Here is a 72,089-nt window from a genome sequence, read left to right on the forward strand (position 1 = left end):
GCAACTTGTCAATTAGCTTCCACAAAGATATACCAACAATATAAACCTACTAGGGAAATTAGAGACAATTTAAGAAATTATCAAGCAGAATGTCGAAGGCATCTTCAAACGCGACAACCACCAGCAGCTACACTGCACCGATTAAGGCAAGAATTAATTAACATGATTAGTCATCACAAACGGGACTTATGGAAATTGCTAGTTCTTCAAGCTAATCAGTATAAACGTGAACCAGCAAAATTTTGGAGCAAGATCCGACAACTTTTAGGGGCAAAGCACAAGGCTCCTAACTACATAGTTCATACCTTCACTGATGAGGATGATGAAGATGTTGAAATTAAACTTGACGATCCACAGGACCAGGCTAATTTGATGGGTGATGTATGGGAGAAAATTCTCTCCCACAATAACAGTCGTCAATTTAACAATAATCATTATCAGTTAGTAAATGAATGGAGAGATGAGAACTTGGATGATCTACAACCACTACCTTCCATCGATACTTCAACTCTTGAAGATACCCACCCGCTTACTAGACCTATTACATTACTAGAGATGAGTCAGGTTATTGGAAGAATGCGTAATAGAGCCCCTGGTCTCTCTGGAATAACAATGAAACAAATAAAGTTCCTACCCAGAAATTGTAAACAGTCTTTGGTAAATATCTTTAATGCCATCTTGGCCTCAGGACATTTTCCAGTTGTTTTTAAGACTGCTAGGATGATCTTTCTTGGTAAGCCCAATAAAGACATTCACCAACCTGGGAACTATAGACCTATATCTTTACTTGAAGTCACTGGAAAAGTTCTTGAGAAAGTCATTTCCAACAGATTGAACTACTATATGGAGTTTAATCACTTTTTTACTGAAAAACAATTTGGCTTTAGAACACATAGAGGTACCAATCATGCAATAAATGTTATTTTCGACACTGTAGCAAGTCTAAAACATCAGGGGAATCTTGCCTTAATTGCCACCAGAGATGTTCATAAAGCTTTTGATAGCTTATGGCATGATGGCCTTATATACAAACTCATTGACCTACCAGACCATAACTGGACTTTTCTCAGAGTAATATATAATTTCTTAACTCAAAGAAAAATCATTCCCACCTTTCATGGCAGGTCGACAGAGCCTTTTATACCGACGGCTGGTGTCCCACAAGGTTCTTGTCTCAGTCCACTTCTGTTCAACATTTATGTGAATGACCTTCCTCAACCAGAGTTTAATGATACGATTGTGACACAGTTTGCAGATGATGTTATTCATGTCGTCTCATCAACTCCGGTAACAGGAAAATACAAGTATGAGAGAGTCATAGAAAAAATGAATATTGAACTTCGTCGAACATCTAATTGGGAAAAGAAATGGAGAATTACGACTAATCCTGACAAGGTCCTTGTTAGCACGATAGGATGTTTTGCATCAACAATTGAAGATAAAGGGGGTATCTCCATCAGAGGTACACCTGTAGCCATTAGAAACCCTAACAAGATTTTGGGATATGAAATAGACAGGCTGCTCCACTCAACATCTCATGTAACTAAAAAGATCAACATAGCCAAAGCCGGTCTTAGCAGTCTCTTTCGATTCAATCAAGCCCCTCAACATGTCAAAAAACATCTGTATAAAATGTTAATAAGACCTATACTCGAATACCCTTGTGTCCCAATGTCATTAACAACAAAGACCAACATGCTACGGTTACAAAGGGTCCAGAATAGAGCTCTTCGCTTCATTACCGATACCAGGAGGAGAGACAGAGTTAAAATGGCAGATTTACACATACAACAAGATATTACTGCCATAAATGTACGCCTTGACACCCTAAAAAAGAAACAACTCTATACAATGCAAGAACTATACATGCCAGATAGAGAACATCCTATACAAGTGGTAAATACCACGGATTATATCATCAATACTCCCCCTCACAGGACTCAAAGAATGACTCTCCCACAGAGGGTCCGTCGTTTTATACATAAAGATGATTACCATCGACCCATGATATTGAGCAACCTCCCTGATGAAGAAGATTGGGTACCACCAGAACCCTTCTATGTATACTGAGAACATCATCGCCCCCAATTAGGGAGACATCTTATATAACAATCTAATGTAAAAATTATGCTATTTACCATGGCTGGACACCACCTGTAAGAAGCCATTGTCACGGAATTATAAACTGGCCAGAAAATTATTGCCTTCATTGTCGCCTAAATATCCGTTGTGCAATCGCAAAAAAAAAAAAAAAAAAGCAATTGCAACTTGTATAATTACTACCAATTCAGAGTCATGTACTTATATATCTGTTATATCTATGTGACTCTGATGGGTTAGTATTATACCTCTTAAAGAATATCTTATCATTTCACGTACACTTTTTAAATTACAACAAAGTGGTTGGGCCACTTACCTTTTATATCCTACCTCTCACCCCCCTCCCACCCTTTTCCAAAATTTCTATCCTTACCCATCCTTCTTCCTTACCCATCCTTCTTCCTTACCCATCCTTCTTCCTTACCCATCCTTCTTCCTTAAACATCCTTCTTCCTTACCCATCCTTCTTCCTTACCCATCCTTCTTCCTTACTATCCTTCTTCCATACCCATCCTTCTTCCTTACCCATCCTTCTTCCTTAACCATCCTTCTTCCTTACCCATCCTTCTTCCTTACCATCCTTCTTCCTTACCATCCTTCTTCCTTACCCATCCTTCTTCCTTACCCATCCTCCTTCCTTACTATCCTTCTTCCTTACCCATCCTTCTTCCTTACCCATCCTTCTTCCTTACCCATCCTTCTTCCTTACCCATCCTTCTTCCTTACCCATCCTTCTTCCTTACCCATCCTTCTTCCTTACCCATCCTTCTTCCTTACCCATCCTTCTTCCTTACCCATCCTTCTTCCTTACCCATCCTTCTTCCTTACCCATCCTTCTTCCTTACCCATCCTTCTTCCTTACCCATCCTTCTTCCTTACCCATCCTTCTTCCTTACCCATCCTTCTTCCTTACCCATCCTTCTTCCTTACCCATCCTTCTTCCTTACCCATCCTTCTTCCTTACCCATCCTTCTTCCTTACCCATCCTTCTTCCTTACCCATCCTTCTTCCTTACCCATCCTTCTTCCTTACCCATCCTTCTTCCTTACCCATCCTTCTTCCTTACCCATCCTTCTTCCTTACCCATCCTTCTTCCTTACCCATCCTTCTTCCTTACCCATCCTTCTTCCTTACCCATCCTTCTTCCTTACCCATCCTTCTTCCTTACCCATCCTTCTTCCTTACCCATCCTTCTTCCTTACCCATCCTTCTTCCTTACCCATCCTTCTTCCTTACCCATCCTTCTTCCTTACCCATCCTTCTTCCTTACCCATCCTTCTTCCTTACCCATCCTTCTTCCTTACCCATCCTTCTTCCTTACCCATCCTTCTTCCTTACCCATCCTTCTTCCTTACCCATCCTTCTTCCTTACCCATCCTTCTTCCTTACCCATCCTTCTTCCTTACCCATCCTTCTTCCTTACCCATCCTTCTTCCTTACCCATCCTTCTTCCTTACCCATCCTTCTTCCTTACCCATCCTTCTTCCTTACCCATCCTTCTTCCTGACCCCTCCTTCTTCCTTACCCATCCTTCTTCCTTACCCATCCTTCTTCCTTACCCATCCTTCTTCCTTACCCATCCTTCTTCCTTACCCATCCTTCTTCCTTACCCATCCTTCTTCCTTACCCATCCTTCTTCCTTACCCATCCTTCTTCCTTACCCATCCTTCTTCCTTACCCATCCTTCTTCCTTACCCATCCTTCTTCCTTACCCATCCTTCTTCCTTACCCATCCTTCTTCCTTACCCATCCTTCTTCCTTACCCATCCTTCTTCCTTACCCATCCTTACCATCCTTCTTCCTTACCCATCCTTCTTCCTTACCCATCCTTCTTCTTCCTTACCCATCCTTCTTCCTTACCCATCCTTCTTCCTTACCCATCCTTCTTCCTTACCCATCCTTCTTCCTTACCCATCCTTCTTCCTTACCCATCCTTCTTCCTTACCCATCCTTCTTCCTTACCCATCCTTCTTCCTTACCCATCCTTCTTCCTTACCCATCCTTCTTCCTTACCCATCCTTCTTCCTTACCCATCCTTCTTCCTTACCCATCCTTCTTCCTTACCCATCCTTCTTCCTTACCCATCCTTCTTCCTTACCCATCCTTCTTCCTTACCCATCCTTCTTCCTTACCCATCCTTCTTCCTTACCCATCCTTCTTCCTTACCCATCCTTCTTCCTTACCCATCCTTCTTCCTTACCCATCCTTCTTCCTTACCCATCCTTCTTCCTTACCCATCCTTCTTCCTTACCCATCCTTCTTCCTTACCCATCCTTCTTCCTTACCCATCCTTCTTCCTTACCCATCCTTCTTCCTTACCCATCCTTCTTCCTTACCCATCCTTCTTCCTTACCCATCCATCTTCCTTACCCATCCTTCTTCCTTACCCATCCTTCTTCCTTACCCATCCTTCTTCCTTACCCATCCTTCTTCCTTACCCATCCTTCTTCCTTACCCATCCTTCTTCCTTACCCATCCTTCTTCCTTACCCATCCTTCTTCCTTACCCATCCTTCTTCCTTACCCATCCTTCTTCCTTACCCATCCTTCTTCCTTACCCATCCTTCTTCCTTACCCATCTTACCAAAGCTCTGGTCTGGACAAGACAAGTAGTAGAAGTATTTTAGTTATTATTATTATTATTATTATTATTATTATTATTATTATTATTATTATTATTATTATTAAGAAACGCTAAACTCGCGTGGGTAATGGTGATTGGCTTTCATTTACCACTGACCTGACCTGCCACTGTTACTACCACTGACCTGACCTACCACTGTTACTACCACTGACCTGACCTGCCACTGTTACTACCACTGACCTGACCTGCCACTGTTACTACCACTGACCTGACCTACCACTGTTACTACCACTGACCTGACCTGCCACTGTTACTACCACTGACCTGACCTACCACTGTTACTACCACTGACCTGACCTACCACTGTTACTACCACTGACCTGACCTACCACTGTTACTACCACTGACCTGACCTACCACTGTTACTTCCACTGACCTGACCTACCACTGTTACTACCACTGACCTGACCTACCACTGTTACTACCACTGACCTGACCTACCACTGTTACTACCACTGACCTGACGTACCACTGTTACTACCACTGACCTGACCTACCACTGTTACTACCACTGACCTGACCTACCACTGTTACTTCCACTGACCTGACCTACCACTGTTACTACCACTGACCTGACCTACCACTGTTACTTCCACTGACCTGACCTACCACTGTTACTACCACTGACCTGACCTACCACTGTTACTACCACTGACCTGACCTACCACTGTTACTACCACTGACCTGACCTACCACTGTTACTTCCACTGACCTGACCTACCACTGTTACTACCACTGACCTGACCTACCACTGTTACTACCACTGACCTGACCTGCCACTGTTACTACCACTGACCTGACCTACCACTGTTACTACCACTGACCTGACCTACCACTGTTACTACCACTGACCTGACCTACCACTGTTACTACCACTGACGTGACCTACCACTGTTACTACCACTGACCTGACCTACCACTGTTACTTCCACTGACCTGACCTACCACTGTTACTACCACTGACCTGACCTACCACTGTTACTACCACTGACCTGACCTACCACTGTTACTACCACTGACCTGACCTACCACTGTTACTACCACTGACCTGACCTACCACTGTTACTACCACTGACCTGACCTACCACTGTTACTACCACTGACCTGACCTACCACTGTTACTTCCACTGACCTGACCTACCACTGTTACTACCACTGACCTGACCTACCACTGTTACTTCCACTGACCTGACCTACCACTGTTACTACCACTGACCTGACCTACCACTGTTACTACCACTGACCTGACCTACCACTGTTACTACCACTGACCTGACCTACCACTGTTACTTCCACTGACCTGACCTACCACTGTTACTACCACTGACCTGACCTACCACTGTTACTACCACTGACCTGACCTACCACTGTTACTACCACTGACCTGACCTACCACTGTTACTTCCACTGACCTGACCTACCACTGTTACTACCACTGACCTGACCTACCACTGTTACTACCACTGACCTGACCTACCACTGTTACTACCACTGACCTGACCTACCACTGTTACTACCACTGACCTGACCTACCACTGTTACTACCACTGACCTGACCTTCCACTGTTACTTCCACTGACCTGACCTACCACTGTTACTACCACTGACCTGACCTACCACTGTTACTTCCACTGACCTGACCTACCACTGTTACTACCACTGACCTGACCTACCACTGTTACTACCACTGACCTGACCTACCACTGTTACTACCACTGACCTGACCTACCACTGTTACTACCACTGACCTGACCTACCACTGTTACTTCCACTGACCTGACCTACCACTGTTACTACCACTGACCTGACCTACCACTGTTACTACCACTGACCTGACCTACCACTGTTACTACCACTGACCTGACCTACCACTGTTACTACCACTGACCTGACCTTCCACTGTTACTTCCACTGACCTGACCTACCACTGTTACTACCACTGACCTGACCTACCACTGTTACTTCCACTGACCTGACCTACCACTGTTACTACCACTGACCTGACCTACCACTGTTACTACCACTGACCTGACCTACCACTGTTACTACCACTGACCTGACCTACCACTGTTACTACCACTGACCTGACCTACCACTGTTACTACCACTGACCTGACCTACCACTGTTACTACCACTGACCTGACCTACCACTGTTACTACCACTAACCTGACCTCCCACTGTTACTACCACTGACCAGACCTACCACTGTTACTACCACTGATCTGACCTACCACTGTTACTACCACTAACCTGACCTACCACTGTTACTACCACTGACCAGATCTACCACTGTTACTACCACTGACCTGACCTACCACTGTTACTACCACTAACCTGACCTACCACTGTTACTACCACTGACCTGACCTACCACTGTTACTACCACTGACCTGACCTACCACTGTTACTACCACTGACCTGACCTACCACTGTTACTACCACTGACCTGACCTACCACTGTTACTACCACTGACCTGACCTACCACTGTTACTACCACTGACCTGACCTACCACTGTTACTACCACTGACCTGACCTACCACTGTTACTACCACTAACCTGACCTACCACTGTTACTACCACTGACCTGACCTACCACTGTTACTACTGTTGCAACCCCTGAATGGGTTACAATGATTAATATGTATATATGTAATGTATATTATCTTTTCATATAATTTTATATTGCTTATATTTGCGATAATAGCTAAATCGTAAATGTATGACTTTATATTATTATTTGACTGTTATATTGTTATTTAGCTTATGTTGTTAGGATGTATATAAAATGTGCTCAGTTAGGCTTGATTGTCAAACTACTGTAATTATCGCTTGTCGCTCGTTATACTGCCGGCTTCTGAGCTGCAGTTGTCCACGTAGCTATCACGTGATCGAGGGGGGGTGTCCTCACCTCGTGTGAAGTAGTCAGTCTGCTCTGGACTCGCTTGCTGGTTGGACAGATTGTCTGTCTCATTATTCTTGTTAGTTCTGTAGAACTTTGTTCACAGAACATTGTAAAGACTTAGTGATTTTCGACGTTGTACTGAGGTTGTGTGTCACAGACACTCTGAGTATCTCAGGTCCTTAGCGATAGCTTCTGACCTAATTTTGTACTGGTTCCTGTGTATTGTCACAGTCACAGTTTTCCTATGCTGAACGAAGATTCAGTATTATGGGAGTGTTGTAACTTTTGTGGAGGATCTGCAGATGGTCCCTACTTAGTGTCGTTATATTATCTCCTTGATCCTGATTGTGTCGCAGTCGCATATTGCATTGCTATTGGGCTTAGCATTCTTTGTTGTTCAAGCAAACTGTTCGGGTTGCCAGTCGGTCAAGAAGTTAGTTTATTTGAGGACTTTGTCAGTCACTTGTTTAAGTCTTATTCGAGTCTTGAGACATAGCTAACTACTTAAGAGCACTTATACGCATACTCACACTTACTTGTACATATTTGTAATATCTTATTAAATGTTAATGTACCTGACGGTACTTAAGAATTATAAATGTGATATGTGCTTTCAGCACAATAATATTGAACTCGAGAGATTGATTTTATTTTAATTGCTGTGATTTAATTTACTTTGATAATATACCTCTAGACAACTTATAGACTTAATAAATTTATTAAATTTTAATTTCTCTAGTTAGTAGCCTACCAGTTGTAATCCTAAAGCGCTAATGAACCATACTGAATTTTAATGGATAATTGGACAAGGATACTGACTACTTGTTACGAAAACCCAGTAACAGGCTGGATGCTAGAAGGGCAGTCCTTTCTAGTATTCACTGGAGATCTCTAAGCTTTTAGAATCGCGTTTTTTGTAACAAATGGGGGCCTGTCCGGGAGGCTCTTGATCCAGGGTGTTGGAGAAATTGTCCAGTTTGACATACTAGTGAATCTATGATCAAACACTTATGAGTACTTTCCTAATCTGAAGACTTTGAGTTTAGTCTTGTACAACATACCAGGTGGATGTATGTACCTGACTGAGTCTCTTGATCCAAGGAGATGGAAATACTGTTTATGAGCTCTAGCTCTAAGACAACCAACACTAAAATTCCTATTAGGATTATAGTTTCCCATAATCACTCTCTCGTAGTACAATTATTTTCGTGATGTATGGCAAAGTGAAACAGTTAATTGATACCCTGACTTTGTCTGAGTTAAGTACATTAAAACTTCAGACGTGTTGGCAAGTAGCCAAATATCTCGGTGTGACGTATAACAGGAATTACACCGCAGAAACTGTCAGAGCATTAATTAAAGATATTTTGTTTCCTGCTCATACAGAGATGTCTGATTATGATTCAGATTCAGAAAGCCTAGTGTCACAATTAGGAAGTATGGCTCTATTTGATGAAGATGAAAGAGCAACTAGAGCAGAAGTGAGCCTAGTGTCTGAGCCTAGTGTAGCTCAGTTCTCGCTCACGCCTTTCCTCACTGACACATTAGTACAGAGTGTAGCTGGTAGTATGACACAGCCTAATACTAGTACAGTGTATACTACACCTGTATTTACTTATCCTAGACCAGATCTAGACTCTCTAGAGACGGCTGGACCAAGTGTCCGACCTAAGGACCGTCCAGACCACGTTAATTTCCCTACTCCTCCATTACCCACTGGTCCTATCTCTCAGGAACAGTTTGAGAGGTTTGAACGCCTCCTTATGTTGCAGACTGCACAAATTGAGGCACAGAGGAGATTGAACGAAGAAGATTTCCAAAGAGAAAATGTTCGTCTGTTAAGACAACAGACTGATATATCACAGGACACATTTAATGTGCAGAAAGCTGCATCTATGGTTCCTAAGTTTTTTGAAAGTGACTTAGACACCTATTTTGATGTGTTTGAGAACCAGGCACGTGCTATGAACTGGCCACATAAGCACTGGGCAACATTGCTTCATACAGCATTGACGAGAAGAAGAAAGTTAAATGTACCTATTGTAACAGAAAAGGACATGCTAGAGAGTATTGCTATAAATTAGAAAGAGATACGAGAAACAGTCGTGCGGCTGGCGCCCCCACTCAAGTCGTATCCTCTTCCGTGCAACAAAGGCACCAAAATCCTTGCAATTCCTCTTATCCTACTGTTTTAGATAATGTTACTCAGGATAGATGACTATCGTCAGAAAGTGTATCTGACGAAAAGATTCGTTCAGCTATGAGTCCTTACTTTTCGAGAGATAAAGTAGGATTTGACGAATCACATCTAACTGAGATAATTTCTTTCAGAGACACTGGCAGTTATCTCACGTTATTAAGAGAAGATGTACTGCCCATTACTGACGATACCTATTGCAAGATAGATGTTTTGTTAGAAGCCTATGGAGGGGCTGTTATAAAAGTGCCTCTGCACAAAGTTTATATTGAAACAAGCTATTATACTGGTTATATTTCAGTGGGTATATCCAGTGGTGTATTTCCCATCAGGTCAGTGGACTTGTTGATAGGGAACGATATCCTTCATGCTGGTATATGTAAAGAACCACTTGTGATTGATAATAACACTGATGATAATTATGCCATTGAAGCTTGTAGAGAGAAACCTATTTTATTTCCTCTCAGCACAATTACTAGAGCTATGTCAAAGATGCAACAACCATCCTTGTCTCCTGTTGAGTTAGTTGATGACAATGATTTGGGGTTGAATATGTTGTTTAGTGACGCTCTGCGCCCAGGATCATTAACACTGACTCCCCCCGGTCATCAACCTAGTCAGGACACAACTGACGTTAAATTTCTTACTCATGATGATTTAATCAAGGATCAGTTTGTTGATCAGTCATTGGAAAGACTGAGAGATATAGCAGTTACTGAGAGTGAAGCAAATGATCTCGATAATTGTTACTATTATAGTAACGGTGTACTGATGGAGAAAAACACATGTAAGTTGTCAGCTGATAGTGTTTCCATCACAGTCAAGCATTCCGTAGTGTTACCAGTTACATTTCGTGAACAAGCCATTGATTTTGCTCACAATAGTCCCATAGGAGGACATTTGGGTGTCAAGAAGACACTCGGTAAACTGGCAAAACATTTTACTTGGCCAAAGATGAAGGAAACAGTAGCTGATCATGTGCGACGTTGCCACGTGTGTCAAGTGACAGGCAAGCCAGCGCACACACCTCCACCTGCGCCTCTCATTCCTATCACCGTGCATGGTGAACCATTCTCACGTCTTATTATTGATTGTGTTGGTCCTTTGCCTAGAACCAAACTAGGAAACCAATACTTATTTACTATTATGGACGCTGCAACACGCTATCCCGAAGCTATTCCTATGAGAAAAATTAATGCTCGTGCTATTGTGAGAGCGCTGATGAAATTTTTCTCCCAGGTTGGATTGCCACGAGAGATACAATCAGATCAGGGATCTAACTTCACTTCTAAGATCTTTCGAGAAGCATTATCCCACCTAGGAATAAAGTCTGTACTTTCAACCAGTTATCATCCACAGTCACAAGGGGCTCTAGAGGGATTTCATCAGACACTGAAGTCCATGATGAGAGCTTATTGTGAACATTTTTCTAGAGACTGGGATGAGGGTATACCTTTTCTTCTGTTCGCTATGAGAGAAAGTGAACAAGAAAGCCTCGGATTTAGTCCGTTTGAATTAATATTCGGACACCAAGTGCGTGGTCCTCTCGCAGTGTTAAAAGACGTGTGGACAGGAAAATCAAATCCATCATTGAGTACTTCACCTTCATTAATGCAGCAACATTTGACAGCCGCTAGAGAGCTAGCTTTGAAAAACCTAGTTTCAGCCCAAGCTAGAATGAAGCAGCATTATGACAAGCGTGCTGTCTCTCGTTCTTTTAAAGCAGGAGATAAGGTGATGGCTCGGAAATTAGTACCAGGTCATGCTCTACAAGCCAGGTATGATGGTCCCCTGGAAGTAGTGAAAAAGCTTAGCGACGTAAATTATTTGGTACGTACGCCTGGGAAAAAGAAATCTAATCATGTGTACTATGTTAACCAGCTTAAGGCATACTACGCTAGTCCTCTACCTACTACTTCTATTCTTCCTAGGACAGAGGAAGAAAACGTCAGTCTACCTGACATCTCTAGAGGTATAGAGGTGCGTTTAGAAAATTCTGTGACTCTACAGTCACTAGACGATTTTCTTAGTAACCTTGGGATTGATAAAGCCGGTGATATTAAAAACATGATTTTGCATTTCCCTGAATTGTTCGGTGATGTTCCTAAACGTTGTACTCTGGGTGTACATGACGTTGATGTACAGGGAGCATCACCCATTAAGCAATCACCATATAGAATGAGTCCAACGAAGCATAAAGCATTGAGAGAAGAGGTTGATTTTCTGTTATCTCACGGACTTATTGAGCGCAGTAAAAGTCCATGGGCATCTCCCTGTATTTTAGTGCCTAAACCTGACGGTAGTTTCAGGATGTGCACTGATTACAGGAAAGTGAACTCTGTCACCTTGCCTGATGGTTATCCTCTACCTCGCATTGACGACCTTATTGACCGTGTGTCAGGAGCCCAGTTTGTCAGCCGTTTAGATCTCTTACGAGGCTATTATCAAGTCCCGCTTACTGAACGTGCTCAAGAAATATCTGCTTTTACTGTTCAAGATGGATTGTTTAACTACCTCGTCACCCCCTTCGGCCTATGTAACGCGGCTTCTTCATTCCAACGTATAATGAACGAGTTGACCCACAACTTAGAAGGAGTAGAAGCCTACCTTGACGACTTAGTGGTGTACAGTGACGAGTGGGAACAGCACTTGACGCGTCTCAGAGCATTGTTTGAGAGACTGGCGCACTACAACTTCACTGTTAACTTAGCCAAATGTAGTTTTGGTCAAGCCAAGATTACCTATCTAGGCTTTTGTATCGGCCAAGGTGAGGTTGCTCCTATTGAGGCTAAGGTTCGTGCAATTTCCGAATTTCCAGTGCCACAGGATAGGAAAGGAGTACAGAGATTCCTGGGTATGGCAGGATATTATCGCAGGTTCTGTCCAAACTTTTCTCAGATTGCAGCTCCTCTTACTGAGCTTACTAGTAGCAAAGTTCAGTTCACCTGGACTAGAGATTGTTCAGACTCGTTCAAAAGGTTGAAGCGCTTGCTATCCTCTGCTCCTGTGTTGAGGAGTCCTAATTTCAATCTTCCATTCTTTTTACATATAGATGCGAGTGGCTATGCAGTGGGTGCTGTGCTGCTCCAACAGTCAACATCCACTGATATTCTCCATCCTATATGTTACTATTCATCTAAGCTTAAACGACACCAGAAAAATTATGCCACTATTGAGAAAGAGGCTCTAGCTCTTGTGGTGTCATTGGAACATTTTGACGTGTATTTGGGCACTTCCCCATTTAAAATTAACGTTTTTTCTGACCACAATCCACTCACTTATATAAATACTATGAAAAGTAAGAATGCTAGGATCATGAGGTGGGCCCTCAGAATCCAACCTTATGCTATTAGCATAAAACACATAAGTGGTCATTGTAATGTAATTGCTGACGCTCTGTCACGTCCTTAATAATTATCAGTTACATTAAATTAACGTAATTTTATGCCCAAATACCTTTTGTTACTTGCTATGTCAAATTCAGTAAAGTAACTTAATCCCTAAAGCCCATATTAACTATATATACTCATGTCATGTCTAATTATTATATTTATGTATTCACAGTATAGTTGTGTGAGGAGGAGACAAGCTGAGTGTTGAGTGAGTAGTGTGGTGCGGGTGATGTACTGCGTGACGCAACACTGTCCTGTCGCAGACCCCCCCCTCACTACACACCTTAAGCTGTTTCATACTCAGATGTTCATACTGCCTAGCATTCCACAACCACTACTTAAGAGTGGAATGCAGTCTCCTCTACTATGATCGAGCCTCATCGTGCCCTCCTTGTCAGCGCTATCCTGTCTCTACACTGATGTATATAACCACGAGTATACAGAAATACGATACTGTGTACTGCCCTAGTTAGGGGCATAGCCTAGTGACGGACGCTGTGAAATTGTAGAAGTGCTTGGCACAAGAGACTCGGATTAATATTTTATTGATATGAGTAACCAGAAATAATGTGAAAGACATTCATGCAACTCCTAGTGCGACCCTCTGTCGTGTTGGGGGGGGTGTTGCAACCCCTGAATGGGTTACAATGATTAATATGTATATATGTAATGTATATTATCTTTTCATATAATTTTATATTGCTTATATTTGCGATAATAGCTAAATCGTAAATGTATGACTTTATATTATTATTTGACTGTTATATTGTTATTTAGCTTATGTTGTTAGGATGTATATAAAATGTGCTCAGTTAGGCTTGATTGTCAAACTACTGTAATTATCGCTTGTCGCTCGTTATACTGCCGGCTTCTGAGCTGCAGTTGTCCACGTAGCTATCACGTGATCGAGGGGGGGTGTCCTCACCTCGTGTGAAGTAGTCAGTCTGCTCTGGACTCGCTTGCTGGTTGGACAGATTGTCTGTCTCATTATTCTTGTTAGTTCTGTAGAACTTTGTTCACAGAACATTGTAAAGACTTAGTGATTTTCGACGTTGTACTGAGGTTGTGTGTCACAGACACTCTGAGTATCTCAGGTCCTTAGCGATAGCTTCTGACCTAATTTTGTACTGGTTCCTGTGTATTGTCACAGTCACAGTTTTCCTATGCTGAACGAAGATTCAGTATTATGGGAGTGTTGTAACTTTTGTGGAGGATCTGCAGATGGTCCCTACTTAGTGTCGTTATATTATCTCCTTGATCCTGATTGTGTCGCAGTCGCATATTGCATTGCTATTGGGCTTAGCATTCTTTGTTGTTCAAGCAAACTGTTCGGGTTGCCAGTCGGTCAAGAAGTTAGTTTATTTGAGGACTTTGTCAGTCACTTGTTTAAGTCTTATTCGAGTCTTGAGACATAGCTAACTACTTAAGAGCACTTATACGCATACTCACACTTACTTGTACATATTTGTAATATCTTATTAAATGTTAATGTACCTGACGGTACTTAAGAATTATAAATGTGATATGTGCTTTCAGCACAATAATATTGAACTCGAGAGATTGATTTTATTTTAATTGCTGTGATTTAATTTACTTTGATAATATACCTCTAGACAACTTATAGACTTAATAAATTTATTAAATTTTAATTTCTCTAGTTAGTAGCCTACCAGTTGTAATCCTAAAGCGCTAATGAACCATACTGAATTTTAATGGATAATTGGACAAGGATACTGACTACTTGTTACGAAAACCCAGTAACAGGCTGGATGCTAGAAGGGCAGTCCTTTCTAGTATTCACTGGAGATCTCTAAGCTTTCAGAATCGCGTTTTTTGTAACACTACCACTGACCTGACCTACCACTGTTACTACCACTGACCTGACCTACCACTGTTACTACCACTAACCTGACCTACCACTGTTACTACCACTGACCTGACCTACCACTGTTACTACCACTGACCTGACCTACCACTGTTACTACCACTGACCTGACCTACCACTGTTACTACCACTGACCTGACCTACCACTGTTACTACCACTAACCTGACCTCCCACTGTTACTACCACTGACCAGACCTACCACTGTTACTACCACTGACCTGACCTACCACTGTTACTACCACTAACCTGACCTACCACTGTTACTACCACTGACCAGATCTACCACTGTTACTACCACTGACCTGACCTACCACTGTTACTACCACTAACCTGACCTACCACTGTTACTACCACTGACCTGACCTACCACTGTTACTACCACTGACCTGACCTACCACTGTTACTACCACTGACCTGACCTACCACTGTTACTACCACTGACCTGACCTACCACTGTTACTACCACTGACCTGACCTACCACTGTTACTACCACTGACCTGACCTACCACTGTTACTACCACTGACCTGACCTACCACTGTTACTACCACTAACCTGACCTACCACTGTTACTACCACTGACCTGACCTACCACTGTTACTACCACTGACCTGACCTACCACTGTTACTACCACTGACCTGACCTACCACTGTTACTACCACTAACCTGACCTACCACTGTTACTACCACTGACCTGACCTACCACTGTTACTACCACTGACCTGACCTACCACTGTTACTACCACTGACCTGACCTACCACTGTTACTACCACTAACCTGACCTACCACTGTTACTACCACTGACCTGACCTACCACTGTTACTACCACTGACCTGACCTACCACTGTTACTACCACTGACCTGACCTACCACTGTTACTACCACTGACCTGACCTACCACTGTTACTACCACTGACCTGACCTACCACTGTTACTAACACTAACCTGACCTACTACTGTTACTACCACTGACCTGACCTACCACTGTTACTACCACTGACCTGACCTACCACTGTTACTACCACTGACCTGACCTACCACTTTTACTACCACTGACCTGACCTACCACTGTTACTACCACTGACCTGACCTACCACTGTTACTACCACTGACCTGACCTACCACTGTTACTACCACTGACCTGACCTTCCACTGTTACTTCCACTGACCTGACCTACCACTGTTACTACCACTGACCTGACCTACCACTGTTACTTCCACTGACCTGACCTACCACTGTTACTACCACTGACCTGACCTACCACTGTTACTTCCACTGACCTGACCTACCACTGTTACTACCACTGACCTGACCTACCACTGTTACTACCACTGACCTGACCTACCACTGTTACTACCACTGACCTGACCTACCACTGTTACTTCCACTGACCTGACCTACCACTGTTACTACCACTGACCTGACCTACCACTGTTACTACCACTGACCTGACCTACCACTGTTACTTCCACTGACCTGACCTACCACTGTTACTACCACTGACCTGACCTACCACTGTTACTACCACTGACCTGACCTACCACTGTTACTTCCACTGACCTGACCTACCACTGTTACTACCACTGACCTGACCTACCACTGTTACTACCACTGACCTGACCTACCACTGTTACTACCACTGACCTGACCTACCACTGTTACTTCCACTGACCTGACCTACCACTGTTACTACCACTGACCTGACCTACCACTGTTACTAACACTAACCTGACCTACCACTGTTACTACCACTGACCTGACCTACCACTGTTACTACTACTGACCTGACCTACCACTGTTACTACCACTGACCTGACCTACCACTGTTACGCTGCTGTCTCTGATATTCTTCAAAGGATGTTACTTAACAACATCCGAATTTGATATAAATTCCGGTGTTTGAGAGTCAGGTTATGTAACATGTTTCTCACTGCAATATATATTTAAGAAATACTTTTTTTTCCCAGGTGTTAGCGTGGCGGAGCTGCGAGTGGATTGTGAGAGGAGGAGTAAGCCAGGAGTAAGCCAACAATAAGACAGGATTAAGCCAGGTGTGATGGTTAAGAAGAGATGTCTGGTGGTGAGCTGTGGACTCCTGATGGCTTGTTACCTGGCACTCAACACTCTGACCTTCCTCTCACAGATAACCAGACTTACAGGTATGATGGTGGTTGTGGTGGTGGTGGTTGTGTTGGTGGTTGTGGTGGTGGTGGTGGTGGTGGTTTTGGTGGTGGTTGTGGTGGTGGTGGTGGTGGTGGTGGTGGTGGTGGTGGTGGTGGTGGTGATGGTGGTGGTGTTGGTGGTGGGTGTGGTGGTGGTGGTGGTGGTGGTGGCGGTGGTGGTGGTGGTGGTGGGTGTGGTGGTGGTGGTGGTGGTGGTGGTGGTGGTGGTGGTGGTGGTGGTGGTGGTGGTGGTGGTGGTGGTGGTGGTGGTGGTGGTGGTGGGTGTGGTGGTGGTGGTGGTGGTGGTGGTGGTGGTGGTGGTGGTGGTGGTGGGGTTGGTGGTGGTGGTGGTGGTGGTGGTGGTGGTGGTGGTGGTGGTGGTGGTGGTGGTGGTGGTGGTGGTGGTGGTGGTGGTGGTGGTGGTGGTGGTGGTGGTGGTGGTGGTGGTGGTGGTGGTGGTGGTGGTGGGTGTGGTGGTGGTGGTGGTGGTGGTGGTGGTGGTGATAATGGTGGTGGTGGTGGTGGTGGTGGGAGTGATGGTGGTGGTGGTGGTGGTGGTGGTGGTGGTGGTGGGTGTGGTGGTGGTGGTGGTGGTGGTGGTGGTGGTGGTGGTGGTGGGTGCGGTGGTGGTGGGTGTGGTGGTGGTGGCGATGATGGTGGTGATGGTGGATGGGACTGAAGGAGTGTCCAAGCCACCAACAATCGTGGACTTGTCACAACTAACAAGTGTGTGAGAGTTACAGGAGTGAAGGAAAGTGATTTCTTTTATGATTTGAGTCGCTGTTTGAATGTGAGCAAAGTAATATTTATGAAAGGATTCCGAAAAAACTATTAGTCTGACTTGCGTCCTGGAGGTGGGAAGTACAGTGCCAGGACTCTGAATGATGGGCACAGGATTTCCCTTCCCTGGTTGTCGTGTATAAGCTTGTTCCTTTTCTAGTTGCTCCATCACTTCTGATAATCTTCTCCACGACTTTGCATACTATACACGTCAGTGACACTAGTCTGTAGTTTAATGCTGCCTGTCTCTCTCCTCTCTTAAATACTGGGATTTCATTTGTTGTTTTCCACACCTCAGGTAGTTGCCCGGGTTAGGTAGATGTGTTGAAGATTGTTGCTAGTGGCACACACAGTGCCTCTGCTTGCTCTTTCAGAACCCACAGAGAGATGTGTTGTCCGGTCCCATCACCTTTGAATTATCTAGTTCACATAGCAGCCTCTTCACTTCCTCTTCTGCTGTGTGTATTGTGTCTAGCACATGTTAGTGTACCCCACCATTCCATCTTTCTGGAATCCTTTCTGACTCCACTAAAAATACTTCCTTAAATCTTTCCTTCCTTCCTCAGCCTGATTATCTGGTCCTTGACTCTTGTTGTTTTCTTCCTGTTGTGACTGTACAACAGCTTCTGGCCAGATTTGGCTTCCGATGCTATGTCATTTTTGTATTGCCACTGGGCCTCCCTCCTTACCTCTGCATATTCCTTTATGGCTCTTTGGCTGATCTCTCTATTTTCTGGGTCCTTTGTCTTTTATGCTTTTTCCATTCTCTAGTGCACTTAATTTTGGCTTCTCTACACCTCTGGATGAATCAAGGGCTTGTTCTAGTCTTCCCATTGTTTCTGTTGACCTTGGGTACGAACCTCTCCTCCGCCTCTTTGCATTTTGTTGTCGCATGTTCCATCATTTCATTTACTGGTTTTCTCACCAGTTCTCTTTCCCTCTGAACTTTATGCACGAAATTTCCCATGCATGTGAAGTCCCCTCTTTTTTTTTAGATTGGCTTCTCCTGTCCTACTCGTCCTGCTTCCCACTCCACTTGTAATCTACTATGTATTTGAAGTTCAGGATCACATCACTACTTGCTCCGAGGGGCCTTTCGTATGTCATGTTCTCGAAATCTGAACTATTCAAGGTGAATGTTGATGCATCAGCTTTTCTAGTACCGCCTCCATCGTCTTGGCCCTCCAGTTTTCTGGTCCCCCATGTGGTTCCAGGTTTTCCCAATCAATCTCCTTATGATTGATTGGCAAAATCCACAACTAGTAATTTTGCCCTGCCCGTGTGGGCCTTCTGGCCACCTTAGCTAGTGTATCAGCCATTGCTCTGTTGCTCTCATCATATTCTTGTCTTGGGCTTCTGCTATTCTGTGGTGGGTTGTACGTTACTGCAATCACCACCTTTGGACCCCAATCTGAGGTGTTCCTACTATGTAGTTTCTTGCTTGCCCTCTGTCCCCTCCATCCAAATTCCCAAAACTCCACTGGTTTTTGATGAGCAGTGCAACTCCCCCACCCCCTCTATTCCCTTTATCTTTCCTTAGCACCTGATATCCAGTTGGAAAGATTGGATCTATTATCATTCCCATAAACTTGGTTTCTGTGAGCACTATGTCTGGGGATGCCTCCATGATTCTTTCCTGGAGGTTCGGGGAGTTGAAGACCTGGCAGGGTACTTTGGGAAGCTGCTGTGTAAATGGGGTTTGTGCTGGAGGGGGGGGGCTGTGAATGTGGAGTGTAGTTTGTTTTTGGTTAGTTTGTTTGACTGCGGTGTTCTGTGGGTAGTTCTGCAGGAGGTTCCCATTGCTGCTCCTCCTGACTCTGGGTGTCCCCACCTAATTCTAGCCTTGTCTCTCTTTCTTGCCCCTTTCGTCTTTGTATCTTCTCTCTCAGTTTATTTGTGTGTGTGTGTGTATGTACTCACCTATTTGTGTTTGTAGGGGTCGATTCATAGCTCCTGGTCCTGCCTCTTCACTGATCGCTACTGTGTGTGTGTGTGTTAATGTAATTTAGTTGCTTAGAGTGTAAGAGTTGGTCTGCAAGACTGTGTATCAGTCTCATCAACCATGGTCACTTTCTGTTGTATATTGATTCATCTACAAGTTCTGGACTTAAACAAATGTGACTTTTGTGCACCAAGTTTCCCTTGTTAAGTTCTCTTTACTCTTTTGTATATAATTTCCTCCAGACCCTGTAGACAACCTGTACGGTGATCGATCTCCTCTGATTCCCACCACAATCCACTAAAACGCATTATTCTTTCAATATGATCTATGAGTATATAAATTATACTTCTTGTATAAAATTCTCTTTTCATTGTACAGAATCATTGTCTGATATTCATCTACATAGCTTCTGCCAGACCATTTATATTGTTGAATTAGATTATCTGCCTGCATTGTTGGGGTCGTCCTGCACACAGCGTAATCCAAGCTGTCAATGGTATGAATTTAAACTTGGCCGCGCCCGCGGGGCATAGCCAGTCACAGTGTAGACACAAAGGTGGTAGTATATGCTTAGGATATGCTGGCAGATGACAAACTTTGCTATCTAAATAACACCATGCAATCCTTTTGTGCTTTTTACAGCACATCTACAATATTTTCTCAAACACCCATGTACACACACATACACACACGCACACACACACACACACACACATACACACACACACACACACACACACACACACACACACACAGGTGTCAGAGTGGGCACCTGTGACCAGCGGGGTCCCGCAGGGGTCAGTCCTAGGACCAGTGCTGTTTCTGGTATTTGTGAACGACATGACGGAAGGAATAGACTCTGAGGTGTCCCTGTTTGCAGATGACGTGAAGTTGATGAGAAGAATTCACTCGATCGAAGACCAGGCAGAACTACAAAGGGATCTGGACAGGCTGCAGAACTGGTCCACCAATTGGCTCCTGGAGTTCAATCCCACCAAGTGCAAAGTCATGAAGATTGGGGAAGGGCAAAGAAGGCCGCAGACGGACTACAGTCTAGGGGGTCAGAGACTACAAACCTCACTCAAGGAAAAAGATCTTGGGGTGAGTATAACACCGAGCACATCTCCTGAAGCGCACATCAACCAAATAACTGCTGCAGCACATGGGCGCCTGGCAAACCTCAGAACAGCATTCCGACATCTTAATAAGGAATCATTCAGGACCCTGTACACCGTGTACGTTAGGCCCATATTGGAGTATGCGGCACCAGTTTGGAACCCACACCTAGCCAAGCACGTGAAGAAACTAGAGAAAGTGCAAAGATTTGCAACAAGACTAGTCCCAGAGCTAAGAGGTATGTCCTACGAGGAGAGGTTAAGGGAAATCAACCTGACGACACTGGAGGACAGGAGAGATAGGGGGAACATGATAACGACATACAAAATACTGAGAGGAATTGACAAGGTGGACAAAGACAGGATGTTCCAGAGATTGGACACAGTAACAAGGGGACACAGTTGGAAGCTGAAGACACAGATGAATCACAGGGATGTTAGGAAGTATTTCTTCAGCCACAGAGTAGTCAGTAAGTGGAATAGTTTGGGAAGCGATGTAGTGGAGGCAGGATCCATACATAGCTTTAAGCAGAGGTATGATAAAGCTCACGGCTCAGGGAGAGTGACCTAGTAGCGATCAGTGAAGAGGCGGGGCCAGGAGCTCGGACTCGACCCCCGCAACCTCAACTAGGTGAGTACAACTAGGTGAGTACACACACACACACACACACACACACACACACACACACACACACACACACACACACACACACACACACATGCGAAATGCAAAGTCATGAAGATCGGGGAAGGGCAAAGAAGATCGCAGATGGAGTATAGTCTAGGTAGCCAAAGACTGCAAACCTCACTCAAGGAGAAAGATCTTAGGGTGAGTATAACACCGAGCATGTCTCCGGAAGCACACATCAACCAGATAACTGCTGCAGCATATGGGAGCCTGGCAAACCTGAGAATAGTGTTCTGATACCTTAGTGAGGAATCGTTCAAGACACTGTACACCCTTTACGTTAGGCCCATACTGGAGTATGCAGCATCAGTTTGGAGCCCACACCTGGTCAAGAAATTAGAGAAAGTGCAAAGGTTTGCGACAAGGTTAGTTCCAGAGCTAAGGGGAATGTCTTACGAAGAAAGGTTAAGGGAAATCGGCCTGGCGACACTAGATGACAGGAGGGAGACATGATAACGACGTACAAAATACTGCATGGAATAGACAAGGTGGAGAGAGACAGGATGTTCCAGAGAGGGGACACAGAAACCAGAGGTCACAATTGGAAGTTGAAGACCCAGATGACACAAATAGATGTTAGGAAGTATTTCTTCAGTCATAGAGTTGTCAGGAAGTGTAATAGTCTGGGAAGTGAGGTAGTGGAGGCAGGATCCATACATAGTTTTAAGGCGAAGTATGATCAAGCTCATGGAGCAGGGAGAGAGAACCAAGTAGCGATCAGTGAAGAGGCAGGGCCAAGAGCTGAGTCTCGACCCCTGCAACCACAAACTGGTGAGTACAAATGGGTGAGTACACACACACACACCCTCTCTATGTAACCCCTGTTGGGTTTAGTTCAAACCTAAAGGTAAGTCCAGGAGACCTTGTTCCACTCTCACTTTGTCAACGAAAATAAAACATACGAAGACGACCCCCTCTACTGTGTCGCTACACCTGGCATGTAGCAACCAACACACTGCACTGTGTCGCTACACCTGGCATGTAGCAACCAACACACTGCACTGTGTCGCTACACCTGGCATGTAGCAACCAACACACTGCACTGTGTCGCTACACCTGGCATGTAGCAACCAACACACTGCACTGTGTCGCTACACCTGGCATGTAGCAACCAACACACTGCACTGTCGCTACACCTGGCATGTAGCAACCAACACACTACACTGTGTCGCTACACCTGGCATGTAGCAACCAACACACTGCACTGTGTCGCTACACCTGGCATGTAGCAACCAACACACTGCACTGTGTCGCTACACCTGCCATGTAGCAACCAACACACTGCACTGTGTCGCTACACCTGGCATGTAGCAACCAACACACTACACTGTGTCGCTACACCTGGCATGTAGCAACCAACACACTGCACTGTGTCGCTACACCTGCCATGTAGCAACCAACACACTGCACTGTGTCGCTACACCTGGCATGTAGCAACCAACACACTACACTGTGTCGCTACACCTGGCATGTAGCAACCAACACACTGCACTGTGTCGCTACACCTGGCATGTAGCAACCAACACACTGCACTGTGTCGCTACACCTGGCATGTAGCAACCAACACACTGCACTGTCGCTACACCTGGCATGTAGCAACCAACACACTGCACTGTGTCGCTACACCTGGCATGCAGCAACCAACACACTGCACTGTGTCGCTACACCTGGCATGTAGCAACCAACACACTGCACTGTGTCGCTACACCTGGCATGTAGCAACCAACACACTGCACTGTCGCTACACCTGGCATGTAGCAACCAACACACTGCACTGTGTCGCTACACCTGGCATGCAGCAACCAACACACTGCACTGTGTCGCTACACTTGGCATGTAGCAACCAACACACTGCACTGTGTCGCTACACCTGCCATGTAGCAACCAACACACTGCACTGTGTCGCTACACCTGGCATGTAGCAACCAACACACTGCACTGTGTCGCTACACCTGGCATGTAGCAACCAACACACTGCACTGTGTCGCTACACCTGGCATGTAGCAACCAACACACTGCACTGTGTCGCTACACCTGGCATGTAGCAACCAACACACTGCACTGTGTTCCTACACCTGGCATGTAGCAACCAACACACTGCACTGTGTCGCTACACCTGGCATGTAGCAACCAACACACTGCACTGTCGCTACACCTGGCATGTAGCAACCAACACACTGCACTGTGTCGCTACACCTGGCATGCAGCAACCAACACACTGCACTGTCGCTACACCTGGCATGTAGCAACCAACACACTGCACTGTGTCGCTACACCTGCCATGTAGCAACCAACACACTGCACTGTGTCGCTACACCTGGCATGTAGCAACCAACACACTGCACTGTCGCTACACCTGGCATGTAGCAACCAACACACTGCACTGTGTCGCTACACCTGGCATGCAGCAACCAACACACTGCACTGTCGCTACACCTGGCATGTAGCAACCAACACACTGCACTGTGTCGCTACACCTGCCATGTAGCAACCAACACACTGCACTGTGCAATATAAATCAATAAACCCAAAGGTTTGCCTCCGAAGATTATTATTATTATTATTATTATTATTATTATTATTCCCGCGGATATTCCCCTTCAATATATCTGATAGAAGCGGAAAAACTATCATCTTTCGATATATCTGGTGATGGCGGTGTTGCAGTAGTGTTATACCCAGAGAGAGAGAGAGAGAGAGAGAGAGAGGCAGGAACATCGTCCCATACAAGCACCATCCACCTGCCAACAAGTTATCCTGGTGTCGTGTCTCTTAGCCACATCACCGAGACACAGCGACATACGCGGGATTTTTGCTTGAATAAATTTAATTTACTCGGGAAATCTTTGCAGTGTTACCCTGGCCAAAGCTGTGTATTTCAGTACCCAAGCCACTCAAAGCCATGTGGATGAACAAGCCATGTAGATGAACAAGCCATGTGGATGAACAAGTCATGTGGATGAACAAGTCATGTGGATGAGTTTGGCACTCGTGTGCCTCACCCTACACCTGCCTGTGAGACACCTGAAGCTTTCCACAGCTTATTACCACTGTTCTCAAGCTTAGTGAGTTTTAGTATGTGTTCCCGTGTGTTACTGCTGTCACGTGGTCTGTCAGTGTCACCCTATGATGACAACCAATGTCATACCACGTTGTCACACCACGTTGTCACACCACGTTGTCACACCACGTTGTCACACCACGTTGTCACACCACGTTGTTATTTCATAGTGAACAATTAAAAGTATTTCTTTCAGTAATCTCTGGAAAATTAGAGAGAGAAAATGTGAAAGTGTTTAATATTGAGCATTCAGAGGCGCACATGTTCTCCAAGCACCGTAGCTCATATATTATACCATTGTTCCACACCTACCTGGAGTCTACCTGGAGGGGATTCCGGGGATCAACGTCCCCGCGGCCCGGTCCACGACCAGGCCTCCCTGCATATATTCTTAAGTGCTTTAGTGCTTAAGTGTAAATCAAAAGTAATCTTGATATACCATGTGTAGTTGTGGGTGTGTTAATCCTTTATATGTGTTACACAGAGTGGTTTATGCCTAGACCAATGTAACACATCCCTCAGTGTTACAGGTCACACCGTGAGGTAACCACTGGCCCCACTGACTCTACAGTCCTGTTATCAGAAGTCCATGTCGACTGAGCACCCTGTACAGAGAATACTATGCTCACTAACTCAGACTGACGTAACACCAGCTGAGTTGTCTCATCCACAACTCCACACACAGAGTTAGTTGTTCTCTGGCAGACATCACTTACTGGCATCGCTGAAGGCCTGAGTCTTACATAGAACTCACCCAACCATTGCCATCTTCTCCATGTTGCCCCACTTACCAGCACCACCAGGTCATGCTGCCAATGAGTCACTCTTGCCACACAGTCCCAGATGAGAGGTCTCCTGGAGAGCCACAGTCTGCAGGCCTAGTTCCAGCAAGCAGAATTTCTACGATGCCTCTCTCGGAAGCACCATCAAGTCGTGCCACGCTAGAGCAGCCCTGCCACGACTACCCTACAACACAGTTCCTGGTTGAGAATCCTGAACAGCTATGTAGCGATGTAGCGATGTAACCCCTGTCGGGCTTGTATTTCTTGTGATGCTACCATGGCCTAGTGCGGCTGTCTGGTGAACCTTGTTTAAAAACTAGAACCGAGTCCACGACACACTGCATCTTCCCAATTTCCTCGACAGACCTACAAACAGCAAGACGTGTAACCCATCCCCGGCATTCTCGCTAGACCTCAGCCTGGCAGGGGCTAGACCTCAGCCTGGCAGGGGCTAGACCTCAACCTGGTAGGGGCTAGACCTCGGCCTAGCAGGGGTTAGACCTCGGCCTGCAAAGGGCTAGACCTAGGCCTGACAGGGGTTAGACCTCTGCCTGGCAGGAGCTGGACCTCAGCCTGGCAGGGGCTCGAACTCGGCCTGGAAGGGGCTAGACCTCGGCCTAGCAGGGGCGAGACACTCACCTCACAGACAACACACTCACCACACACACTACACACACACCACACACACTACACACTCACCACACACACTACACACTCACCACACACATTACACACTTACCACACAACTACACACTCACCACACACACTACACACTCATCACACACACTACACACTCACCACACACACTACACACTCACCGCACACACTACACACTCACCACACACACTACACACTCACCACTCACACTACACACTCACCACACACACTACACACTCACCACACACACTACACACTCACCACTCACACTACACACTCACCACACACACTACACACTCACCACACACACTACACACTCACCACACACACTACACACTCACCACACACACTACACACTCACCACACACACTACACACTCACCACACACACTACACACTCACCACACACACTACACACTCACCACACACACTACACACTCGCCACACACACTACACACTCACCACACACACTACACACTCACTACACACACTACACACTCGCCACACACACTACTCACCACACACACTACACACTCACCACACACACTACACACTCACCACACACACTACACACTCACCACACACACTACACACTCACCACACACACTGCACACCACACACACTACACACTCACCACACACACTACACACTCACCACACACACCCCACACACTCTCCACACACACTACACACTCACCACACACTACACACTCACCACACACACTACACACTCACCACACACACTACACACTCACCACACACACTACACACTCACCACACACACTACACACTCACCACACACACAACACACTCACCACACTCACCACACACACTACACACTCACCACACACACTACACACTCACCACACACACTACACACTCACCACACACACTACACACTCACCACACACACTACACACCGACAACACACACTACACACTCACCACGCACACTACACACTCACTACACACACTACACACTCACCACACACACTACACACTCACCACACACACTACACACTCACCACGCACACTACACACTCACCACACACACAATACACTCACCACACATACTAGACACTCACCACACACTACACACTCACCACATACACTACACACTCACCACACACACTACACACTCACCACACACACTACACACTCACCACACCCACTACTCACTCACCACTCACACTACACACTCACCACACACACTACACACTCACCACACACACTTCACACTCACCACACACACTACACACTCACCACACACACTACACTCTCACCACACACACTACACACTCACCACACACATTACACATTCACCACACATACTACACACTCACCACACACACTACACACTCACCACACACATTACACACTCACCACACACACTACACACTCACCACACACTACACTCACCACACATACTACACACTCACCATACACACTACACACTCACCACACACATTACACACTCACTACACACACTACACACTCACCACACACATTACACACTCACTACACACACTACACACTCACCAGACACACTACACACTCACCACACACACTACACACCACACACACTACACACTCATCACACACACTACACACTCAACACACACGCTACACACTCACCAAACACACTACACACCTCACACACTACACACTCACCACACACACTACACACCACACACTACACACTCACCACACACACTACACACTCAACACACACACACTACACACTCACCACACACACTACACACTCACCACACACACTACACACTCACCACACACAGTACACACTCACCACACACAGTACACACTCACCACACACACTACACACTCACCACACACACTACACACGCACCACACACACTGCACACTCATCACACATACTACACACTCACCACACACACTACACACCACACACACTACACACTACACACTTACCACACACACTGCACACCCACCACACACACTACACACTTATCACACACACTACACACTCACCACACACACTACACACCACACACACTACACACTCACCACACACACTACACACCACGCACACTGCACACTCACCACACACAGTACACACCACGCACACTGCACACTCACCACACACACTACACACTCACCACACACACTACACACTCACCACACACACTACACACTCACCACACACACTACACTCTCACCACACACACTACACACTCACCACACACACTACAAACTCACCACACACACTACACACTCACCACACACACTACACACTCACCACACACACACTCACCACACACGCTACACACTCACCACACACACTACACACTCACCACACACACTACACACTCACCACACACACTACACACTCACCACACACACTACACACTCACCACACACACTACACACTCACCACACACACTACACACTCACCACACACACTACACACTCACCACACACACTACACACTCACCACACACACTACACACTCACACACACACACACTCACCACACACACTACACACCCACCACACACAGTACACACTCTCCACACACACTACACTCACCACACACACTACACACTCACCACACACACTACACACTCACCACACTCACTACACACTCTCCACACACACTACACACTCACCACACACACTACACACTCACCACACACACTACACACTCACCACACACACTACACACTCACTACACACACTACACACTCACCACACACACTACACACTCACCACACACACTACACACTCACCACACCCACTACACACTCACCACACACACTACACACTCACCACACACACTACACACTCACCACACACACTACACACTCACCACACACACTACACACTCACCTCACGCACTACAAATTCACCTCACGCACTACACACTCACCACACTCTCTACACACTCACCACACACACTACACACTCTCCACACACACAACACTCACCACACACACTACACACTCACCACACACACTACACACTCACCACACAAACTACACACTCACCACACACACTACACACTCACCACACTCACTACACACTCACCACACACACTACACACTTACCACACACACTACACACTCACCACACACACTACACACTCACCACACACACTACACACTCACCACACACACTACACACCCACCACACACAGTACACACTCTCCACACACACTACACTCACCACACACACTACACACTCACTACACACACTACACACTCACCACACACACTACACACTCTCCACACACACTACACACTCACCACACACACTACACACTCACCACACCCACTACACACTCACCACACACACTACACACTCACCACGCACACTACACACTCACCACACACACTACACACTCACCACACACACTACACACTCTCCACACACACAACACTCACCACACACACTACACACTCACCACACTCACTACACACTCACCACACACACTACACACTCTCAACACACACTACACACTCACCACACACACTACACACTCACCACAAACACTACACACTCACCACACACACTACACACTCACCACACACACTACACACTCACCACACACACTACACACTCTCCACACACACTACACACTCACCACACACACTACACACTCACCACACACACTACACACTCACCACACACACTACACACTCACCACACTCACTACACACTCATCACACACACTACACACTCTCCACACACACTACACACTCACCACACACACTACACACTCACCACACACACTACACACTCTCCACACACACTACACACTCACCACACACACTACACACTCATTACACACACTACACACTCACCACACACACTACACACTCACCACACACACTACACACTCACCACACACACTACACACTCACCACACACACTACACACCGACAACACACAGTACACACTCACCACACACACTACACACTCACTACACACACTACACACTCACCACACACACTACACACTCACCACACACACTACACACTCACTACACACACTACACACTCACCACACACACTACACACTCACCACACACACTACACTCTCACCACACACACTACACACTCACCACACATACTAGACACTCACCACACACACTACACACTCACCACACACACTACACACTCACAACACACACTACACACTCACCACACCCACTACACACTCACCACACACACTACACACTCACAACACACACTACACACTCACCACACACACTACACACTCACCACACACACTACACACTCACAACACACACTACACACTCACCACGCACACTACACATTCACCACACATACTACACACTCACCACACACACTACACACTCACAACACACACTACACACTCACCACGCACACTACACATTCACCACACACACTACACACTCACCACACACACTACACACTCACCACACACACTACACACTCACCACGCACACTACACATTCACCACACACACTACACACTCACCACACACACTACACACTCACCACACACATTACACACTCACTACACACACTTCAAACTCACCTCACACACTACACACTCACCACACACACTACACACTCACCACACACACTACACACCACACACACTACACACTTACCACACACACTACACACCACACACACTACACACTCACCACACACACTGCACACTCACCACACACACTACACACTCACCACACACACTACACACTCACCACACACACTACACACTCACCACACACACTACACACTCACCACACACACTACACACTCACCACACACACTACACACTCACCACACACACTACACACTCACCACACACACTACACACTCACCACACACACTACACACTCACCACACACACTACACACTCACCACACACACTACACACTCACCACACACACTACACACCACACACACTACACACTCACCACACACACTGCACACTCACCACACACACTACACACTCACCACACACACTACACACTCACCACACACACTACACACCACACCCACTACACACTCACCATGCACATTACACACTCACCACACACACTACACACTCACCACACACACTACACACCACATACACTACACACTCACCACACACCACACACACTACACACTCACCACACACACTACACACTCACCACACACACTACACACCACATACACTACACACTCACCACACACCACACACACTACACACTTACCACACACACTACACACTCACCATACACATTACACACTCACCACACACACTACACACTCACCACACACACTACACACTCACCACACACACTACACACCACACACACTACACACTCACCACACACCACACACACTACACACTCACCACACACACTACACACCACATACACTACACACCGCACACCACACACACTACACACTCACCATACACCACACACACTACACACCACACACACTACACACTCACCACACACACTACACACTCACCACACACACTACACACTCACCACACACACTACACACCACACACACTACACACTCACCACACACCACACACACTACACACCACACACACTACACACTCACCACACACCACACACACTACACACTCACCACACACCACACACACTACACACTCACCACACACCACGCACACTACACACCACACACACTACACACTTACCACACACACTACACACTCACCACACACCACACACACTACACACTTACCACACGCACTACACACTCACCACACACCACACACACTACACACACTCACCACACACCACGCACACTACACACCACACACACTACACACTCACCACACACCACACACACTACACACTCACCACAACTTTAAGATCCTCTACTGTTCAAGTGAGTCTGTCTCATCACAACAACTGAAAACTTCAATAATTGTATCACCCAGAGTTTCTTATGACTGTATCCTCCGAAGTGATTGTATGTCCTAGTGAGTGTATGCTCACCAGTGCTTGAATTCTTTCCAGTGATTGTATCCTACCACTGACTGTATCCATTCCAGTAATAGTATCCTTCCACAGTGATTGTATCCTCCACAGTGATTTTATCCTCCACAGTGATTGTATCTTCCTCAGTGATTGTATCCTCCACAGTGATTGTATCTTCTACAGTGATTGTATCCTCCACAGTGATTGTATCTTCCCAGTGATTGTATCCTCTTCAGTGATTGTATATTCCACAGTGATTGTATCTTCCACAGTGATTGTATCCTTCACAGTGATTGTATCCTCCGCAGTGATTGTATCCTCCACAGTGATTGTTTCCTCCACAGTGATTGTATCTTCCACAGTGATTGTATCTTCCACAGTGATTGTATCTTCCACAGTGATTGTATCCTCCACAGTGATTGTATCCTCCACAGTGATTGTATCCTCCACAGTGATTGTATCCTCCACAGTGATTGTATCCTCCACAGTGATTGTATCTTCCACAGTGATTGTATCCTCCAGAGTGATTGTATCCTCCACAGTGATTGTATCCTCCACAGTGATTGTATCTTCCACAGTGATTGTATCCTCCACAGTGATTGTATCCTCCAAAGTGATTATATCCTTCATAGAAGACAGCAAAGAAATGAGTGGGATACTGAAGTTCCGGTTCGACTTCGTGTTTAGTGAGCCGCTAACCAGGCTAAGAGTCGAGGACCTAAATGAACTTTGTATGTCCGAGACGCAGAATTTGGTAAATTCAAACATCTCTGATATTATACTAACACCACGTGACTTCGAAAAGGCAATAAATCACATTCGCCTTGATTGTGCCCCGGGCCCAGGCTCATGGAACTCCCTGTTCATAAAAAAAAATGCATGAAGCCCCTGTCACGTGCCTTTATTATTCTGTGGAGTGGGAGCATGGACACAGAGGTCGTCCCACAGTCACTTAAAACAACAGACATAGCCCTACTCCACAAAGGGGGCAGTCAAGCAATAGCAAAGAATTACAGACCAATAGCGATAACGTCCCATATCATAAAAATCTTTGAAATTGTTCTAAGAAGCAATATAGCCAACCACCTAGATACCCATCAGTTACACAACCCAGGGCAGCACTGGTTTAGAGCAGGTCTCTCCTGCCTCTCTCAGCTACTGGAACACTATGACAAGGTCCTGGATGCTTTAAAGGACAAACAAAATGTACATGTAGTATACACAGATTTTGCGAAAGCCTTCGACAACTGTGATCATGGTGTAATAGCGCACATAATGCATGAAAAAGGAATAACGGGAAAAGATGGCAGATATATATATAGCTTCCTAACAAATGGAACACAAAGAGTAATAGTAAACAGAGTAAAGTCTGAGGCGGCTTCAATGAAAAGCTCTGTTCCACAAGACACAGTACTCGCTCCCGTCCCGTTCCTCATCCTCATATCTGACATAGAGACGTAAGGTACAGCACTGTGTCTTCCTTTGCGGATGACACCCGAGTTTGCATTTGAGTGTCGTCAATCGAAGACACTGCAAGATTCCAAGTGGACATCAACCAGATCTTTAATTGGGCCGCAGAAAACAATATGAAGTTCAATGATGAGAAATTTTAATTGCTCCGACATGGAAAACCTGAGGAAATTAAAACTGTATCGGAGTATAAAACTAATTCCAACCACACAATAGAGTGAAAAACTAATGTGAAGGACCTGGGTAGTGGTAATGTTAGAGGATCTCACTTTTAAAGATCACAACAATGTATCCACCACATCTTCTATAATAATGTGGATGGATAATGAGAACCTTCAAAACTGGGGATGCCAAGCCCATGATGATTCCCTTAAAATAGCTTGTTCTTTCTAGCATGGAATATTGCTGTACACTAACTGCTCCTTTCAAGGCAGCCGAAATTGCTCACCTGGAGAATGTACAAAGAACCTTCATGGCACATATAAGTACGATAAAACATTTGAATTACTGGGAACGATTGAAGTCCCTTGACTTGTATTCCCTGGAACGCAGGCGAGAAAGATACATGATAATATACACCCGGAAAATCCTAGAGGGATTAGCACCAAACTTGCACACGAAAATTCCTCCCTATGAAAGCAAAAGACTAGATAGGAGATGCAACATTCCCCCAATGAAAAGCAGGGGCGCCACGAGTACACTGAGAAACAACACAATAAGTGTCAGGGGTCCAAGACTATTGAATGTAGAATGTCACTTTGGCATATCTGTGTCTAGCATTAAGGATAATATCAGGAGAGAAATAAATAATGAAACTTAATGTTACAGGAATGCAATTAGAAGCCTGAGAAGATCTATAACCCACTATGATAATATGAACGTAGATAAGTATGTTTAGGAGCAACTTGTAATGTGAACACTGACTGATGTTGTAGTGGCCAGGCTTAGGCTTGGTTACAAGTACTGACTGATGTTGTAGTGGCCAGGCTTAGGCTTGGTTACAAGTACTGACTGATGTTGTAGTGGCCAGGCTTAGGCTTGGTTACAAGTACTGACTGATGTTGTAGTGGCCAGGCTTAGGCTTGGTTACAAGTACTGATGATGTTGTAGTGGCCAGGCTTAGGCTTGGTTACAAGTACTGACTGATGTTATAGTGGCCAGGCTTAGGCTTGGTTACAAGTACTGACTGACGTTGTAGTGGCCAGGCTTAGGCTTGGTTACAAGTACTGATGATGTAGTGGCCAGGCTTAGGCTTGGTTACAAGTACTGACTGATGTTGTAGTGGCCAGGCTTAGGCTTGGTTACAAGTACTGACTGATGTTGTAGTGGCCAGGCTTAGGCTTGGTTACAAGTACTGACTGATGTTATAGTGGCCAGGCTTAGGCTTGGTTACAAGTACTGACTGATGTTGTAGTGGCCAGGCTTAGGTTTGGTTACAAGTACTGACTGATGTTGTAGTGGCCAGGCTTAGGCTTGGTTACAAGTACTGACTGATGTTGTAGTGGCCAGGCTTAGGCTTGGTTACAAGTACTGACTGATGTTGTAGTGGCCAGGCTTAGGCTTGGTTACAAGTACTGACTGATGTTGTAGTGGCCAGGCTTAGGCTTGGTTACAAGTACTGATGATGTTGTAGTGGCCAGGCTTAGGCTTGGTTACAAGTACTGACTGATGTTGTAGTGGCCAGGCTTAGGCTTGGTTACAAGTACTGACTGATGTTATAGTGGCCAGGCTTAGGCTTGGTTACAAGTACTGACTGATGTTGTAGTGGCCAGGCTTAGGTTTGGCTACAAGTACTGACTGATGTTGTAGTGGCCAGGCTTAGGCTTGGTTACAAGTACTGGTTACAAGACTGATGTTGTAGTGGCCAGGCTTAGGCTTGGTTACAAGTACTGACTGATGTTGTAGTGGCCAGGCTTAGGCTTGGTTACAAGTACTGACTGATGTTGTAGTGGCCAGGCTTAGGCTTGGTTACAAGTACTGACTGATGTTATAGTGGCCAGGCTTAGGCTTGGTTACAAGTACTGACTGATGTTGTAGTGGCCAGGCTTAGGCTTGGTTACAAGTACTGACTGATGTTGTAGTGGCCAGGGCTTAGGCTTGGTTACAAGTACTGACTGATGTTAGTAGTGGCCAGGCTTAGGCTTGGTTACAAGTACTGACTGACTGATGTTGTAGTGGCCAGGCTTAGGCTTGGTTACAAGTACTGACTGATGTTGTAGTGGCCAGCTTAGGCTTGGTTACAAGTACTGCTTAGGCTTGGTTACAAGTACTGAGGCTTGGTTGACTGACTGATGTAGTGGCCAGGCTTAGGCTTGGTTACAAGTACTGACTGATGTTGATGTTGTAGTGGCCAGGCTTAGGCTTGGTTACAAGTACTGACTGATGTTGTAGTGGCCAGGCTTAGGCTTGGTTACTTGGTTACAAGTACTGACTGATGTTATAGTGGCCAGGTACTGATGATGTTGTAGTGGCCAGGCTTAGGCTTGGTTACAAGTACTGACTGATGTTGTAGTGGCCAGGCTTAGGCTTGGTTACAAGTACTGACTGATGTTGTAGTGGCCAGGCTTAGGCTTGGTTACAAGTACTTCTGGCAGTTTGGGAGACACAGATGATCAAACTAAATGTAAATTATGTGATCAGGCATATGGTCACTGTCTTGAACACTATGTGCTTAATTGTCCACTTATTGAGGAATACAGAGACAGTGTAATAACCTCTGTAGCATGTTATCTTATTAATGAAAATAAGATACCAGATATATTAAACAAATTTCCTAAATTTGCTTGTAACAGATAAGTGAACTGTAGATATAAATCCAGATGTTCTCCTGTTGACCCTTTTGGAGCCTAGTTTCTAGGCGATTTGTTCGTTTGTATCCATATGCTCTTTCGCTACCGTCCACAGAATGGATATCGGGTGCTCAGTAACCTAGCCATTTTGGCAGCAAAATCAGATCTTAACTGAAAGACAACACAAGTGTTAGGGGCCCAAGACTGTTCAACTGCCTCCCAGCATACATACAGGGGATTACCAATAGACGCCTGGCTGTCTTTGTACGTCGGGCTGTGGTTTGTACGTCGGTTTACGTGCGGCCAGCAGGAACAGTCTGGTTGATCAGGTCCTAATCTACCGTGAGACCTGGTCATGGATCGGGCCACGGGGGGCGTTGACCCCCGAAAAACCCTAAAGGTATACCTATGTTTGAAGCCTCATACCTGTGTTTGAAGCCTCGTACCTGTGTTTGAAGCCTCACACCTGTGTTTGAAGCCTCACACCTGTGTCTGAAGCCTCACACCTGTGTCTGAAGCCTCGCACCTGTGTTTGAAGCCTCACACCTGTGTTTGAAGCCTCACACCTGTGTTTGAAGCCTCACACCTGTGTTTGAAGCCTCGTACCTGTATTTGACGCGTCGCACCTGTGTTTGAAGCCTCCTACCTGTGTTTGAAACCTCGCACCTGTGTTTGAAGCCTCGTACCTGTGTTTGAAGCCTCGTACCTGTATTTGAAGCCTCGCACCTGTGTTTGAAGCCTTTTACCTGTGTTTGAAGCCTTTTACCTGTGTTTGAAGCCTCGTACCTGTGTTTGAAGCCTCGCACCTGTGTTTAAAACCTCGTACCTGTGCTTGAAGCCTCGCACCTGTATTTGAAGCCTCGTACCTGTGTTTGAAGCCTCATACCTGTTTTTGAAGCCTCGTACCTGTGGTTGAAGCCTCGTACCTGTGTTTGAAGCCTCACATCTGTGTTTGAAGCCTCCTACCTGTGTTTGAAGCCTCGCACCTGTGTTTGAAGCCTCGTACCTGTGTTTGAAGCCTCGCACCTGTGTTTGAAACCTCGTACCTGTGTTTGAAGCCTCGCACCTGTGCTTGAAGCCTCGTACCTGTTTGAAGCCTCATACCTGTTTGAAGCCTCGTACCTGTGTTTGAAGCCTCGCACCTGTGTTTGAATCCTCATGCCTGTGTGTGAAGCCTCGAACCTGTGTTTGAAGCCTCGTACCTGTGTTTGAAGCCTGGTACCTGTTTTTGAAGACTCGTACCTGTGTTTGAAGCCTCGTACCTGTGTTTGAAGCCTCGTACCTGTGTTTGAAGCCTCGCACCTGTGTTTGAAGCCTCGTACCTGTGTTTGAAGCCTCACACCTGTGTTTGAAGCCTCATACCTGTGTTTGAAGCCTCGTACCTGTGTATGAAGCCTCGTACCAGCGTCTGAAGCCTCGTACCTGAGTTTCAGGTTTCGTACCTGTGTTTGAAGCCTCGTACCAGTGTCTGCAGCTTCGTACCAGTGTCTGAAGCCTCGTGCCTGTGTCTGAAGCCTCGTGCCAGTGTCTGAAGCCTCGTGCCAGTGTCTGAAGCCTTGTGCCAGTGTCTGAAGCCTCGTACCAGTGTCTAAAGCCTCGTACTAGTGTCTGAAGCCTCGTACCAGTGTCTGAAGCCTCGTACCAGTGCCTGAAGCCTCGTGCCAGTGTATGAAGCCTCGTACCTGAGTTTGAAGCCTCGTACCAGTGTCTGAAGCCTCGTACCTGTGTTTGAAGCCTCATACCTGTGTTTGAAGCCTCATATCTGTGTTTGAAGCTTCGTACATGTGTTTGAGGCCTCATGCCAGTGTCTGAATCCTCGTACCAGTGTCTGAAGCCTCGTACCAGTGTCTGAAGCCTCGTACCAGTGTCTGAAGCCTCGCACCTGTGTTTGAATCCTCATGCCTGTGTGTGAAGCCTCGCACCTGTGTTTGAAGCCTCGTACCTGTGTTTGAAGCCTCGTACCTGAGTTTGAGGCCTCGTACCAGTGTCTGAAGCCTCGTGCCAGTGTCTGAAGCCTCGTACCTGTGTTTGAAGCCTCATACCTGTGTTTGAAGCCTCGTACCTGTGTTTGAGGCCTCGTGCCAGTGTCTGAAGCCTCGTACCTGTGTCTGAAGCCTCGTACCAGTGTCTGAAGCCTCGTACCAGTGTCTGAAGCCTCGTACCAGTGTTTGAAGCCTTGTACCAGTGTTTGAGGCCTCGTCGCAGTGTTTGAAGCCTCGTACCAGTGTCTGAAGCCTCGTACTAGTGTCTGAAGCCTCGTACCAGTGTCTGAAGCCTCGTACCAGTGCCTGAAGCCTCGTGCCAGTGTATGAAGCCTCGCACCTGTGTTTGAAGCCTCGTACCAGTGTCTGAAGCCTCGAACTTGTGTCTGAAGCTTCGTGCCAGTGTCTGAAGCCTCGTACCTGTGTTTGAAGCCTCATACCTGTGTTTGAAGCCTCATATCTGTGTTTGAAGCTTCGTACCTGTGTTTGAGGCCTCGTACCAGTGTCTGAAGCCTCGTACTAGTGTCTGAAGCCTCGTACCAGTGTCTGAAGCCTCGTACCAGTGCCTGAAGCCTCGTGCCAGTGTATGAAGCCTCGTACCTGAGTTTGAAGCCTCGTACCAGTGTCTGAAGCCTCGTACCTGTGTTTGAAGCCTCATACCTGTGTTTGAAGCCTCATACCTGTGTTTGAAGCCTCATATCTGTGTTTGAAGCTTCGTACCTGTGTCTGAATCCTCGTACCAGTGTCTGAAGCCTCGTACCAGTGTCTGAAGCCTCGCACCTGTGTTTGAATCCTCATGCCTGTGTGTGAAGCCTCGCACCTGTGTTTGAAGCCTCGTACCTGTGTTTGAAGCCTCGTACCTGAGTTTGAGGCCTCGTACCAGTGTCTGAAGCCTCGTGCCAGTGTCTGAAGCCTCGTACCTGTGTTTGAAGCCTCATACCTGTGTTTGAAGCCTCGTACCTGTGTTTGAGACCTCGTGCCAGTGTCTGAAGCCTCGTACCTGTGTCTGAAGCCTCGTACCAGTGTCTGAAGCCTCGTACCAGTGTCTGAAGCCTCGTACCAGTGTTTGAAGCCTTGTACCAGTGTTTGAGACCTCGTCCCAGTGTTTGAAGCCTCGTACCAGTGTTTGAGGCCTCGTACCAGTGTTTGAAGCCTTGTACCAGCGTTTGAAGCCTCGTACCAGTGTTTGAAGCCTTGTACCAGTGTTTGAGGCCTCGTACCAGTGTTTGAATCCTCGTACCAGTGTTTGAGGCCTCGTACCAGTGTTTGAAGCCTCGTACCAGCGTTTGAAGCCTCGTAGCAGCGTTTGAAGCCTCGTACCAGTGTTTGAAGCCTCGTACCAGTGTTTGAAGCCTCGTACCAGTGTTTGAAGCCTCGTACCAGCGTTTGAAGCCTCGTACCAGCGTTTGAAGCCTCGTACCAGTGTTTGAAGCCTCGTACCTGTGTTTGAAGCCTCATACCTGTGTTTGAAGCCTCGTACCTGTGTTTGAGACCTCGTGCCAGTGTCTGAAGCCTCGTACCTGTGTCTGAAGCCTCGTACCAGTGTCTGAAGCCTCGTACCAGTGTCTGAAGCCTCGTACCAGTGTTTGAAGCCTTGTACCAGTGTTTGAGACCTCGTCCCAGTGTTTGAAGCCTCGTACCAGTGTTTGAGGCCTCGTACCAGTGTTTGAAGCCTTGTACCAGTGTTTGAAGCCTCGTACCAGTGTTTGAAGCCTTGTACCAGTGTTTGTTTTAATTTATTAACTTTTTTCACTAAGGTATTTGAGGAGGTAGATCATGGTAATGAATATGATATTGTGTATATGGACTTCAGTAAGGCTTTTGACAGGGTCCCACATCAGAGACTATTGAGGAAAATTAAAGCACATGGAATAGGAGGAGAAATTTTTTCCTGGATAGAGGCATGGTTGACAAATAGGCAGCAGAGAGTTTGCATAAATGGGGAGAAATCAGAGTGGGGAAGTGTCACGAGCGGTGTTCCACAGGGGTCAGTGTTGGGCCCCCTGCTGTTCACAATCTACATAAACGACATAGATGAGGGCATAAAGAGCGACATCGGCAAGTTTGCCGATGACACCAAAATAGGCCGTCGAATTCATTCTGACGAGGACATTCGAGCACTCCAGGAAGATTTGAATAGACTGATGCAGTGGTCGGAGAAGTGGCAGATGCAGTTTAATATAGACAAATGCAAAGTTCTAAATGTTGGACAGGACAATAACCATGCCACATATAAACTAAATAATGTAGATCTTAATATTACGGATTGCGAAAAAGATTTAGGAGTTCTGGTTAGCAGTAATCTGAAACCAAGACAACAGTGCATAAGTGTTCGCAATAAAGCTAATAGAATCCTTGGCTTCATATCAAGAAGCATAAATAATAGGAGTCCTCAGGTTGTTCTTCAACTCTATACATCCTTGGTTAGGCCTCATTTAGATTATGCTGCACAGTTTTGGTCACCTTATTACAGAATGGATATAAATTCTCTGGAAAATGTACAAAGGAGGATGACAAAGTTGATCCCATGTATCAGAAACCTTCCCTATGAGGATAGACTAAGGGCCCTGAATCTGCACTCTCTAGAAAGACGTAGAATTAGGGGGGATATGATTGAGGTGTATAAATGGAAGACAGGAATAAATAAAGGGGATGTAAATAGTGTGCTGAAAATATCTAGCCTAGACAGGACTCGCAGCAATGGTTTTAAGTTGGAAAAATTCAGATTCAGGAAGGATATAGGAAAGTACTGGTTTGGTAATAGAGTTGTGGATGAGTGGAACAAACTCCCAAGTACCGTTATAGAGGCCAGAACGTTGTGTAGCTTTAAAAATAGGTTGGATAAATACATGAGTGGATGTGGGTGGGTGTGAGTTAGACCTGATAGCTTGTGCTACCAGGTCGGTTGCCGTGTTCCTCCCTTAAGTCAATGTGACCTGACCTGACTAGGTTGGGTGCATTGGCTTAAGCCGGTAGGAGACTTGGACCTGCCTCGCATGGGCCAGTAAGCCTTCTGCAGTGTTCCTTCGTTCTTATGTTCTTATGTTCTTATGTACCAGTGTTTGAATCCTCGTACCAGTGTTTGAGGCCTCGTACCAGTGTTTGAAGCCTCGTACCAGCGTTTGAAGCCTCGTAGCAGCGTTTGAAGCCTCGTACCAGTGTTTGAAGCCTCGTACCAGTGTTTGAAGCCTCGTACCAGTGTTTGAAGCCTCGTACCAGCGTTTGAAGCCTCGTACCAGCGTTTGAAGCTTCGTACCAGTGTTTGAAGCCTCGTACCCGTGTTTGAAGCCTCGTACCAGTGTTTGAAGCCTCATACCAGTGTTTGAAGCCTCGTACCAGTGTTTGAAGCCTCGTACCAGCGTTTGAAGCCTCGTACCAGCGTTTGAAGCCTCGTACCAGTGTTTGAAGCCTCGTACCGGTGTTTGAAGCCTCGTAGCTATTTATGGTTGCCTTCACATACTACACAAACCTAGCTTACAGATGTATCCACACCTGACAGGGTTGCACAAATCTCTGCTGCAGGTGTGAGTGAAGCCGAGGGTGAGCCAGGTGAAGCGAGGGAGGAGTACACTCTACCTTCACTGGAGCAGGTTATACAGAGTGTACAAGACTTGGATGTACAACGTGTGCTGAGGATGTACAGTGAACAGCACAGTAAGGTGAGTCAACGTTTGTACACTTATCTTAACTTGTGCCTCAAATATTACAATAAATATTATTAATATTGTGTTAATATTAATTATTATTTTTTGGTTAGTAGTAGAAGCAATAGTACTGGTAGTACTAGCAGTAGTACTAGCAGTAGTTTATTCAGGTATACACAAATACAGTTACATAGAATTATCATACATAGCAGCATATGTGTAGTGAACCTGGGATAACCCAAAAAAGTCAGACAGAGTGACTTATTTCCATTGGGGTCCTTTTATCTTATTATTGTAATATAAAGGTTATAATATTTTCTTATTATTCTATAATGAAGATAACATCTTATTATCATACTAAAAAGACTATCTACTACACGAGGGTCATTAAGACTATCTACTACACGAGGGTCATTAAGACTATCTACTACACGAGGGTCAGGTCATTAAGACTATCTACAATATGAGGGTCATTAAGACTATCTACTACACGAGGGTCATTAAGACTATCTACTACACGAGGGTCATTAAGACTATCTACTACACGAGGGTCATTAAGACTATCTACTACACGAGGGTCATTAAGACTATCTACTACACGAGGGTCATTAAGACTATCTACTACACGAGGGTCATTAAGACTATCTACTACACGAGGGTCATTAAGACTATCTACTACACGAGGGTCATTAAGACTATCTACTACACGAGGGTCATTAAGACTATCTACTACACGAGGGTCATTAAGACTATCTACTACACGAGGGTCATTAAGACTATCTACTACACGAGGGTCATTAAGACTATCTACTACACGAGGGTCATTAAGACTATCTACTACACGAGGGTCATTAAGACTATCTACTACACGAGGGTCATTAAGACTATCTACTACACGAGGGTCATTAAGACTATCTACTACACGAGGGTCATTAAGACTATCTACTACACGAGGGTCATTAAGACTATCTACTACACGAGGGTCATTAAGACTATCTACTACACGAGGGTCATTAAGACTATCTACTACACGAGGGTCATTAAGACTATCTACTACACGAGGGTCATTAAGACTATCTACTACACGAGGGTCATTAAGACTATCTACTACACGAGGGTCATTAAGACTATCTACTACACGAGGGTCATTAAGACTATCTACTACACGAGGGTCATTAAGACTATCTACAATACGAGGGTCATTAAGACTATCTACTACACGAGGGTCATTAAGACTATCTACAATACGAGGGTCATTAAGACTATCTACTACACGAGGGTCATTAAGACTATCTACAATACGAGGGTCATTAAGACTATCTACTACACGTGGGTCATTAAGACTATCTACAATATGAGGGTCATTAAGACTATCTACTACACGAGGGTCATTAAGACTATCTACTACACGAGGGTCATTAAGACTATCTACTACACGAGGGTCATTAAGACTATCTACTACAGGAGGGTCATTAATTAATGACTATCTACTACACGAGGGTCATTAAGACTATCTACTACACGAGGGTCATTAAGACTACAATACGAGGGTCGACTATCTATTACACGAGGGTCATTAAGACTATCTACAATACGAGGGTCATTAAGACTATCTACTACACGAGGGTCATTAAGACTATCTACTACACGAGGGTCATTAAGACTATCTACTACACGAGGGTCATTAAGACTATCTACTACACGAGGGTCATTAAGACTATCTACTACACGAGGGTCAGTGAGACTATCTAATACACGTGGGTCATTAAGACTATCTACAATACGAGGGTCATTAAGACTATCTACTACACGAGGGTCATTAAGACTATCTACTACACGAGGGTCATTAAGACTATCTACTACACGAGGGTCATTAAGACTATCTACTACACGAGGGTCATTAAGACTATCTACTACACGAGGGTCATTAAGACTATCTACAATACGAGGGTCATTAAGACTATCTATTACACGAGGGTCATTAAGACTATCTACAATACGAGGGTCATTAAGACTATCTACTACACGAGGGTCATTAAGACTATCTACTACACGAGGGTCATTAAGACTATCTACTACACGAGGGTCATTAAGACTATCTACAATATGAGGGTCATTAAGACTATCTACTACACGAGGGTCATTAAGACTATCTACTACACGAGGGTCATTAAGACTATCTACAATACGAGGGTCATTACTAGGGATACGGTAAAATTTACACGTATGTTAGCTAAAAAATAGAAAATCATTCCCCTCCCTTTCTGTAGCTACATTCATCAGACACCTTTTGGCACTCTTCTTGAACTGGTTCATGCTATGACTGGCTTTGACATGTGCAGGCAGTCTGTTCCATTCCTTTATTGCTGTACAATAAAAGGTGTTTGAAGCCTGGCCACTGACTGTAGGTACTACAAAGTTGTGCTCTCTCCCCCTAGTACTATGATTGCTTTGGTTCCCAACCTTGACAAAATTGACAGCAAGATATTCTGGACATTGTTTGTGAGCAATTTTATAAACATGATTTAGCTTCAGTTGTTTTACTCTGTCTTCAACATTCAACATATCCAACTGCTGTAATTCATCCTGGCCTACATGTTCTCTTGGTCCCAGCCCCAGGATGAATCTTACGATTTTGTTCTGGGTGATTTGCAGTCTATCTTTCAGTTTTTTTGTCAAGGCAGAGTACCATGAAGAGCAAGCGTAATCCATATGGCATTGTATAAGGGCTAGACATAGGGTCCTGCGAGCCTCAGTAGGTAGACACTGTGCTTGTCTATACAGGAACTTCAGCCTGGCATTCGCTTTCTTTACTACACTGTTCCCTATCAATTCTCCTGACATGCTTGGGTCAAAGGGGATTCCCAGATATTTTACTGATGAAACCAAAGTGATGGGCTCCCCATTACACTGAACATTAAAATTATTTACCCTTCTCAGTTTATGTTTCGTGCCAAAGAGAATGGCTTCAGTTTTCCCGAGGTGTAATGATTGTTTGTTGTCTACTAACTATTTGCTGCAGGACTCCAGTTCCAGTGTTAAAACTTTAGCAATATCTTGTGGGTCTTTACCTGACACTAACAGAGCACTGTCATCTGCATACAGTAGTAGTAGCAGCAGGAGTAGTAGTGACACAGTAGTGAGCATATCAATTGGGATATTGATTAAATAAGACATTTATTTGGAAAACTAATATTTATTTAAAAAATTCTGGGCAATGGTATGACAGATAATGGATTTAATAATAGATATGACTATCCTTTGTTCTTATAAACATAGCTGCAACCTGTGGCATAGAGTCAACCAATGTTGAACACATTTTGGCACGTTCTTCGTCCTGGTAACAAGTCCTAATAACAGCAGTAATTACTTTCTCCACAGGTCCTAATAACAGCATTAATTACCTGCTCCACAGGTCCTAGTAACAGCATTAATGAATTTCTCCACAGGTCTTAATAACAGCAGTAATTACCTGCTCCACAGGTCCTAATAACAGCAGTAATTAACTGCTTTACAGGTCTTAATAACAGCAGTAATTAGCTGCTTCACAGGTCCTAATAACAGCAGTAATTACCTGCTCCACAGGTCCTAATAACAACAGTAATTACCTGCTTCACAGGCCCTAATAACAGCAGTAATTACCTTCTCCACAGGCCCTAATAACAGCAGTAATTACCTTCTCCACAGTTGAACAATCCTGTTTGACGATCCAGCATTTGGTTATGATCCATAAATCCTCAATTGGGTTGAGGTAAGGAGAGTTTCCAGGGGCCAGTTTATAACGCTTAGCTCACTCTCTTCGACGAATGCCAGCACTTTTCTGGAAGTGTAGGGTGGAGCAAGAACCTGCTGGAAAATGGTTTCTCCATCATGAAAGTCTCTATCCACAATGGGAAGCAAATGAGTTGCCAGGATTACCTTGAATGTGTCACTGTTCATTGTTCCTCAATAATAACAATCCGTCGAGGTCCTTCAGCAGTAAAACTAGCGCAAAACATCTTCCTGGGTCGGTGTTTCGGTAATTTTTGAATGTGTCCATTCCTTTGCTCCATCTCACTTTCACTGATCTGTATCCATGTACTTGAAACTGCCCCTCACCTGAATATATCGGTTTTCTCCATTTATCTGTCGTCCATTCCTTATGATCGAGTGCCCACCACAGCCGTTTTTTCTTCATAGCAGCAGTCAGTAATTGTTTCTTTACCGGCTTTCTGGCAGTTCTGCCAACTCCAAGGAGCCTTCGTCAAACAGTTGAAGAATCAATATTTATGCCAGCTGAAGCCAAATCTCTCTGTAGATCTTTATTAGTTTTTTTGGGATCCTTCACACTATTTCTTATGACAATCTTGCCATCGTGAGATGTTGTCTTGCATTTTCTTCCATATCTTCCTCGACACAGCATTCCACAACCACCAGTGTAGTAGCTGTCTTCAGAATCCGACCAACAGTTGGCTTTTCTGGGCTCAAATTTAGGCAGTCTGTCTGATATTAAAATCTGTATGCTTCCTAGGTGTAACATCCATCATGAATTTCAGCAGTAATCATTAATGGAAGGGTAGAATTTGGCGAAATGACATTCACTCATGGAGCACGCTTGCAGGAATAGCCGTACAGAACAACAGCTGTTGCAGCACTGACGAGAGTTGCAGGGTACCACCACAGTTGGAGGGTTGCCAGAAGTCGGTAGCAAATTCTTCTGAAGAGAAAAGAACCCAGACATATTATACGATAATCACAAAATTTATTCCTGTCCCAATTATTTTGCACACTAGTAGTACTAGTAGTAGTAGTAGTAGTAGCATTAATAAAAAAATCACGTGGCAGCATCTCATTGCCTAAAAGCATGCAGACATGGTCAAGAGGATCAGTTGTTCAGAAGAAGAAATGTGATCTAAGTAACTGTGACCGTAGAATAATTGTTGGTGCCAGACAGTCAGGGTGCTTTAAGTATTTCAGAAACTGCTGATATTCTGGGATTTCCATGCACAAGACTCTCTAGAGTTTACAGAAAATGTTGTAAAAACCACAAAACATCCAGTGAGTGGCAGTTCTGTGGGCAAAAACTCTTTGTTAATGAAAGAATTCAGAGGAGAATGACCAGACTGGTTCAAGCTGACAGGAAGGTGACAGTAACTTCAATAACCACGTGTTACAACAACAGTATGCAGAACAACATCTTTGAAAGAACAACACATGAAACCTTAAAATGGGTAGGCTACAGCAGCAGCAGACAGCACCGTGTTCCACTCCTGTCAACTAAGAACATGGAAGTGAGGCTACAGTGGGCACAGGCTCACAAAAACTGGACAGTTTTAGATTGGAAAACATCGCCTCGCCTGACGAATTGCGATTTTTGCTGTGACATGTAGATGTTAGGGTCAGAATTTGATGTATATCTTTGGGATGTGGTGGAACTGGAAATTTACAGCATGAATGTGCATCTAATAAATCTGCAGCAACTGCGTGATGCTATCATGTCAACATGGAACAGGATCTCTAAGGAGCATTTCCAGCACTTTGTTCAATCAGTGCTACAAAGAATTCAAATATTTCTGGCGGAAGAGGATGTCACCTACCCAGTACTAGAAGGCGGGCCCTACCCAGTACTAGAAGGTGGGACCTACCCAGTACTAGAAGGTGAGCCCTACCCAGTACTAGAAGGTGAGCCCTACCCAGTACTAGAAGGTGGGACCTACCCAGTACTAGAAGGTGATCCCTGCCCAGTACTAGAAGGTGGGCCTTGCCCAGTACTAGAGGGTGGGCCCAACCCAGTGCTAGAAGGTGGGACCTACCCAGTGCTAGAAGGTGAGCCCTACCAAGTAACAGAAGGGTATACTTAATAAAGTGGCCTATGAGTGTGTGTGTATATGTGTACTCACCTAACTGTACCCACCTAATTGTGGTTGCAGGGGTCGAGACTCATCTCCTGACCCCGCCTCTTCACTGAGTGCTACTAGGTCATCTCTCTTCCTGCTCCATGAATTTTATCGTACCTCATCTTAAAGCTATGTATGGTTCCTGCCCCCACTACCTCACTTGCTAGGCTATTCCATTTCCTGACTACTCTATGACTGTAGAAATACTTCCTAATATCCCTTTGACTCATCTGGGTCTTCAGCTTCCAATTGTGACCCCTTGTTTCTGTGCCCCCTCTTTGGAACATCCTGTCTCTGTCCACCTTGTCTATTTCACGCAGTATTTTGTATGTTGTTATCATGTCTCCCCTAACCCTTCTGTCCTCCAGTGTCGTCAGCCCGATTTCCCTTAACCTTTCTTCATAGGACATTCCCCATAGCTCTGGAACTAACCTTGTCGCAAACCATTGCACTTTCTCTAATTTCTTGACGTGCTTGATCAAGTGTGGGTTCCAAACAGGTGCTGCATACTCCAATATGGGCCTGATGTACACGGTGTACAGTGTCTTGAACGATTTGCCAGGCGCCTATATGCTGCAGCAGTTATCTGGTTGATGTGTGCTTCCGGAGAAGTGCTTGGTGTTATACACACCCCAGGATCTTTCTCCTTAAGCAAGGTTTGCAGTCTTTGGCCACCTAGCCTACACTCTGTCTGCGGTCTTCTGTGCCCTTCCCCAATCTTCATGACTTTGCATTTGGCGGGGTTAAATTCGAGAAGCCAGTTACTGGACCAGGTGTCCAGTCTGTCCAGGTCTCTTTGAAGTCCTACCTGATGCTAATCTGATTTAATTCTCCTCATTAACTTCACATCATATGCGAATAGGGACACTTCTGAGTCTAACCCTTCCGTCATGTCATTCACATATACCAGAAATAGCACTGGTCCTAGGACCGACCCCTGTGGGACCCCGCTCGTCACAAGTGCCCACTGTGATACCTCATAACGTACCATGACTCGTTGTTGCCTCCCTGTCAGGTATTCTCTGATCCATTGCAGTGCCCTTCCTGTTATATGCGCCTGATCATCTAGCTTTTGCACCAATCTCCTGTGAGGAACTGTGTCGAAGGCCTTCTTGCAGTCCAAGAAGATGCAATCAACCCACCCCTCTCTCTCTCGTGTCTTACTTCTGTTACTTTATCATAAAAGTCCAGTAGGTTTGTGACACAAGAATTGCCTTCCATAAATCCATGCTGGTTGGCATTTATACTCTTGTTGTGTTCCAGGTGCTTCACCGTTCTCCTCCTGATATTTTTCTCCATTACTTTGCATACTATGCACATCAGTGACACTGGTCTATAGTTTAGTGCCGATTTTGTCTCCTTTTACAAATATGGGTACTACATTTGCCGTCTTCCATACTTCAGGTAGTTGTCCAGTTTCAAGGGATGTGTTGAAGATTGTGGTTAGTGGCACACACAGCACTTCTGCTCCCTCTCTAAGGACCCACGGGGAGATGTCTGGTCCTATTGCCTTTGGGGTATCAAGGTCCCTAAGCAGCTTCTTCACCTCCTCCTCAGTTGTGTGTATGTCATCTAACACTTGTTGGTATATTCCTTGTAGGTGTCCCCCTCTGTTCTGTCCACCCAGAGACCTTCCTGTCTCCACTGTAAATACTTCCTTAAATCTCTTGTTGAGCTCCTCACATACCTCTTGATCGCTTCTGGTGAGTTCTCCACCTTCTTTCCTCAGCCTGATCACCTGGTCTTTGACTGTTGTCTTCCTCCTAATGTGGCTATACAGCAGTTTTGGGTCACACTTGGCTTTCGATGCTATGTCGTTTTCGTATTGTCGCTGGGCCTCTCTCCTTATCTGTGCATACTCGTTTCTGGCTCTTCAACTAGTCTCTCTATTTTCCTGGGTCATTTGCCTCCTGTATCTTTTCCAGTCTCTGTTGCACTTAGTTTTTGCCTCCCTACACCTTCGGGTAAACCAAGGCTTTGGTCTTCCCATTATTTCTATTGCCCTTGGGAACAAACCTTTCCTCTGCCTCCTTGCATTTTGTTGTTATGTATTCCATCATTTCATTTACTGACTTTCCTGCCAATTCTCTGTCCTACTGAACCTCCTGCAGGAAGTTCCTCATAACTGTGTAGTCTACCTACACAGGTGTGTGTGTGTGTGTGTGTGTGTGTGTGTGTGTGTGTGTGTGTGTAATGAGTGTTACTGTAACATACAGTGTTGTGTAACGTCTTTCCAGGTACCTCCAACACCCCCGGTGAGGCTGGTGGTGTCGTCCACATGGAGGAGTGGATCAACCTTGCTAGCGGAGGTCCTGGCAGCTCACCCTGGAGTCTACTACCACTATGAACCACTCATGTCCTACGGTCTCCAGCAGCTCTCCTCCACTCATACCAGCAAGGTAACACAGCCAAGGTAACACAGCTCAGGTAACACAGCCATGGTAACACAGCCCGGGTAACATAGCCACGGTAACACAAACCAGGTAACACAGTAACTGCGTGATGCAACAAGACTAGGCCCAGAGCTAAGGGGAATGTCCTACGAAGAAAGATTAAGGGAAATCGACCTGACGACACTGGAAAAAAAAATTTCTACTTTCCTCAACAACCTCCAGTGTGGAGCTCAATCACAATATCATATTCATTACCATGATCTACCTCCTCAAATATCTCAATGAAAAAAGTTAGTAAATTCGTAAGGCAGAGACGACCCTTTGTCTAGGTATACTGAGAATCATTAATCAATTTGTCTTCAAATCTGTTTCATAACTCGTTTGTGAACTGAATCTTAACTGAATGTTTTCCTGTTACACATAACAGGGTGAGATCCTGCAGGTGCTGCAGGGCCTTCTGCAGTGCGACTACAGCAGCGCAGAAGAATACCTAGAGTTCGCCTTCACGAACCACGAAGTCTTCGTGCGCAACACTCGGCTGTGGTCCATGTGCAGTGCCATGCCTCGCTCCAAGTGCTACAACCCTGACACTTTGGCTAGACTCTGCTCTCTCTTCCCCGTGCATGTGATGAAGGTGGTGAGGGCCAGGCTTGAGCTCCTGGCCTCCTTGCTAAGGGACCCGCGTGTGAGGTTGGTGTGGCTCGTGCGTGATCCAAGAGCCGTCATGAGCTCTAGGAAGAACAGCGTGACCTGGTGTCAGACTCGTGCTTGCAGTGATGCTGGGTACCTGTGCTCTGACCTGGAAGAGGACTTTAACACCTATCTGGTGCTGAAGGAGAACTTTCCAGGTCGGGTGATGCTGCTGAGGTACGAAGACCTGGCCAGGAAGCCTTACGAGAAGAGCCGCGAGATCCTCCACTTCGCTGGACTTACTTTCCACCGCGAGGTTCAGGACTACCTCGATGATCACCTGACCTCGGACGAGGATGAACCCTGGAGCACACGTCATGACCCCATGACCCGAGTCGCTCGCTGGATGAAGGTCATGCACTTCGAAGACGTGGTCACCACTCAGTACCAGTGTCACAGTGTCATGAAAAACCTTGGCTACCGACGCTTCAACTCCAGGACTGACATGGACAACGGCAACGCTGTGGGACTTTTAAATGTTCCATAACAGTTGCCGCTCTGGGTTTGAAGTCTGTCAACCACGCGAGGGTCACTGAGGCTAGTGTAGATAAAAAGAAACTCTCAGTGTACAGTAAGACACCTCACAGTGTATATATACTGAGAGATACAGAACTCTTGGTGCATATGGCAGGACAGCCGGGAATCAAACCCCCGATAGTTTAGCACACCTCTGAGAAGTCCACCAAAATTCCGAGATGCATTAATACAAACACGCACACGTGTATATATATATATATATATATATATATATATATATATATATATATATATATATATATATATATATATATATATATATATATATATATATATATATATATATATAATCAATATAAACAGGTGATATTACAATATGCAGATCAACCACTGTGAACGAATGGCGATATTCCCAACTCTCTCGTGACTTTTCAACATTATCAAGGAACTATGTTAGTTTCTTGATAATGTGAGAAGTTACGAGAGCGCTGGGAATTTCGCCATTCTTTCACAGTGGTTGATCTGCATATACATACATACAAACATATATGAAATTGGCGAGTTTGGCTTGAGAAACAAGGGGGTTATTTTTGACGAGTCGAAATATATTTTTTAAAATACTATCTGCGAGTGATTGGTGGAATGATGAAGTAAAGGGTGTGATAAAAGAGAAAAAGGTAGCTTATGAGAGGTTTTTACGAAGCAGAAGTGATATAAGAAGAGCAGAGTATATGGAGAGCAAAAGAAAGGTGAAGAGAGTGGTGAGAGAGTGCAAAAGGAGAGCAGATGATAGAGTGGGAGAGGCATTGTCAAGAAATTTTAATGGAAATAAGAAAAAATTTTGGAGTGAGTTAAACAAGTTAAGAAAGCCTAGGGAAAGTATGGATTTGTCCGTTAAAAACAAAGTAGGGGAGTTAGTAGATGGGGAGAGGGAGGTATTAGGTAGATGGCGAGAATATTTTGAGGAACTTTTAAATGTCGATGAAGAAAGGGAGGCGGTAATTTCATGCACTGGCCATGGTGGTATACCATCTTTTAGGAGTGAAGAAGAGCAGAATGTAAGTGTGGGGGAGGTACGTGAGGCATTACGTAGAATGAAAGGAGGTAAAGCAGCTGGAACTGATGGGATCATGACAGAAATGTTAAAAGCAGGGGGGGATATAGTGTTGGAGTGGTTGGTACTTTTGTTTAATAAATGCATGAAAGAGGGGAAGGTACCTAGGGATTGGCGGAGAGCATGTATAGTCCCTTTATATAAAGGGAAGGGGGACAAAAGAGATTGTAAAAATTATAGAGGAATACATTTACTGAGTATACCAGGAAAAGTGCACGGTAAGGTTATAATTGAAAGAATTAGAGATAAGACAGAATGTAGGATTGTGGATGAGCAGGGAGGCTTCAGAGTGGGTAGGGGATGTGTAGATCAAGTGTTTACATTGAAACATATATGTGAACAGTATTTAGATAAAGGTAGGGAAGTTTTTATTGTATTTATGGATTTAGAAAAGGCATATGATAGAGTGGATAGGGGAGCAATGTGGCAGATGTTGCAAGTATATGGAATAGGTGGTAAGTTATTAAATGCTGTACAGAGTTTTTATGAGGATAGTGAGGCTCAGGTTAGGGTGTGTAGAAGAGAGGGAGACTACTTCCCGGTAAAAGTAGGTCTTAGACAGGGATGTGTAATGTCACCATGGTTGTTTAATACATTTATAGATGGGGTTGTAAAAGAAGTAAATGCTAGGGTGTTCGGGAGAGGGGTGGGATTAAATTATGGGGAATCAAATACAAAATGGGAACTGACACAGTTACTTTTTGCTGATGATACTGTGCTTATGGGAGATTCTAAAGAACAATTGCAAAGGTTAGTGGACGAATTTGGGAATGTGTGTAAAGGTAGAAAGTTGAAAGTGAACATAGAAAAGAGTAAGGTGATGAGAGTATCAAATGATTTAGATAAAGAAAAATTGGATATCAGATTGGGGAGGAGAAGTATGGAAGAAGTGAATGTTTTCAGATATTTGGGAGTTGACGTGTCAGCGGATGGATTTATGAAGGATGAGGTTAATCACAGAATTGATGAAGGAAAAAAGGTGAGTGCTGCATTGAGAAATAAGTGGAGGCAAAAAATGTTATATATGGAGACAAAGAAGGGAATGTATGAAAGTATAGTAGTACCAACACTCTTATACGGGTGTGAAGCTTGGGTGGTAAATGCAGCAGCGAGGAGGCGGTTGGAGGCAGTGGAGATGTCCTGTCTAAGGGCAATGTGTGGTGTAAATATTGTGCAGAAAATTCTGAGTGTGGAAATCAGGAGAAGGTGTGGAGTTAATAAAAGTATTAGTCAGAGGACTGAAGAGGGGTTGTTGAGGTGGTTTGGTCATTTAGAGAGAATGGATCAAAGTAGAATGACATGGAGAGTGTATAAATCTGTAGGGCAGTGGTTCCCAAACTGGGGGTAAATTACCCCCTGGGGGTAATTTAACCATTTTTGGGGGGTAATGGAGGGGTGACAGAAAAAAGTTATGAATTCTGAAAATCAAGAAAACAATGAGGTACCCGGTATGAGGATTATTGTTAACTTTGTCTTAGTATATAAAGTTGTAAAGTAAACCTATTATAAGTAAGTAATAAAGTTAAACCAAATAACAATAAACATCAAAAACTAATATACTACAGTATTAGAAAAGAAGAAATATATAGCTAAGTGTGTGGAAACCCAAAAGTTGGTTTAGAAAGACACGTAAGCAAACACTATAACATATTTATTAGAAAACGTTTCGGTCCTGGGACCTTGATCACTTCTAACATACAGAGGTAGAAAGACATTATATATAGGCGGAGAGTGAGATGTGACGCACGTGACCTGAGGAATGTCATAAGAACATAAGAATGGAGGAACACTGTAGAAGGCCTACTGGCCCATGCGAGGCAGGTCCTTATCAAAACAACCTCTGCCTATGATGAGGACCAGTAGACGATGAAATCATGTGACTCCTGTGTTGTTGGGTTGGTGCTGCTTAAGTATCATGTATGCCAATGTTTTTGAAATTTTGTAGTTTCCAGTGTTGCGTTCTATAGTGTCGGTGACGGTGATTAGTGAGGCTTCTAGGCACCGTCGGCGTCTGAGGTCTGGTTCGGTGAGAACGAGTTGTGCCTCGTTCCAGTTCATCAAATGCCCCGTGGAGTCTCTGTGGAGGACACAGGCGTACCTTACATCGTCTCTGTTAGAGGCATTTCGATGCTCATTCAGGCGGACTGCAAGATCTCTGCCTGTCTCGCCTACATATTTCTTGGGACAGAACCCACAGGGGATAGTGTAGACGCCTGCTGTAGAAGTTAGAGGTGTGGGGCTGCGTTTAGTAGTGAGGTCTTTGATAGAGGATGTGTTTATGGTGGAAACGTTGATGTTACTCATAGCAAGTGCCCGGCGAGTATTCGTGGCAACATCACCACATGGGAGTACTATGAACTGTTTAGGGGGCTGTTCCATGGGCGGTTTGTTGAGGATAGCTTGTGCCTTGAGTCTGCAATCTCGGATGAAGAAAGATGGGAACTGAAGACGTGTAAAGGCTTGTGTTATGTAAGTGCATTCTTCTTCTAGAAAACAAGGGCTGGAGATGCGAAGAGCTCTCAAGAAGAAGCCAATGAGGACTCCTCTCTTAGTGCGGGTATCTTGGTGTGAATAAAAGTGTATAAGATCGTCCTTGTTGGTAGGTTTTCTATACACTTTGAAGAGAAGTTTGTCACTGTCGGGAGATCTGCACAGTAGAACGTGCAGAAACGTATAGAAAACCTACCAACAAGGACGATCTTATACACTTTTATTCACACCAAGATACCCGCACTAAGAGAGGAGTCCTCATTGGCTTCTTCTTGAGAGCTCTTCGCATCTCCAGCCCTTGTTTTCTAGAAGAAGAATGCACTTACATAACACAAGCCTTTACACGTCTTCAGTTCCCATCTTTCTTCATCCGAGATTGCAGACTCAAGGCACAAGCTATCCTCAACAAACCGCCCATGGAACAGCCCCCTAAACAGTTCATAGTACTCCCATGTGGCGATGTTGCCACGAATACTCGCCGGGCACTTGCTATGAGTAACATCAACGTTTCCACCATAAACACATCCTCTATCAAAGACCTCACTACTAAACGCAGCCCCACACCTCTAACTTCTACAGCAGGCGTCTACACTATCCCCTGTGGGTTCTGTCCCAAGAAATATGTAGGCGAGACAGGCAGAGATCTTGCAGTCCGCCTGAATGAGCATCGAAATGCCTCTAACAGAGACGATGTAAGGTACGCCTGTGTCCTCCACAGAGACTCCACGGGGCATTTGATGAACTGGAACGAGGCACAACTCGTTCTCACCGAACCAGACCTCAGACGCCGACGGTGCCTAGAAGCCTCACTAATCACCGTCACCGACACTATAGAACGCAACACTGGAAACTACAAAATTTCAAAAACATTGGCATACATGATACTTAAGCAGCACCAACCCAACAACACAGGAGTCACATGATTTCATCGTCTACTGGTCCTCATCATAGGCAGAGGTTGTTTTGATAAGGACCTGCCTCGCATGGGCCAGTAGGCCTTCTACAGTGTTCCTCCATTCTTATGTTCTTATGACATTCCTCAGGTCACGTGCGTCACATCTCACTCTCCGCCTATATATAATGTCTTTCTACCTCTGTATGTTAGAAGTGATCAAGGTCCCAGGACCGAAACGTTTTCTAATAAATATGTTATAGTGTTTGCTTACGTGTCTTTCTAAACCAACTTGTCGGTATTTATTACCAAGGTTTATACCAAACCCAAAAGTATTTTGACAAGTATGCTTCAGGACAAAAGTCACTCAGTAGCCCAGATCGACCTGTCCAGTACGCGTCACTCACTTCCTGAGGCTGCCTCTATTTCACACTGTCAGTTTATCTGTGAGCATCAGCCGAGGTAGACATAAGCTGGTATGTATGTGTACTGCCCTGTGCAGTATATAGTTAGTATTTACCCACTGTTACTGTGAATTTGTAGCTATTATTAATTTTATATATAATGTATGTGTGGTTCTTACGTTTTCAATGGTTTTGCTAGGATTAGCAGAGTATGCGAGGCTGTATACGTTCACGTTTAGCCATATACTATATCAATAATAACAACATTTTGTGAAAGGGGTAACATGCTTTATGTGGCATGTTAAATTGGGTAACAAGCTGAAAAAGTTTGGGAACCACTGCTGTAGGGGAAGGAAGGCGGGGTAGGGGTCGTCCTCGAAAAGGTTGGAGGGAGGGGGTAAAGGAGGTGTTGTGGGCGGGGGGTTTGGACTTCCAGCAAGCGTGCGTGAGCGTGTTAGATAGGAGTGAATGGAGACGAATGGTATTTGGGACCTGACGAGCTGTTGGAGCGTGAGCAGGGTAATATTTAGTGAAGGGATTCAGGGAAACCGGTTATTTTATATAGCCGGACTTGAGTCCTGGAAATGGGAAGTACAATGCCTGCACTCTACAGGAGGGGTTTGGGATATTGGCAGTTTGGAGGGATATATTGTGTATCTTTATACGTACATGCTTCTAAACTGTTGTATTCTGAGCACCTCTGCAAAAACAGTGATTATGTGTGAGTGAGGTGAAGGTGTTGAATGATGATGAAAGTATTTTCTTTTTGGGGATTTTCTTTCTTTTTGTGTCACCCTGCCTCGGTGGGAGACGACCAACTTGTTGAAAAAAAAAATTATCTGCAAAAATCAGTTTTAACATAACGAAAAAAAAATGTATGTGATAGAGAGAAATAAATCCTGTTTGAGGGACCAAGAAGTGATTTTTACTTATGTAAGTTTCCTTGTATATGTAAATGGCCTCAGCACCTGGGTTTTTTAAGCCATTGAAAAATCCTTCTGAACTTCACGCAAATAGAATGATAATGCAAAATGTAATTAATCCAGCCTTATGAATTAAACTGAGGAGCTGGATAACAGGACTTAAAGCAACTGAAAATATCCATACCATGTTTACTGACGTTATTTAACTGGAAGGAAGAACCAATAATAGACCCAGAGACACTTATTCTCCCTCACTCTTAAGTGGAAGGAACTGCTGTCAGTTTTGAAGACTCGACTGAAACTAAATAGTTTGTTCCTGGATCCCTTCATGACTGTTTCTATGATCACACTCCAACAGCTCGTCAGATCTAACAAGCAAGACTGTCGATACATGCCTGTTGGATGCTCAAGCCACCAGCTTGGTAAAACCTTCACATCCTCCCTTCATCTAAGGCTTCAACGTTCCCTTACATCGTCTATAAACTCAGATTAAGATGTAATAAACAACTGTCAAATAAATAAAAAGAAAGATGAACGGGAGGGTCGAACCATGGTTCTGAAATTGACAGGCCCAACGATCTACCCATAGCCGAAGTAGTAGAGCATTGGGCCTCTCAATTTTGTGACCACAGTTCGAGCCTCCTGTCCATTTCTCTGTTGATTCAACATCTTTTGTACTGATCAGCCATTCTTGTCAGGTTCCTTATTAATGATCTAACAACATCAACCACACCTTCTTTATCTTTCAATGAAGTATTCACTAGTTCGTAATATTATCTTCCCATTTTCTCTACATAATATTTACACCTCGAGTTGCTTGTGTTTCTTCATCCTCTTACTGGTTTCTGTCTTCCTTCTTCTGTCTTCCTTCTTCTGTCTTTCTTCTTCTGTCTTCCTTCTTCTGTCTTCCTTCTTCTGTCTTCCTTCTTCTGTCTTCCTTCTTCTGTCTTCCTTCTTCGTCTCACTTCTTCACTCATCATTTTTTTCATCACTCTTCTGAATTAAAAAAAAAAGTTTTTATTAGCACAAAGTTGATGACACTAGTTGTATTATTACTCTCAAAGTATCTGCAACCCCCGTACCATCAACCCCCGTACCATCAACCCCCGTACCATCAACCCCCGTACCATCAACCCCGTACCATCAACCCCCGTACCATCAACCCCCGTACCATCAACCCCCGTACCATCAACCCCCGTACCATCAACCCCCGTACCATCAACCCCCGTACCATCAACCCCCGTACCATCAACCCCCGTACCATCAACCCCCGTACCATCAACCCCCGTACCATCAACCCCCGTACCATCAACCCCCGTACCATCAACCCCCGTACCATCAACCCCCGTACCATCAACCCCCGTACCATCAACCCCCGTACCATCAACCCCCGTACCATCAACCCCCGTACCATCAACCCCCGTACATCAACCCCCGTACCATCAACCCCCGTACCATCAACCCCCGTACCATCAACCCCCGTACCATCAACCCCCGTACCATCAACCCCCGTACCATCAACCCCCGTACCATCAATCAACCCCCGTACCATCAACCCCCGTACCATCAACCCCCGTACCATCAACCCCCGTACCATCAACCCTCGTACCATCAACCCCCGTACCATCAACCCCCGTACCATCAACCCCCGTACCATCAACCCCCGTACCATCAACCCCCGTACCATCAACCCCCGTACCATCAACCCCCGTACCATCAACCCCCGTACCATCAACCCCCGTACCATCAACCCCCGTACCATCAACCCCCGTACCATCAACCCCCGTACCATCAACCCCCGTACCATCAACCCCCGTACCATCAACCCCCGTACCATCAACCCCCGTACCATCAACCCCCGTACCATCAACCCCCGTACCATCAACCCCCGTACCATCAACCCCCGGACCATCAACCCCCGTACCATCAACCCCCGTACCATCCCCCGTACCATCAACCCCCGTACCATCAACCCCCGTACCATCAACCCCCGTACCATCAACCCCCGTACCATCAACCCTCAACCATCAACCCCCGTACCATCAACCCCCGTACCATCAACCCTCGTACCATCAACCCCCGTACCATCAACCCCCGTACCATCAACCCTCAACCATCAACCCCCGTATCATCAACCCCCGTACCATCAACCCCCGTACCATCAACCCCCGTACCATCAACCCCCGTACCATCAACCCCCGTACCATCAACCCCCGTACCATCAACCCCCGTACCATCAACCCCCGTACCATCAACCCCCGTACCATCAACCCCCGTACCATCAACCCCCGTACCATCAACCCCCGTACCATCAACCCTCAACCATCCTCTTATACAACCATAAACACAGCCAACACCTTCAACCAGGACCATTTCACACTTCTCTACCTCACAAAGTCCACTTTCTGCATCTTAAGTCTTTCTGTGTGTTTACCATATCATATATATATACTATATATATATATATATATATATATATATATATATATATATATATATATATATATATATATATATATATATATATATATATATATATATATACATGTATTGTATATATAAAAGAATATTTGCACCCTGTGGCTTAGATTTTGCACTATTTTGTATGTGAAATAAAATAATGTGTCTGTGATATGTTTATATTTTTTAAAAAACGTGTATGTTATTAGATTTAGAGTGAGCTGAGAGATTAGTAAAGACTGTGTTAAGAGGCAAGAGTATGCTGACTTGTGGAAATTAGTAGTGGATGATTTGTTTATGGTTTTGTAAACTCGTTTTAATAGACCTGTGTAAACAACCTAATAAAAAAACAGTTTAAAGCAAAAAAAAATATTTTTGTTCGTTTAGCCTTCTATTAAGTGTGTTTTGATAACCATAAGAGCATAAATAAGGAGGTACACTGCAGCAGGCCTACTGGCCCATACTACGCAAGTTCTTCTCAAACCCAAACCCCTTAAGAGAAACATTTGCCCAACCCATTTTCAACGTTACCCAAAGAATAAGCTTTGATAACTTGACTAAGTTATGTACAAGTCCCATTTAAATTCAACCTCTCTCACTCATGTATTTATCTAACCTATATTTGAAGCTAAACCAGGATTTAACTTTAATAACTCTACTAAGCAGACTGCTCCACTATCGACTACTCTATTTCTAAACCAGTACTTGCTTAAATCCTTTCTAAATCTAAACTTATCAAATTTGAACCCATTGAGTTCTTTCCTGAAGGATATTCTTAGAACCTTTGTTATATCTCCTTTATTTATGCTGTGAACACGTGTCTAGTGTTCTCTCCATTCTTAGCTTCTGAGATTGTGATGATAGCTTTCCTCGACTATGAACAGCTGTATCTTCAGCTGTATCTTAGTGTCCCACTGGCTGCATAAATATTATATACAGAATATCCATTGAATTCAGTGACCCTCAGGGTGCAGGCTGGGGATACTAATACCAATAGAATATTCCCAGGAATCAGTCCTGTGCACATGATATCTAGATGTGAGAGGCCATTGAAGTCTAGATTGCCTGGTTAGAATTAGGAGATTTGTAGTTCGCATATTCTTCACATCCCAAGTTTGTACAAATGAGTATAACATTTGGGTGTACATGCCAAAAGCCCCTTATAAAAATAATAACAATATCTTTATTTACAAGTACATGTACAAGGTATACAGTCCATGGCTGACATCAGTGACATACTACTATATGGAAAGCCCCTTGTTATGCTGAGCATTTCCCGCAAATTAGGTCAGTTTTGTCCCAGGATGCGACCCACACCAGTCCACTAACACCCAGGTATCCATTTTAAACTGATGGGTGAACAGGGTCAGGGACAGCAGGTATCTTATGGAAACACGTCCCTAATATTTTCCAGCCGTAAAGGAAGAGATTCGAATCCCAGACCTGAGTGTGTGAGCGGAGTGCGTCAGTGATCGAGCTACGGGAGCATTTCGGGCAAACTTAATTAGGCAATAACAGTGCAAAATTGTACATATGGTCATTAGGTGAGTTACAATGAATATAAGAAAATTTAATATTTTATTAGTTAATGCTATGTAGCTTTAATAAATTTGGTAGGGAAGAATTACAGTTTTGATTATTAATATAAAGTGGAGACAGTGGAATGATTAACTTAACATTTGAGATGATTACAGATATTGAGAGTAGGAGTATATTGATTATAATGATGTTTGGAGGCCTGGGGGACCTGTGTTAATAGTAACTGCCACAGTCGGCATCCCACAAGGGGCCAGATAAGACATTTCGAAAGATTATTACCTCTGAATTCCAATCTCACAGATGAGACTGTGAGAAACAATCTCACAGAGGAGACTGTGAGAGACAATCTCACAGAGGAGACTGTGAGAGACAATCTCACAGAGGAGACTGTGAGAGACAATCTCACAGAGGAGACTGTGAGAGACAATCTCACAGAGGAGACTGTGAGAAACAATCTCACAGAGGAGACTGTGAGAGACAATCTCACAGAGGAGACTGTGAGAGACAATCTCCAATCTAGTTTTATAAAACATTGGAAATTAAAATTTTTCTTCAGGTTTATCCCCACTAAACTGCATCTGGCACTTCCGGCCATGACAGTGAGAGGTACTCACCTAGTTGTACTCACCTAATTGAGGTTGCAGGGGTCGAGTCCAAGCTCCTTGCCCCGCCTCTTCACTGGTCGCTACTAGGTCACTCTCCCTGAACCATGAGCTTTATCGTACCTCTGCTTAAAGCTATGTATGGATCCTGCCTCCACTACATCGCTTTCTAAACTATTCCACTTCCTGACTACTCTGTGGCTGAAGAAATACTTCCTAACATCCCTTTGATTCATCTGTGTCTTCAGCTTCCAACTGTGTCCCCGTGTTGCTGTGTCCAGCCTCTGGAACATCCTGTCTTTGTCCACCTTGTCAATTCCTCTCAGTATATTGTAAGTCGTTATCATGTCCCCCCTATCTCTCCTATCCTCCAGTGTCGTCAGGTTGATTTCCCTTAACCTCTCCTCATAGGACATACCTCTTAACTCTGGGACTAGTCTTGTTGCAAACCTTTGCACTTTCTCTAGTTTCTTTACATGCTTGGCTAGGTGTGGGTTCCAAACTGGTGCTGCATACTCCAATATGGGCCTAATGTACACGTCATCTGCAAACAGGTGTCCCTGTTTGCAGATGACGTGAAGTTGATGAGAAGAATTCATTCGATCGAAGACCAGGCAGAAATACAAAGGGATCTGGACAGGCTGTTAGGTAAGACACATATGCAACAGTTAGGTATCTTTATTTCGATACGTATCGCCTACACAGTAGGCTTCTTCAGTCGAATACAGAAAAGTTGATAGAAGCAGAAGGGACTTGAACACGATGTAATCAGTCCATCACCCTTAAAGTTTTGAGGTGGTCAGTCCCTCAGTCTGGAGAAGAGCATTGTTCCATAGTCTGAAACAATATGGAGTTGAAGTGACAGGATGGAACCTCATATAGCGCCAGGAGGTGAGACGGTATTTTATACCATTTTAATGTTCAATCTGGACAGGCTGCAGACCTGGTCCAGCAACTGGCTCCTGGAGTTCAATCCCACCAAGTGCAAAGTCATGAGGATTGGGGAAGGGTAAAGAAGACCGCAGACGGAGTACAGTCTAGGGGGCCAGAGACTACAAACATCACTCAAGGAAAAAGATCTTGGGGTGAGTATAACACCGGGCACATCTCCTGAAGCGCACAAAAATCAAATAACTGCTGCAGCATATGGGCGCCTGGCAAACCTCAGAACAGCATTCCGACATCTTAATAAGGAATCGTTCAGGACCCTGTACACCGTGTACGTTAGGCCCATATTGGAGTATGCAGCACCAGTTTGGAACCCACACCTAGCCAAGCATGTAAAGAAACTAGAGAAAGTGCAAAGGTTTGCAACAAGACTAGTCCCAGAGTTAAGAAGTATGTCTTATGAGGAGAGGTTAAGATCTCTCAGTGTGTATACACTGAGAGGTGTATGTCTCTCAGTGCGTATATACTTGTTCATCTTATTCATCTTCTTTAGTTACTGCTGGTAATATGGTTTATCCATTTTCTCTCACGTGTTTTAAAGTCACAGAAAATGCAATTTATATTAAACGGAATAATACACAAATAACCCGCACATAAAAGAGAGAAGCTTACGACGACGTTTCGGTCCGACTTGGACCATTTACCAAGTCACACTGTGTGACTTTGTAAATGGTACAAGTCGGACCGAAACGTCGTCGTAAGCTTCTCTCTTTTATGTGCGGGTTATTTGTGTATCGTTCCAGTCACGGTATTGTGCCTTTTTTGTTATTTATTAAACGGAATATATTAATCTTAGAATAAGTAAGTAAGTTTATTCAGGTATCCACAAATACAGTTACATAGATTACCATACATAGCAGTATATGTGTAGAGAACCTGGGATAACCCAAAAAAGTCAATGTGACTGTGGAAAATATTTTAATCTTCCGAAGCTATAGTGCCTAATAGGTGTTTAATGTGTCGATATGTATTTGAATATAAGTAGTAAATATAGTCACGGTGTCTTAGTCATAAAAGGTCAACCCAGTACAAGTATTCTTCTATCGAGGATGATGTTGAACCAGTCTAATTTGTGGGAGCTGGACAGCATAGGGATTAATATAAATGAGGAAAGTCCAAATGATTCCATTACTCAGGATAAGATAAGATAAGATTTCGTTCGGATTTTTAACCCCGGGGGGGTTAGCCACCCAGGATAACCCAAGAAAGTCAGTGCGTCATCGAGGACTGTCTAACTTATTTCCATTGGGGTCCTTAATCTTGTCCCCCAGGATGCGACCCACACCAGTCGACTAACACCCCGGTACCTATTTGCTGCTAGGTGAACAGCAGGAACAATACCTGAAGGATGTTAAATGTGAATCTGGACATTACTGGGTGCGACTTCCGTGGAAGCTCGACCGTCCAGAATTACCTACTAATTATAGGATGGCGTATGGACAGTTAAAGGGCCCAGCTCTGCGAACTGAGCAAGACACCAAAATTGTTGACTGCTTATAATGATATAATTAATCAGTAGTTAAATAATAAATTGTTCCTACTTCAGGCGACGATAAATGCACACCTTAAGTGCACAGGTGGTCCACAGAGCGAAGTAATTGGGTAAATAATCTTATGTGGACAATTTCCGGGTGTGACGTCAACTGAAGAGGAACTAATGAGGATATATGAAGGGGTTAATGAAATAATGCAAGGTGCAAGGATGCCCCTGAGGGAATGGAACAGTAATTAGTCCATTTTGAGGGATCAATAAATATGGATAGCCCTGGAGTTGAAGTGCCTATATGCAGTAATGTGCTGGGGCTGACTTGGGACACTGAGAGAGACTTGTTATTGTTTAAGTCTCATAATTCCAGTATGCCCAATAAATTAACCCAGAGAGCATAGGCTTAGTGTCACACCTTACAATAAGAGGGAAATTGTTAATACCAGAAGCATAGAAGCTTGAGTGTGCATTGGATGGAGCCCTACCTGAGGAGTTAACAGGTCGAAAGAATTAATGGGTGATTATGTAAATACCAATGTTGGAGTTCCTAAGCCAGGTGGCCAGTGAAGATGGGAAAATTGTACTCCACATTATTTAAGTCGTCTAGCAACGACCTCCGCCCGGCCGCAGTGTGGAAAATATTTTAATTTTCCGAAGCTATAGTGCCTAATAGGTGTTTAATGTGTCGATATGGGTCGAAAAATGTATTTGAAAATGAAAAAGAACCAACAGGGAAGCTCTGCACCTGCGCTGATGGGCAGGGGAGAGGTCGAGACGGGGCATCGGCAGCAGGAGTGTTTGGAATGGAGTTAAGAGGCTGTGAAAACATGGGACCAGGAAATTGGCATTCACGGCGGCCTAAGGATTAATATAGGCCTCACTTCATAATAGGAAGTGTCGTAACTGTCCCTGATGAAGAGTGAGGGAACGTGAGTGATTGACGGGACTGCTGTAACAAGTGGTAAAATTAGTGAATAATGGTAGGACCGGTGGTGACTGGTGCGCCACCATGGAGTGTGTCCAGGGGAAAATACCCGTGATTTAATCCTCGCTCATCGGTCTCAGATCTTAAGGGAGTGACCTCTAATGAGTATAATAATTATGAGACATTAAATTGTCTTGTGAATTGTAATGTAATCAGTGATAATAACACTAAGTTAAGAGAATGCGTGAAGTGAAATAAGTCGTCTTGCTCCGAGTGAACACGTGTAGACCTCGTGGTTCCTGTTCCGAGGCTAGTGAAGCTTTTATGGAGTCACAACTTCTAAACTGGGACAAACCAACGGATACCTCGTCCTGCTGGAATAAGAACCGTGTCGGTGTAGCAGGACATCGAAATGAGATGGTGAATGGAGGAAATAAGGAGCATCAATCACCCGCAGTTAAGTAACCCTTCTAGTTATAGCAGACTGATACTGGCCAGTTAGGTATGTTGTAATTGGATAGGTTGTGGGTGATCCAGCTACATCAAGTGACCACCAGAGAATATCTGGTAAGTGGTGGGATTATATACAAGTGTTTTTCCTTGATGGATATATCCATGTGTAACCTACCTCCCCTCTTTATTCAGTTAAACTAATATAATCTATACAGTCCACAATTAGTAGCGCCGTACTTGTGGGTGCTATCCAATAAGGAATATCCACTAGGAATTTTTATTGACCTAAGAAAAGCTTTTGACACAGTAGACCACAACATCCTACTCCACAAACTTGACCATTACGGTATAAGAGGCCATGCGCTTGCTTATTTCAAATCTTACCTTACTAATAGGTATCAGTATGTTACCATTAAAGACACAGCATCAACAACACGGCCACTTGATACTGGAGTTCTGCAGGGAAGTGTCCTTGCTCCCCTGCTCTTCCTCATATACATCAATGATCTTCCAAATGTATCCCAACACCTGAAACCCATTCTCTTTGCTGACAACACGACTTATGTCATCTCTCACCCTAATCTTGCCACCCTCAACACCATTGTTAACGAGGAGCTGATCAAAATATCGACTTGGATGACAGCCAATAAACTTACGCTTAACACTGACAAAACCTACTATATTATGTTTGGTAGCAGAGCAGGAGATGCACAAATTAACATTAGGATCGACAACACTCTAATTACCAGACATAATGAGGGCAAATTCCTAGGCCTATACCTTGACAACCTGAATTTCAGCACCCATATCCAACACATAACCAAAAAAGTATCCAAAACAGTTGGGATCCTCTCCAAGATACGATACTATGTGCCGCAAAATGCCCTTCTCACACTAAGGCAATGTTCGCGGCTTTCACTGAGACCCACATAAAGGATCACTTGGACAACGAAATATGGATCCCAGGTTACAACCTATACAGATGTGACAGAGTGAACAGGCAAAAGGGGGGGGTTGGCCTGTACATTGCAGAGTCACTTGTTTGCACAGAACTGCTTAATGCCTCAAATGACGTAGTGGAAGTTTTAGCAGTAAAGGTCGAGAACCAAAACCTAGTCATTGTGGTAGTCTACAAGCCTCCGGATGCAACATCCCAGCAATTCCAGGAACAGCTGTTAAAAATTGACCACTGTCTGGAAAATCTTCCAGCTCCTGCACCCAACATCTTGCTCCTGGGGGATTTCAACTTAAGGCACCTAAAATGGAGGAATATAGCAAATAATATTGTTGCAGTAATAACACCAGGAGGCAGCTCTGATGAAAACTCACACTCACACGAGCTTTTAAATCTCTGCACAAAATTCAATTTAAACCAGCAAATAATAGAGCCTACTAGACTGGAGAATACACTAGACCTCATCTTCACTAACAATGATGATCTGATAAGAAATGTCACCATATCAAAAACAATATACTCAGATCACAACATAATTGAGGTTCAGACATGTATGCGTGGAGCCTCAGACCGACAAAATGAGACTAGTCACGAGGGAGCATTCACCAAATTCAACTTCAATAACAAAAACATAAAGTGGGACCAAGTAAACCAAGTCCTAACCGATATAAGCTGGGAAGATATACTAAGCAACACAGACCCAAACTTATGCCTAGAACAGATTAACTCGGTGGCACTCGATGTATGCACAAGGCTTATTCCTCTAAGAAAAAGGAGGAGTAGATGTAAAATAGAAAGAGACAGGCGCTCCCTTTACAGGCGACGGAAAAGAATAACAGAGCGGCTAAAAGAGGTCAATATATCAGAAATGCGCAGGGAGACACTGGTCAGAGAAATAGCAAGCATCGAACTTAAGCTAAAAGAATCCTTTAGGAGTCAGGAATCGCGGGAAGAACTAAAAGCCATAAATGAAATCGAAAGAAACCCAAAGTATTTCTTCTCCTATGCCAAATCAAAATCGAGAACAACGTCCAGTATTGGGCCCCTACTTAAACAAGATGGGTCCTACACAGATGACAGCAAGGAAATGAGTGAGCTACTCAAGTCCCAATATGACTCAGTTTTTAGCAAGCCGCTAACCAGACTGAGAGTCGAAGATCAAAATGAATTTTTTATGAGAGAGCCACAAAATTTGATTAACACAAGCCTATCCGATGTTATCCTGACGCCAAATGACTTCGAACAGGCGATAAATGACATGCCCATGCACTCTGCCCCAGGGCCAGACTCATGGAACTCTGTGTTCATCAAGAACTGCAAGAAGCCCCTATCACGAGCCTTTTCCATCCTATGGAGAGGGAGCATGGACACGGGGGTCGTCCCTCAGTTACTAAAAACAACAGACATAGCCCCACTCCACAAAGGGGGCAGTAAAGCAACAGCAAAGAACTACAGACCAATAGCACTAACATCCCATATCATAAAAATCTTTGAAAGGGTCCTAAGAAGCAAGATCACCACCCATCTAGAAACCCATCAGTTACACAACCCAGGGCAACATGGGTTTAGAACAGGTCGCTCCTGTCTGTCTCAACTACTGGATCACTACGACAAGGTCCTAAATGCACTAGAAGACAAAAAGAATGCAGATGTAATATATACAGACTTTGCAAAAGCCTTCGACAAGTGTGACCATGGCGTAATAGCGCACAAAATGCGCGCTAAAGGAATAACAGGAAAAGTTGGTCGATGGATCTATAATTTCCTCACTAACAGAACACAGAGAGTAGTCGTCAACAGAGTAAAGTCCGAGGCAGCTACGGTGAAAAGCTCTGTTCCACAAGGCACAGTACTAGCTCCCATCTTGTTCCTCATCCTCATATCCGACATAGACAAGGATGTCAGCCACAGCACCGTGTCTTCCTTTGCAGATGACACCCGAATCTGCATGACAGTGTCTTCCATTGCAGACACTGCAAGGCTCCAGGCGGACATCAACCAAATCTTTCAGTGGGCTGCAGAAAACAATATGAAGTTCAACGATGAGAAATTTCAATTACTCAGATATGGTAAACATGAGGAAATTAAATCTTCATCAGAGTACAAAACAAATTCTGGCCACAAAATAGAGCGAAACACCAACGTCAAAGACCTGGGAGTGATTATGTCGGAGGATCTCACCTTCAAGGACCATAACATTGTATCAATCGCATCTGCTAGAAAAATGACAGGATGGATAATGAGAACCTTCAAAACTAGGGAGGCCAAGCCCATGATGACACTCTTCAGGTCACTTGTTCTATCTAGGCTGGAATATTGCTGCACTCTAACAGCACCTTTCAAGGCAGGTGAAATTGCCGACCTAGAAAATGTACAGAGAACTTTCACGGCGCGCATAACGGAGATAAAACACCTCAATTACTGGGAGCGCTTGAGGTTTCTAAACCTGTATTCCCTGGAACGCAGGAGGGAGAGATACATGATTATATACACCTGGAAAATCCTAGAGGGACTAGTACCGAACTTGCACACGAAAATCACTCACTACGAAAGCAAAAGACTTGGCAGACGATGCACCATCCCCCCAATGAAAAGCAGGGGTGTCACTAGCACGTTAAGAGACCATACAATAAGTGTCAGGGGACCGAGACTGTTCAACTGCCTCCCAGCACACATAAGGGGGATTACCAACAGACCCCTGGCAGTCTTCAAGCTGGCACTGGACAAGCACCTAAAGGCAGTTCCTGATCAGCCGGGCTGTGGCTCGTACGTTGGTTTGCGTGCAGCCAGCAGCAACAGCCTGGTTGATCAGGCGCTGATCCACCAGGAGGCCTGGTCACAGACCGGGCCGCGGGGGCGTTGACCCCCGAAACTCTCTCCAGGTAAACTCCAGGTAATACCACTCACTTATTTATCCATACCTCACCTATGCTATTTGAGCTTGAGGATCAACTGCAGCAACACACCTAAAGCCAATAATAACCCAACAAAAAGAAGCAGTAAGAATAATCACTAAATCTCATCCCTGGCAACACCCCCCCCCACTCTCCATAGATCTAAACTTACTCCCTGTTCAGTACATCCACACTTACTACTGTGCAATCTACATCTACAGGACCTTAAACTCCAATATCAACCTTGATCTAAAATGCTTTCTTGATAGTTGTGACAGAACCCACAGGCATAACACCAGACACAAACATCTCTACGACATTCCCCATGTCCGACTAAACCTTTACAAAAATTCAATGTATGTCAAAGGCCCTAAAATCTGGAACACCCTACCTGAGAACTCTAGAACTGCAGACACATTCATCACCTTCAAAACTACCATTAGAAAACATCTTATCTCCCTGATACACCCCATCAACTAACTACACGAATACCACCTGGTGGTTCACACTTACACTCACTCACCCATTTGACCATAAACGGAAATATTAATCTCAATCTTAAAATAATGAATCCTATGATACTCCAATACTGAAACTATGTACTGTGCCAAAACAAAAGCATTCACATTGCTAAACTCCCAAACTAGTATTTAGTCACTTAGCCATAATACCAACTTACCTCATAATTTGTAATATTTTAAAATAAAGAATTAAACTAAGTCTGCCCGAAATGCCTAGCCATGCTAGGCGTTCTAGTGGTACACTCTGTAATCATTATTTAACTACATGTAAACCACACAACAACCAAATTCTGTAAATTCAACATTGTAATCTTTATAGAGAATAAACTTTGAATTGAATTTTGAATTGAATTTATACTGGTCTCGGATAGATATGAGTAAGCTTGTGAGGTCGAAGGGACCACCTGCAATGACCAGGGGTGGTTAAGTTTTCTCACGTGTCTACACGGGGTGACTATGGTAAACAATATGGTTGTAGTCTCCCAATGACATTGCTCGTATGCATGTAAGGTTGGGGTACATACAGGTAACCCCCTATAAAATTTTCCATAGTGACTTATTTCCATTGGGGTCCTTTTAATATCTTATTATTATACTATAAAGGAGATATACCAGGAATAAGGTTAAATGAGTTATTTATATTTACATGAGTGTTAGTTAAAAAAATAGAAAATCATTCTCCTCCATTTCTGTAGCTACATTCATCAGACACCTTTTGGTTCTCTTCTTGAACTGGTTCATGCTATGACTAGCTTTGACATGTGCAGGCAGTCTGTTCCATTCCTTTATTGCTGTACAATAAAAGGTGTTTGAAGCCTGGCCACTGACTGTAGGTACTACAAAGTTGTGCTCTCTCCCCCTAGTACTATGATTGCTTTGGTTCCCAACCTTGACAAAATTGACAGCAAGATATTCTGGACACTGTGAGCAATTTTAGAAACATGATTTAGCTTCAACATTCAGCATATCCAATTGTTGTAATTCATCCTGGCCTACATGCTCTCTTGGACTCAGGTCCAGGATGAATCTTACCATTTTGTTCTGCGTCATTTGCAGTCTTTCAGTTTTTTTTTTTTTTTGTTTTTTTTGTCAAGGCAGAGTACCATGAAGAGCAAACGTAGTCCATATGACATTATACCAGAGCTAGACATGGGGTCCTGCGAGCCTCAGCTGGTAGGCAGTGTGCTTGTCTATAGAGGAACTTCAGTCTGATATTCGCTTTCTTTACTATATTGTTCCCTATCAGTTCTCCTGACATGAAAGGGTCAATGGGGATTCCCAGATATTTTACTGAGGAAACTGAAGCGATGGTTCCTATTACACTGGACATTGAAATTATTTACCCTTCTCAGTTTATGTTTCGTGCCAAAGAGAATGGCTTCAATTTTCCCGAGGTGTAACGATAGTTTGTTGTCTACTAACCATTTGCTGCAGGACTCCAGTTCCAGTGTTATTACATTAGCTATATATTGTGCGTCTTTACCTGACACTAACAGAACACTGTCATCTGCATACAGTAGGAGTTGCACTTGACACTGATACGGGACTGATACTTAACAAATAACAAAAAAAAAAAGGCACAATACCGTGACTGGAACGATATACAAATAACCCGCACATAGAAGAGAGGAGCTTACGACGACGTTTCGGTCCGACTTGGACCATTTACAAAGTCACACTTTGTATATGGTCCAAGTCGGACCGAAACGTCGTAGTAAGCTCCTCTCTTCTATGTGCGGGTTACTTGTGTAATACTTAACACTGGTGTAATAGCGCACAAAATGCGTGCTAAAGGAATAACAGGAAAAGTTGGTAGATGGATATATAATTTCCTCACAAATAGAACACAAAGAGTAGTAATCAACAGAGTAAAG

The 72,089-nt window shown here is 44.6% G+C and overlaps 1 protein-coding gene across 1 annotated transcript; it reads left to right on the forward strand.

Moving 5' to 3' along the window:
* Positions 1 to 17,085: 17,085 nt before the first annotated feature.
* Positions 17,086 to 51,846, forward strand: LOC128698561 (carbohydrate sulfotransferase 1). Its single transcript, XM_070089254.1, has 4 exons — positions 17,086 to 17,285; positions 42,052 to 42,188; positions 50,287 to 50,448; positions 50,870 to 51,846. Exons 1-4 carry the CDS (start codon positions 17,183 to 17,185, stop codon positions 51,617 to 51,619), a joined length of 1,152 nt encoding a protein of 383 aa, XP_069945355.1. The 5' UTR covers positions 17,086 to 17,182; the 3' UTR covers positions 51,620 to 51,846.
* Positions 51,847 to 72,089: the final 20,243 nt, after the last annotated feature.

Source organism: Cherax quadricarinatus, chromosome 2 (assembly GCF_038502225.1).
Source record: "Cherax quadricarinatus isolate ZL_2023a chromosome 2, ASM3850222v1, whole genome shotgun sequence".
Classification (NCBI taxonomy): domain Eukaryota; kingdom Metazoa; phylum Arthropoda; class Malacostraca; order Decapoda; family Parastacidae; genus Cherax; species Cherax quadricarinatus.

Bases quoted from the DNA above. Each gene is read 5' to 3' on its own strand.
- LOC128698561 (XM_070089254.1), top strand. From the start codon at position 17,183: ATGGTTAAGAAGAGATGTCTGGTGGTGAGCTGTGGACTCCTGATGGCT. The intron at 17,286-42,051 runs GTATGATGGTGG...TCTCTGCTGCAG, and splicing joins ACAGATAACCAGACTTACAG to GTGTGAGTGAAGCCGAGGGT. The intron at 50,449-50,869 runs GTAACACAGCCA...TACACATAACAG, and splicing joins CCTCCACTCATACCAGCAAG to GGTGAGATCCTGCAGGTGCT.